The sequence below is a fragment of the Phocoena sinus genome, chromosome 15, assembly GCF_008692025.1.
Source record: "Phocoena sinus isolate mPhoSin1 chromosome 15, mPhoSin1.pri, whole genome shotgun sequence".
Lineage (NCBI taxonomy): Eukaryota > Metazoa > Chordata > Mammalia > Artiodactyla > Phocoenidae > Phocoena > Phocoena sinus.
This window is the reverse complement of record NC_045777.1, coordinates 1-56456: the sequence shown is the minus strand read 5'-3', so window position 1 is coordinate 56456 and position 56456 is coordinate 1. Positions and strand designations below refer to the sequence as shown.

The following is a 56456-nucleotide window of genomic DNA, read 5'->3' as shown; positions in this document are numbered from 1 at the left end:
TTCTGGGTCCTCAGTATCTCTCGGCTTCCATCCACGATGATATCCTGGGCTTCTGAGGCTTTGTCCACTGTGGTGTCAGCAGACCTGGGCTTGAATGGGGCTCTGCACTTACCTGCTGGTGTCTGTGTGTGATGCTGTGGGCAGAGGGTCCACGGCAGCCCCTCTGGCTTCAAGCAGATGCAGCAGCACCGTGATGCTAGGAGGTTGTATGGTCCCACAGTCTGACGATGACATTAGCTGTTCACCCCGCAAAAAGCTGATCCCACCTCCTGCTTGGAGGGTCTGCCTCAGCCACCAGCCTCCTGGGGTCCAGGGTTGGGGGAGGGTCTCGGTGTCATTGGCATATGCTCTCTTAGGATTTATTTTTGGGGTGGGGACCTCGTCCACAGCCAGGCCTCCTCTCCCAGCCTGCAGACCCTTCTTTTACACCCTGCAGAGAATAAAACTCAAGGCTTTATCCTGAGGGAGGGGAGCGTTCCCCAGCTCTCAGAGACACTTGCCACCAGCCATCTTTGTTACAGGCCCTTTCTTCCTTCTCCAGCATCACCTGAATCTGCCAGGTACCCGGGTTCTGAGGTGCGGATGGCCTTGGTTCTGAGCTTCCCACACTCTAGCTATAATTCGGGTTTGGGGTCTGCTAAGTCGTCCACTGCATATCGGTGTCTTTCTTGCCTTCTGAATCACATTGTTGTCTCCTCTTCCATCTTCCCCTTCCTGCCAGTTTATACCATTTTTTTTAAAAAACATCTTTATTGGAGTATAATTGCTTTACACTGGTGTGTTAGTTGCTGCTGTATAACAAAGTGAATCAGCTATACATAGACATATGTCCCCATATCTCCTCCCTCTTGCGTCTCTCTCCCACCCTCCCTATCCCACCTCTAGGTGGTCACAAAGCACCGAGCTGATCTCCCTGTGCTATGCAGCTGCTTCCCACTAGCTATCTGTTTTACATTTGGTAGTGTATATATGTCCATACCTCTCTCTCACTTCGTCCCATCTTACCCTTCCCCCTCCCCGTGTCCTCAAGTCCATCCTCTACGTCTGCGTCTTTATTCCTGTCCTGCCCCTAGGTTCTTCAGAACCATATATATTTTTTGATTCCATATATATGTGTTAGCATGCGGTATTTGTCTTTCTCTTTCTGACTTACTTCACTCTGTATGACAGACTCTAGGTCCATCCACCTCACTGCAAATCGCTCAATTTCATTTCTTTTTATGGCTGAGTAGTATTCCATTGTATGTATGTGCCACATCTTCTTTATCCATTCATCTGTTGATGGACACTTAGGCTGTCCCTCCTAATAGCTTGGACTTCCACGTCCTGGCTATTGTAAATAGTGTTGCAGTGAACATCGTGGTACATGACTCTTTTTGAATTACGGTTTTCTCAGGGTAGATGCCCAGTAGTGGGATTGCTGAGCCATATGGTAGCTCTATTTGTAGTTTTTCAAGGAACCTCCATACTGTTCTCCATAGCGGCTGTATCAATTCACATTCCCACCAGCAGTGCAAGAGGGTTCCCTTTTCTCCACACCCTCTGCAGCATTTATTGTTTCTAGATTTTTTGATGATGGCCATTCTGACTGGTGTGAGGTGATACCTCACTGCGGTTTTGATTTGCATTTCTCTAATGATTAGTGATGTTGAGCATCCTTTCATGTGTTTGTTGCCTGCCAGTTTATACCTTAAAAACTGTCACTTTAGCCAGGTTTTGAGAGGGTGCCAATGTAGATAGGCATGTCTACCTGCCCTCCTTACCTGGACCCACAGGTAACGCCCCAAGTGGGTGAACATCAGGCTGTGTGTGGAGGCTGTGTTGATGCCACCCCATGATTGCAGGAGAGACTTTCCCCTTAGCCACTGCACCCCTAAGGCTCGTGGCTCCATAGAGGCTGTTACAGCTGTGGATGTGGAGGGTTTCCTAACACTGGGCGATACGGGTCCAAACCTTGCCATACGGGTCTGCAGGTGTCATGGCGTTGCCTTTCTCTTTGCTCCTCCTTGAAATAGGAGGTGGCTTCTCCGAGAGAATCCCAGCCCCCACCTCAGCCAAGTGCCCGTCAGATTTAAAACACATAGGGGTGCCAGGGGATCCACGATCGTGGGCACACCACCAGTGCTGGCAGCTGACCCTAGGGACAGGCCCCTGTGGTCCCTTCTGCCCCCCAGACCCCGCCCCTGCTAGCCTTGCCCCTCTCCCTGTCCCCTCTGGTCTAGGGTGTGTGGGCCACTGAAGCCTGGCCTCTACCCTTCCAGCGCCTTTTATGGCTCCCTCCATCCCTCCCCCTCTGTGCCCTCCTCCAGCCTGTCCCCCTTGCGCCCCGCAGAAGCTGCGCTGGGTCTCCTCCTGGCCTCTCCCCTCCCTTTCTCACCATCCCTACAAGAGTGTGCCACACTGTTCCCCAGGCCTGCCTTTCCCAGTTCTAGCACCTTCTGGGTCTCCACTTGGATGTCCCACCTGCCACAGGAAGGCTGAGCAGGGTGCCCCCTAGATCAGGCCAGAGTGGGGAGAGGGGTGGCTGCATGGGGCAGGAGGTGGGCCCAGGGCCCTGGGTCTGAATTAGGAGGATCCAGTTGTGCCCCTGGACGCCTCAGCTAGGAGCAGCCCCCAGGTGGGAGCCACGCCTGGCAGGAGCCCCAGGAGTTAAGAAGTCCCCAGACCTGCTTGGACCGTCAAGGGAGAGACCCTGAGCCTAACCCTCCCTGACAGGTGGCTCCACGGTGAACTCCAGGGGAGCTCTGGTCCCTCCTTCCAGGGTGCTAAGCTCTGAGAGAAAAGCAATCAGTGCTTCTGATTTATAAATAACTTTGCTTTAAAACATGACAGAGGGGCTACAAAGAGAAAGTATTTGTCTCCCTTCACCTCGGGCTAATTACAGACGGGGTCTTTTTTTTTCCAGAATGAGAAGGCTCTTTGCAGATCAGCTTGTCTGTAGTGTGGCCCAAGGTACACTGCCCCATTGCAGTGTGGGAGGAGCCAGGTGGAAGCTGGCCTCTGTGTCTTGGACAAAGAGGTTGACGTAGCCGCAGGGGCCCCACCTGGATGTCAGGGGTCTGCGGCCACCAGGCCCAGGAGATTCCCTTCTCAGCTTTACTGCCAGGTTCACAGTCCATGCCGTCCGACGGGAGGAGGACGGACCAGCCACATGTTCTGATCTCTTTCTGGAGCCTCCTGGAGAGGCTCCTCCTTCACTGTGAGCTGGGGATGGTGGCAGCCACCAGGCAGGCCAGACCTGCTGTCAGAGTGGCCCCTCTCCAGTTGTTGTCCGGTGAGGACTCACTGTCACTGGGGTAGCCATGGGTTTCCCTCAAGGGCAGCCAGGCTTGTCCAAGATGTCTTCTCTGGACGCCTAAAAGCAGTCTCCTCCGATGCACGCATTTTCAGTCAGAGGCAGAGAGGAGTAAGACATGGTCCTTGCCCTGGGACCACGTTTTCCAGAACCTTCCTGATCATTCCAGAGCCACCTTGACACTGTACCCTCCACATTCATGCTGTTCCCAGAGGTTACAGCGGCCTCCTGGCCTCATCCCCTGTGCTGACCCTGGGTGGGGGAAGGTCTGTCCCACGTGATTCCTGCCAAGCTGGGGTCTGGGATCACGACCAGACCCTCAAACGTGTTTCCTTCTTAAAGTGCTGAGTCTAGGGGCCTTTTAGAGTCCGGACAACTTTAAACTGAGAAATCATGTGTGCACGTTCAGAGGGGTTCTTTCCCTGGTCCACAGCCCACCGCAAATGCTTTAGTGCAGCAGGGATACTTCCCAGCTCACGGTCGCCACGTGTCCTGTGAACAGCACTCAGAGCGGCCCAGGCCCTGGGCAGGTCGACCCTCCGTGCGGCAGTTTCCTCGTCAGTTCAGGGGGCAGACACGCTGAGACAAGTGCGTGCACTGCGACGGGGAGCAGGCTGCCCTGAGACATCTGGACACCCCACCCCTGCCATCGCATGTCCCCGGGAAGCCAGCTCAGAGGCATCTGTGAGAGGGGTTCACAGTGGCGGTGATGTGCTCCAGGCCTCAAGGCTCACCCCCCTGGCCACAGAGCTCTGCCCCAGGGGCCATCCACACCCACCCCGCGCTCATGCTAGAGGGGCCCTAGGGTACCCCCAACAGGTTTATGTGCCCCTGGGTGGCCAGTGGTGTGGGGGAGGGGATGCTGCTGCCGCCCTGCACGTCGGAGCCCGGGGTCGGGACTGGCGGTCTTCAAACATTGTTCAGTCACCTAAACCCTTTAAGTGGAGTGTCACCCGGAGCCCCCCTGCTGCTCTGGCGGAGGCTGAGGGTCCGACTGGTGTGGCCGTGGGCAGCCAAGCACAGAACTCATGCTCAGCAGGGTGGGGGATTTGTAGGGTCGGAGGAGGGCCCAGGAAGGACGTCTGGACAGTGGTGAGGGGCAGCAGATGGACATGAGCTAGGAGTATGCCGAGATGCCCCTCACGGGGGCTCCTGGTTTCCGATACGTTAGCACAGGTGTCAGCTCTCTGGTTTGAGTCCAGGCCTGTCTCATACCTGGGAACCTTGAGCAGGACGCTTCCAGCCTCTGTGCCTCAGTTTCCTTCTCTGTAAAGGGGTCCACAGCACATGCTGCTGAAGGAGAGTGGGAGGGAGCGAGCGGGAGCCCAGACCCCGGGCCACATGCCACCCCTGATGCTCTGCGGACACCCTCTAGCCTGCCTCTCCTTCTTGCACCCCCCGTCAGCACCAGCCACCACTCCTGGCTCCAAGATCTGCCCCTCGTGGGTTACCAGACACCTGATGTCTGACCACAGCTGCCAGCTAAGCCCTGGGTTTGGAGGCGCCACCCAGGGCACTCCTGTCTGCAAAGTCTAGCTGCCACCCACCTGGTGCCCGCAGGGTGAATACGACTGCTGCTGCCACCTGCACTAGCAACTGGTCTTGTCCACTGACAGCTGCAGCCAGAGGTTCTGGAGTCTGCTCTTCCCAGGCTGGCCCCATGTCTCTAAGGCTGCTACCCGCTCACGCTGTCCCCTCAAGCTTTCCCTCTCATAAATCATAAAACACAGTGAGAGCTGGCTAAGGGGAAGGGGCCCCTCAAATCCTGGGAACGGGACCCTAAGAAATGCGGGTGTCAGCACCTCAGGGTGCTTCTGCCCCAGGTGTCCTGTAGACAGACCTCTGGGCCCTGATCTGCTACCACTTCTGGGTCAGGACCCTGTGTTAGCCAGGGTTCTCCAGAGAAACAGAACCAAGAGGAGATACCTATATCAGCTGTATCTATATCTGTATCTGTATCCGTATCTATATCTATCTATATCCGTATCCATATCTATATCTATTATCTATATCCGTATCCGTATCTATATCCATATCATGTGTATCTATCTATACCCGTACATCTATATCTATATATGGAGAGTGGTTTATTTCCCGGAACTGGCTCACACAATGTGGGGGGGGCAAGTCTGCAATCTGTAGGGCAGGCCAACAGCCTGGAGACCCAGAGGTCTTGATGTCTGGAGGTGAGTGGCAGTGAGAGGGTGGTGAGTGGGATCTCCGTCTTTGCTCTTAGGGCCTCAGCTGCATGGCTGAGGCCCTCCATTCTGATGGGTAATTTGCTTTATTCAAAGTTTACTGATGTAAATGTGAACCACGGTTAAAAGCTACCCTCATGGTAACACCTAACTGGTATTTGACCAAATATCTGGGCACCGTAACCTAGTCAAGTGGACACATAAAAGTAATCATTGAAGATTCCTGTGCCCAGGCATTGCTAACCTTTTATTAAGGTCGTTTGTTTTAAGATGAGAAGTTATTTTCCAGAATCCTTCCCAGTCATTTTACTTATATGAATACATTTGAGTTCACCAATATTTTCAGATCAACATCAAACATAGTACAAATAGCAGAGAAGCGTCAGCTCACGTCTGAAACTGTGGCTAATTCCACCACAAATGGCCACGAATGGCTTAAAATGAAGAACAAACGTCTCTCTCTTCAGATGACCTAGTCTGGACGCTCGCAACACAACAGTGCAGCGGCGACGCCTTGTGGTCAATATCGGGTCTCGTCGTTGCTATGGCCTGGCCCTGGGATGCGATGCGTCCTGCCTCACTTCACAGATGGCCAGAGGCAGGAGAGAAGGTCCAGGTGTAACAGCATTCACTTGTTCTGAGGCCCCCTCCTTGACCCCCCCCCCCCCCACAGTGGAGTCTGATGCGTCTGTGGGCAGTAATCTCACTCCGAGGCCCCAGATGCGGAGAGTGGACGTGAGCCCTTCCCCCTCCGTTGGAGGAGACGTCGGAAGCGGGACTGGGGGTGGGGTGGGGTGGGGGAGGCATGTTTTAGTTACTGTAATTGCAAAGGCAATTCTTGTCCATAGTAAAAACAGCACTGAAGTAGGTGAAGTGAGAAGCGACGTCCTTGTCCAGGACCGAGGCACGCTAAAAAATAATCTTATATATTTACCCGCACAGTTAGCACTTCCAGGGCTCTTCATTCTTTTGTGTAGAGCTGTATTTCCATGTTATTGTTTGCTTTCTGCATGAAAAACTCACTTTATCATTTCATGTGTCAACTTAAAAAAATGCACAACGTGAGAGTTGCGAGTTAAGTTTTATTTGGGGCAAAATGAGGACTGCAGCCCGGGAGACAGTATCCCAGATATCTCTGAGAAACCGCTCCAGAGAGGTGGGGGGGAAGGTCAGTATAGATGTGATTTTGGTGAAGGGGAAGTACATGCAGTCAAACGCATTTTTTTTGCAGAAGGTTTCTGCTAGTCACAAGGAGCAGACGTCACCATGAAGGATTTTAGTGCTTTTCTAGATACGAGGAGATGCAAGAAGTGGGCTCATAAAATTGGCTCCTGAAAATATCTAACTATCTGAAGACCTGTTCTGCCACTTTTTCCCAGAGCACAGAGTCCCTCATTTCTGCTCTCCACCCTGAACTCCTTTCAAGGGGTGTTGAAAGTCAGCAGCTGCCGCTACAGGAGCAGCACATGATTTAATCTTTGTAGAGGTAGCTGGCAAGTGCCCATGGCAAGGGCTGATTTGTTGTTGACACATGTTGTGTGGGTCTGCTGCTGCTTCTAGCTTTTGTATGTCTGAAAAAATTTTCATCTCCTTTTAAAAAAAATTAATATACTTCATTTTTGCGAGTAGTTTTATGTTTACAGAAAATAGGGGATAGTACAGAGACTTCCCGTATACCCTCTCTCCCCTGCACACGGTTTCCCCTATGATTAACATCTTGCATTAATGTGGTACCTTGTTACAACTGATGTACCAATATTGATACACTATTAAAGACCATCAGTTACGTTAGGGTTCACTCTTGGGGTTGTACATTCTGTGAGTTTTGACAATGCATATGTCATATAGCCACCATTACAGTATCACACAGAATAGGTTCACTGCCCTAAAAACCCTACGTGCTTTGTTTATGTATCCCCCCTTCCCCCAACCCCATCCCTGGCAACCACTAATCTTTCTACTATTTCTACAGTTTCGCCCTTTCCAAAATGTCATATCATACAGTATGTACGTAATCACACAGTCTGTAGCCTTTTGAGACTGGTTTCTTTCATTTGTTTAGAAATGGCGTAAGGTTCCTCCCTGTCTTTTCATGGCTTGACAGCTCATTTCTTTTTAGTGCTGAATAATAACATTCCATAGTTGGGATGTACCACAGTTGTGCACAAAAATTGGCAATTATGAATAAAGCTGCTGTAAACATTCGTGTGCAGGTTTTTGTGTGTACGTAAGTTGTCGACTCCTTTGGGTAAATACCAGGGAGACTGCTGTATCTAATGAGACTGTTTAGCTTTGTAAGAAACCGCCAAAATGTTTTCCAAAGTGGCTGCACTAGTTTGCATTCCTACAAGCAATGAATGAGAGTTCCCGTTACTCCATATTCTTACCAGCGTCTGGTGTTGTCAGTGTTTTGGGTTTTAGCCGTTGTAACAGGTGTGTAGTGTACCTCGTTGTTTTAACTTGCATTTCCCTGATGACGTAGGACGTTGAACATCCTTTTATATGCTTATTTGCCCTCTGTATGTCTTTTTTGCTGAGGCATCTGTTCAGGTCTTTGGCCCATTTTTAAATTGGATCATTTGGCTTCTGTTGTTGAGTTTTAAGAGTTCTTTATATATTTTGGATACAAGTCCTTTATAAGTTAGGTGTTTTGCAAATAGTCTCTCTCAGTCCTTGGCTTATCCTTTCATTCTCTTAATAGTGTCTTTCACAGAGCAGAAGTTTTGAATTGTAATGAAATCCACCTTACTGGGACTTCCCTGGTGGCACAGTGGTTAAGACTCTGCGCTCCCAATGCAGGGGGCCTGGGTTCGATCCCTGGTCCGGGAACTAGATCCCACATGCGTGCCACAACTAAGAGTTCGCATGCCACAACTAAGGAGCTGGTGAGCCGCAACTAAAGAGCCCGCCTGCCTCAACTAAGATCCAGTGCAACCAAAAAAAAAAAAAAAAAAGAAAAAGAAATCAACCTTACCAATTGTTTCTTTCATGAATACTGTCTTTGATGTTGTATGTAAAACATCATCGCCAAGCCAAAAGTCACCCAGGTTTTCTTCTATATCATCTTCTAGAACTTTTATGTGATAATTGTGAGGTTTGTGTCTAGATCCTTTTTTGTGTATCTGTATGTCCAGTTGTTCTAGCATCATTTGTTGAAAACGCTATCCTTTCTCCACTGAATTGATTTGCTCCTTTGTCAAAGAACAGTTGACTATACTTGTGCAGGTCTTTTTACGGGCCCTCTATTCTGTTCTGTTGATCTGTTTGTCTGTTCTTTTATCAATACCACACTGTCTTCATTACTGCAACTTTAAATTGTCTTGAAGTCGAGTACTGTCAGTCTCCAATTTTATTCTTCTCCTTCAATATTGTGTCAGATATTCTTTTTTTTTTTGCCTTTCCACATAAACTTTAAATCAGTTTGTTGATATCCACAAAATAGTTTGCTGGGATTTTGACTGGATTGCATTGAATCTACAGATCAATGTGGGATGAACTGACATTTTAACAACATTGGGTCTTCCTATCTGTGAACGTGGAATAGCTATTCATTTATTTAGGTTTTCCTCGATTTCTTTAATCAGAGTATTGTAGTTTTCCTCTTATCCATCTTGTACTTTTTTGGGTTAGATTTATACCTAAGGTTTTTTTTGTTGTTGTTGTTTGTTTGTTTTGGTGCTAATGTAAATGTGTTTTTTATTTCAAATTCCAGTTGTCCATTGCTGGTAAGTAGGAACGCGATAGATTTTTGTATACTAACATTGTATGCTGAAACCTTGCTATAATCATTTATTAGTTCAGGAGGTTTTTGTTTGTTTATTTTAATAGATTTTGGGGGTATATTCTATGTAGACAATCTTGTCATCTGTGAACAAAGACAGTTATTTCTTCCTTCCAAATCTGCACACCTTTTCTCTCCTTTTCATGTCTTATTGGATTAGCTAGAGCTTCTAGTACAATGTTGAAGAGAAGTGGTGAGAACATTCTTGCCTTGTTCCCAATGTTTTGGGAAAGTATCTATTTTCTCATCCAGTATGATGTTTGTTGTGGGTTTTCTGTAGATGTTCTTTACTAAGCTGAGAAAGTTCCCCTCTAATTCTAGTTTGCTGAGAGTCTTTATAATGAATGGGTATTAGATTTTGTCAGATGCTTTTTCTGCATCTGACAAAATCCAATTTCATATCCAAAATTGATATGATCATAAGATTTTTCTTCTTTAGCCTGTTGATGTGATGGATTACTTTGAAATGTTAAATGTATCCCTGGAGTAAACTGCACTTGGTCGTGGTGTGTAATTCATTCTATATATTATTGGATTCAATTTGTACGTATTGGATTTTTGTGTCTATGCTCATGAGAGATATTGGTTTGTATTGGGTTGGCCAAAAAGTGCCTTCAGTTTTTAAGTAAAAATAAAAGACAAATTTTTCATTTTCACAAAGACCTTTATTGAATAATGTATTCGCTCTTTCGTTCCACTACCTTCTGCCATTTTCCAGGCAACTTCATCGTTCCATCTTCCCAAAACTTTTTGTCTTTTTGAGCAAAGAACTGTTCCAGGTGCTTTTTACAGTCTTCCAGGGAATTGAAAATTTTTCCATTAAGAGATTTTGTAAAGACCTAAATAAATGGAAATCCAAAGGTGCGATATCTGGGGAATATGGCAGATGAATCAGAACTTCCCAGCCAAGCTGTAACAGTTTTGCCTGGTCATCAAAGAAACATGCGGTCTTGCATTATCTTGATGGAATATTATGCATTTTCTGTTGACTAATTGTGGACGCTTTTCGCTTTCTGTTGAGTGCTGCTTTCACTTGGCCTAATTGGGAGCAATACTTGTCGGAATTAATCGTTTGGTGTTCTGGAAGGAGCTCAGAATAGAGGACTCCCTTCTAATCCTACCATATAAACAACATCACATTCTTTGGATGAAGACCAGCCTTTGGTGTGGTTGGTGGTGGTTCATTTTGCTTGCCCCACGGTTTCTTCTGTTCCACATTACTGTACAGTATCCACTTTTCATCGCCCGTCACAATTTGTTCTAAAATGGAACGTTTTTGTTGCGTTTAAGTAGAGAATTGCGTGTGGAAATACGGTCAAGAAGGTTTTTTTTCACTTAACTTATGTGGAACCCAAACATCAAAGCGATGAACATAACCAAGCTGGTGCGAATGATTTTCAATGCTTGGCTTGGATGTTTTGAGTATGTCAGCTATCTCCCGAGTGGTATAACATTGATTGTTCTCAATCAATGTCTCGATTTGATCCCTGTCCACTTCAACTGCTCTACCTGACTGTGGAGCATCGTCCAGTGAGAAATCTCCAGCACGAAACTTCGCAAAGCACTTTTGACATAGTCAATTAGGCACAGCACCTTCTCCATACACTGCACAAATCTGTTTTTGCGTTTCGTTGCATTTTTACCTTTCTCGAAATAATAAAGCATAATATGCTGAAAATGTTGCTTTTTTCCCTTCCATCTTCAATATTAAAATGGTTACACAAAAATTCACCAATTTTGATAAGTCTTGTTTTAAATGCGCGCTGATATGACAGCTGTCACAGACAATCTAACAAAATTGCTTCGAATGAAGTTAAAGACAGCTAAGTGCTACTAGAGCCTCTTACAGAAAAAAACAAATGACACTTTTGGTCAACCTAATACTTTCCCTTTCTTGTAATGTCTCTAGTTTTGGTATTAGGGAAATTCTGGTCTCGTAGAATGAGTTAGGAAGTGTTCCCTAGCTTCTGTTTTGTGGAAGAGATCAGATAACTGGTATAATTTCTTCCTTAAGTATTTGGTAGAATTCACCAGTAAACCCATCTGTGCCTGGTGCTTTCTGTTTTGGAAGGTCATTAATTATTGATTTCTTTAATAGATTGTAGGACTATTCACATGATCTATATATCCTTGTATGAGTTCGGTAAATCGCGTCTTAAAAGGAACTGGTTCATTTTTTAGATTATCATATTTGTGAGCTAGAGTTGTTCACAATATTCTTTTTTTAAAAATATTAATTATTTATTTGGCTGCACTGGGTCATCATTGCTGTGTGCAGGCTTTCTCTAGTTGTGGCGAGCGCGGGCTACTCTTCACTGTGGTGTGCGGGCTTCTCATTGCAGCGGTTTCTCTCGTTGCGGAGCAAGGGCTCTTGGCGTGTGGGCTTCAGTAGGTGCAGCGCATGGGTTCAGTAGTTGTGGCGCACAGGCTTAGTTGCTCCGCAGCATGTGGGATCTTCATGGACCAGGGCTGGAACCCGTGTCCCCTGCACTGGCAGGTGGATTCTTAACCACTGCGCCACCAGGGAAGTCCCCACAATATTTTTATTTGCTTTTAATATTCATGGGATCCATAGTGATGGCCCTTATTTCATTTCTGATAATTAATAATTTGTATCTTCTATTTTTCTTGGTTAGCCTGGCTAGAGGTTTATCAATTTTATCAGTCTTTTCAGAGAACCACCTGCTGGTTTCACTAATTTCCCCTATTGATTTCTTGTTTTCTGTTTCATTGATTTCTGCTCAAATTTTTATTATTTCTTTTCTTCTGCTCACTTTGGATGTAATTTGCTCTTTGCTGTGTCAGTCCCAGCTTGTTGATGGTGATGCTCTCAGCTAGGAATGCCTGAGGCACTTTCTGGGCCTGTATTACTTGTAGTGAGCCCCGGAGACATCCCCCCCCAACCCTGCTACTGGGGCAGTGCTGTGGCTGGACTGGCTCTTGTGGTTCTTATTATGATCACTGGATGCACTTTAGCAAAAACCGTGAGGGAACTCTGAGGAACAGGATTTATTACTCACAGGTGCTGGAGGGTACATGGCACAGCTCAGGGCCACACAGCAAGGTCAGAGGGGGAGAAAGAGAGCCTGGGGCTTTGCCTTTATTAGGGTCTGAGGGTGGGGTGTCTAGGATCATGGGGTCACTCATTACTGGCAAGCCTGGAGCATAAGGGCAGGAATTAGGGTGTAGGCAGGGTCATTCAGGTGCTCAGTTTTCTAGGTCTCCCAGGGTTTTCTGAAATGGGAACTCCATGCAAGGCGGGAGGGGAATTCCCTACCTGATTGTTTTGCTGGTAGTCGTGTCGTACAGCTGGTGATATGTTTATTCACGAGCCATGTCATCTGACATGGATGCCTCGGTAATCAAAGCTTCATGCCAGGCACTTACACTACACTCTTCTCCCCTTTGGTTTTGTTTTTTAATTTACTTATTTTTGGCTGCGTTGGGTCTTCGTCACTGCACGTGGGCTTTCTCTAGTTGTGGCGAGTGGGGGCTACTCTTCCTTGCGGTGCGCAGGCTTCTACTTGTGGTGGCTTCTCTTGTTGCAGAGCATGGGCTCTAGGCGTGTGGGCTTCAGTGGCTGCAGCATGTGGGCTCAGTAGTTGTGGCGCACGGGCTTAGCTGCTCCGTGGCATGTGGGATCTTCCCAGAGCAGGGATCAAACCTGTGTCCCCTGCATTGGCGGGCGGATTCTTATCCACTGCACCACTGGGGAAGCCCCTCCCCTTTGTCTTTGAAAGCTAGAATTCTAGGGTGGCAGGGTTTTGTTCTTCCTTTTGGTATTTTAAATATGTTACTTCACTGTCTTCTTGCTTGTATTGTTTCCATCGGGAGATCTGCTGTCAGCCTTATTTTTATTCCTTTGTACATAATGTGTCTTTTTTTCTCTGGGTGTTTAAAAGTTTTTTCTCTTTATCACTGGTTGAGCAAGTCAATTGTGTTACACCTTGGTGTAGTTTCCTTCATGTTTCTGAGCTGGAGGTACACTGAGGTTTGTAGTTTTCATCAAATTTGGAAAATTTTCAGCCTTTGTTTTTTCAAATAATTTTTTCCCTCCCAACCTGTCTTTCCTTCTTTCTGGGACACTAATTACATGTATATTAGGTCACTTGAGGTTGTCCCACAGTTGTCACTGAGGCTGTTAACTTTTTATTCTTCTTTCTCTCCATGTCTTATTTGGGACAGTTCCTATTGCTACCTCTTCGAACCTTCCTGCAGCAATGTCCAATCTGCTGCTAATAATATCTGCATAGTTTTCAACTCAGACATTGTAATTTTCATTTCTAGAAGTTATATTTGAGTCTTTTTTTGTAACCTCTATGTCTCTACCTAACTGTTTTCAGTACTTGATATTCATTACAGCACCTGTGTTAGTGTCTTTGTCTACTGATACTAAGATCCGTGTCAGCTCTGGGCCAGTTTCAATTGCTTGACTTTTCTCCTCATTATGAGTTGTATTTTCCCCCTTTGTGTACCTGACAATTTTAGATTGGGTGCCAGACACTGAATTTTACCTTGTTGAGGGTTGGATATTTTGTGTTCTTAAAAATATTCTTGGGCTTCCCTGGTGGCGCAGTGGTTGAGAGTCCGCCTGCCGATGCAGGGGACACGGGTTCGTGCCCCGGTCCGGGAGGATGCCACATGCCGCGGAGCGGCTGGGCCCGTGAGCCATTGCCGCTGAGCCTGCGCGTCCGGAGCCTGTGCTCCGCAACGGGAGAGGCCGCAACAGTGAGAGGCCCGCGTACCGCAAAAAAAAAAAAAAAAAAAAAAATTCTTGAGCTTTGTTTTGGGATACAGTTAGAAGCAAATAGTTTCATTCTTCCAAATCTTCCTTTGATTTGTTAGGTGGGGTCTGTGCGGTGACCAGTCTGGGGCTAATTATTCCTCACTACTGAGGCAAGAGCCTTCTCCATCCTCTAACCAATGTCCAGTGAACCAAGAGGTTTTCCAGTCTGGCTGGTGGGAACCCGCACTACTTCCTGCCTTGTTACGGTGTGGGGCGTTACCTCGAATCCTTCCGGCCGGTTCTTCGCCCAGACTTGGGGTGTTTACTGACATGCATGTGCTGATTAGTTCTCTGCTGAAACTTTGGTGCGGGGGGGTCTCCTGCAGATCCCCAAGTTCCTTCTCAATGTCGCTTTCTCCTCACCAGCTGTGGCCTCTAGCTGCCTTGGCTTCCCTGAATTCTCAGCTTTATCTCCTCGACTCAGGGAGGCCTTCTGGCTCTGCTTGGGTTCCCTTTCTCTGCACTGCAGCCTGGAGATTCTCACAGTGGTAAGATGGGGGCAATTGCAGGGCTCAGCCCATTGGTTCTTCGTCTCTCAGGAGTCACTGAGCTTTCTTGCACAATGTTTAGTGTCCCGAGAACTGTTGCATCACGGGTTTTGTCCATTTCTTTGTTGTTTCACGAACGGGGGCAAGTCCAACTCCCGTCACTGCATCTTGGTCAGAGCTTCAGAGTTTCTTAGTACAGAGTTTCAGTTTGGAATTATGAAAAAATTCTGGAGATCGACAGTGGTGATGGTTGCACAACGATTAGAATGTACTTGATGCCACTGAACTGTTCACTTAAAAATGGTTAAAATGGTAAATTTTATGTTATCTATATATTACCACACACACACACAAAACACCTTAAAAAAAAGGGCTACCTGAACAAAGGGAAGTCCTAGTACTGTTCTTTGAAGATGATGACACAACCCCGCATGTGGCTCCAGCCTCGGGTGTGCTCCTGCCTCAGGCCTATGCATGACCACCCCTGTGCCTGGGGACCCCTCCTCCAGATACATCAACCATGAGTGGCCCACAAATCACCCAACCCAAGCCTACATCTTTCAGTGAGCTTTCCCAATACCTGTTAGAGACACCCCACAGCTCCCCATGGTGTGACCCCCACTCCCCGGGACGAGGAATAATCCCAGCTCATCCAACTACAGTATGTCTGGTGGCCTTGGCAGGGCACTGACATCTCTTTTACAGACGGACAAATTCTGCATGGGCTGGATGCTGTCAGGAAGCAGGGGTGTCTAAATGAGTGACACCTGTGAGGGGCAGGGCAGAGGGAGGCTCAGCTGTGCTGAGGCAGGGGCAGGCCTCGCTGCTGTGGGCTGGGAGAGGGCACGCTGGTGGCACAGAGACCTGGTTTTGGCTTCTACCTGGACAGAGTTAAGATGTGGCCTTTGTCACAGTGCAGCTTTTCTGCCAGATGTCTGTGTCCAGCAGGACAACCTCGCCGTGAGCCCAGGCCCACTCCCATGGTCAGGGCTGCCCTTCTTCCTGGAGAGCATGCTAATATCTACTCCAAGGAAATAATCTCTGTAACGTGCTTAGCGTGATGCTCTACAAAGACCAGTACTGACGGCATGTTGTCTATTATTTATATTAGGAAGACCACTCCGCAGAGCAGAGGGAGGGGTGGTGAGATGCGAGGTTACAGCCTGGCCGCATAGAGAGGAGGGAAGCAAGGCCTAGGCAGGGTGGGGTGGATGGAGGGCATATCCCCTCACAGCAGGGAGAGGGTCAAGGATGGCTCCAGGGCCTCTGTAATTTGAAACAGTCACAGACCATCACAGGCAATCAGGTAGGAAGGGCTCTGAGAGCCGGTGTGACCGTCACTAGGTTGGCGGCAACCACAGGGCCACTGATTCGGGGCTGTGGACCACCAAGAGAAGCAAGCCTTCCCTGGAACATGGAAAGTGGTGAAAACCATGCCCCTAAGTGCAGCTCAAGTCCGGGGAGGAATGTGGGGGCAGGAGGGACCCAGGCAGCAGTGCTTGCACCTGTTAAGTATAAGGGCTCCCTTATAGGACTGTGTCTAAAGAAAGGGTCCTGCTGCTCAAGACTCAGCTGGAAAACCTATATGAGTTTCGGGCAGATTTCACAAAGTTTACTGGGTAGGCCGGGCAGGTGGCCCACAAGGGATGTGTGGCATCGGGGCAGAAGGCCCCCCCGCGTCGGTGGGTGGCCGGGGAAGTAACACCGAGGATCTGCCAGTGGGCCGGGATGCAGGGGCAGGCCGCTTCTGAGACGCAGAATGACAGGAAGGGCTGATCAGGATGCGGCGTGGGAGGCGGCGGTGAAGCCAGTGAGGGTGGGTGTGCAAGTCGGGGCTGTGTGGACCCCTCGCAGGGGTGGGCATGCTAGAGGCTCCTGCCCACTTCAGCTCTCCCTGGCCTGCAGCCATTGGACCCTCTCTTGGCACAGCTGGATCCTTCCGGTCCTGCAGATCTTCGCTGGAATGTCCCTTCCGTGTCATCCAAGCCACAGTAGCCACCGCCGCCGCCAGTTGCTGTCCATCCCCTGTGTTTTCATTTCTTCCTCACCGGTCGGTCCCCTCCTGGAAGGTCACTTCCAAGGAGTGAGCCCTGCCTGTCGTGGTCACAGCTGAGTCCTGGCTCGCGGTGGGGCGCGTTAGAGTTAACGGTCACCTGCGGCTGCCCTTTGACTTCCGCCTCCCAGCGGAGCGCGTGGCCGGCCGGGACGTCTGGCTGGGGCCCTCCGCTGCGCCGTTGCCCCTTTAAACGCTGGACCCGGGCGCACGCGCAGTAGGGCGTTCGGGCGCGCAGGCGCAGTGGGGCGATGGATGTTTACGGCGGCGGAGGTCGGGGCTGCGTAGTGGGAGGCGGCCTGGCGAGGGGCGCCAGAAGAGCTGCAGGTGCGGCCCAGCGGCCGATTCCGCGGGCCTGCCGAGCCAGGAGGTACTGAGCCGCCGCCGCCGCCGCCCTCGGCCCGGCCTGCAGCGGGGTATGGGGGGCGGTGCGGCCCCTCGGCCCCCTCCCCCTCTCTCCCTCCTCTCCACCCCTCCCCTTCCCGTGGTCCCGGGCTCCCGGACCCTCCCCCAGGGCCGCCCTCTCTTCTCCCCGTCTTCCTGTCCTCTTCCGCTGTCCTCTCGTTCCCCACCCCCAAGCATAAACACCCCTCCCCGTCCCAGGCGTCTCCCGTCGCCCCTCCCCCCTCCCCGGGGGTCCGCCCTCCAGCGTTCCGGGGGTTCCCGAGGTCTCTCCAGGTGCGCATTGCTTACACCCCTTAGGTTGACTTAATTCTCCAGACGCGTAGCTCGTCCCTGACTTACTAAGTAGGAAACATTTGCAATTAGCACGGCAAGTGGAGAGTTACCAAGGTTTGAAACAGGTTGGACCTTTTCAGAAGGTGACAGAGCCTGTTAAGGAAGTATTGGCCCTTCAAGCCTTGGGGACTTAGCTTCGGGCAAGACTTGAAAGACGCCTTCCGTTCGGAAAGGAGAGCTCGCCGGGCTTTGGTGCGTGTGTTTCGTTTGTGTTTGCGAGGGCCTGTGTCTCCCGAGTTGATGTTTGCACATCAGAGAAGTCCTTTATCTCCCCCCTTTGCTCATGTGCTTGTCAACGTTTTCTTCGTTCTTTTTGACCGAGGAGGGGCTGAAGTAAACAACTGCATTCTCAGTGTTGGGCAGACCGGCAGGTCCCTGTATAAACAAGTCCGAACTTGTGGCTCTGCTGGGGGGAAATAGAGCCATACGCTAGGGTGGGAGGGGCCCTTGGGGATGGTGGGTTTCGGCCCCTGAGACCAGCGCCTGGGCCCCCTCCCTGCTTGTACTTGGCGCGGGACATCCCTGGCGGGGAGAGACTCCTCGTTCTGACAACGTGTCAGTGTTTTCACTTCCCGTTTTAGAAAGCATTTTTTTGTGTGTTTAGTAGAAATTATCTCCATCCAACACGTGTTCCACTGGCCTGGCTTTCATCAGGCTCATTCATGTATACTGTGTATATGACAGCCTTTCGAGTACTTGGGAAAAAAAAAATCCCTCTGCGTTCCTTGTAAGAGTTCTGGTTTTCAAAATGAAAGAAGTCTCCATTTCTTCCATTATTCCTGCGGCAGGAGGTGTGGTTTTGGTTCCTTCTCCCCAGCTCATCTTCCAGCTGAATTACTTTGTCCATGTTGCCCTTAATAAGTAGCCTGATAAACCCGGCGTCGACCTGAATCTTGGCCCCGGGTATCAGAGCTGCATGCTTCGTTAGCCTGGCCACTGTCACAGCCTCCTCGATTGTCCACCTGAGACCTTCCGATGCCTGGTCCTGCCCCAGATGGCCGAGCGCCGTCTCCTCCCTGTGCCCTTACGGCTGGTTTGGGAAGAAGCAGCATTAGAGTAAGGCTTTCTTGTTGGGTGGTGCCCGGTTACTGCGGAGCGGTGCGTTCAGGGTTGCAAAGTATAGTCGGGTGCAGCATCTGAAAAATGACTTGCCATTACTTTGAAAAATTGAATTTGAGTGGCTTGTAGGTCCAGATTTGGTTTGGCAAGGACATCTCTTAACCGGTTGCTGGTGTTTTTGGTGGCGTTAGGACTGACCACATTCGTGGTCAGTAATAAGCAGTGATTGTTTCCAGTGTGAGGGAGTGTTAGATTGCCAGGGAAAGTTAATAGTAAATATCAGATCCTACAGGTTATCGCGTGCAGCCTACCAGTGGCAGCAGATAGGGTTACCACGCACTTATTTCGTCTGTCATTTTGGGTAGAGATTACCAGTGTGTTCATTGGTAGAGTTTTGCTCCCTTGAGGATTTTTAAAAGCTGCATTTGGTGTGGGGTAGAGAACATAGGCCCGGGGTTGAATGGCAGCCCTGTCCTTTCACACTGGTGTGTGATCACGAGAATAACTTCTCAGTCCCAATATGCCTAATAATGTCGTAAAGCCCAAACGAGGTCGTGACGGGCAGGTGGTGCCTGTAAAAAGGTTGTAGTTAGTTGCTAGTTTTACTAAAAACGTGGCCTTTGCACGTGGAATAAACTTTCAGAGTGAGGCAAAGTTGAAAATAAGGGATAAATACTTAATAGACAATGAAACATACCCAACATATACTCCGTGTTTGCTTTCTGAGGATAGAACATTATACTTTGTGGGCTTCTGGGTGAAGAGGTGGCTTTCAGGTCCGTCCTGGAGGATGTGTGGGTGCCAGACATTTCCCTAAAGCAAGCAAACGTGACCCAACTTTTAACTGGTGACCCCAATTTTAAGATGACTGTCCAAGACTAGGGCTATAGGCCTTAGCCTCAGAACTAAGTGGCTTACCCAGGATTAAACTTGACCTCATTAGCACGTTATCCCATCTGGCTAAGTTAACTGGCCGTGGAGTGTAACCAGGAAGGGCTCTGAAACAATTTAGAGTGGGGGTGAGAATCTAATAATTGGAAGATCCTAGTGATTTGGAAGTCTAATATTCAGCTCTAAAATCTTTAATTTATTTTATATATTTTTATCTTTTTAATTAAATAAAAATTTTTTATTTTTGGCTGCGTTGGGTCTTCGTTGCTGCGCGTGGGCTTTCTCTAGTTGTGGCGAGCGGGGGCTACTCTTCGTTGTGGTGCACGGGCTTCTCATTGCGGTGGCTTCTCTCGTTGTGGAGCGTGGGCCCTAGGGCGCGCGGGCTTCAGTAGTTGCAGCAAATGGGCTCAGTAGTTGTGGCTCGCAGGCTCGGTAGTTGCTTAGTTGCTCTGCGTCATGTGGGATCTTCCCGGCTCAGGGCTCGAACCCACGTCCCCTGCGTTGGCAGGCGGATTCTTAATCACTGTGCCACCAGGGAAGTCTTCAGCTTTAAAATCTTGACGATGAAGATGAACTGTTCCAGCCATAACATAGAAGAGCGTTTGTATTAAAAGTCCCACCTTTCACACATTTTGTGTCCTTGTGAGAAGCTGAAGATTAGTCTGTGTGGGTCGGTGGCTTTCATTCCTGGGGAAATCTCTCCCACCACAACTGCCAGTTTTGTGTGTGGGGTGTGTGTGTTTGGAACTCTTAGTTGTGGCATGCGGACTCTTAGTCGCGGCATGCGGACTCTTAGTTGTGGCATGTGGACTCTTAGTTGTGGCATGTATGTGGGATCCAGTTCCCCGACCAGGGATCAAACCCGGGCCCCCTGCGTTGGGAGCGCAGAGTCTTACCCGCTGGACCACCGGGAAGTCAGTGCTGTTTTCTTTTTTCCCAGCAATTTGTATCAGATGTTTTGTAAACATTACCATTTTATTTGAAGTAAAAGTCCCTAGGGTAAGTATAAAATTGGAGTTGTTTAGGAAGAGTAAAACCTCTACAGGTGAAGGAGCATTTTCGCTGTGAACTAGAGGAGGGTACGTGGTGTTCTGGTAGCCGGCTCAGAGGGGAGCACGTGCTGTTGCTTTGTCTTCCTGAAGGCGGTTGGGAGGAGAGTGGAAATGTACTTTCCGTTGTCGACGAGCTGGAAAGGTTGTGTAGTAGGTATTGATACTTCGAGGAGTTGAGGGAGTTCTAGTAGCAGCTTCTCTTGCTCCTAAGCTGTAGCCTTGAGACGGGTGCTGTGTTCGTCACAGTGAGGTGTGTGTCACAGTATGTTTCGAGGGGAAGAGGGTTTTGTGGGTGTTGTTTTTGCCTGAAGTTTGTACATCAGAACGTCCAGATCGGAGCTTGAATGGACTGCTTGACTTGGTGTTTATGTGCATGTGGGATGTGGAGTTGCTGGATAAAATATAAGACAGCAGGTAAATTTGAATTTCAAATGAACAATGAATAACTTTTTATTATTTGTTGACCTGAATTAAAAAAAAATTTTTTTTTTGCTTTTGAAGATTTATGTACAAAAAAAGGATCTACAGCACTTGAAATATTCAAAGAGGTTGATATTAGAATGATTTTCTAGTAGACATATCTGCTCCCTTTTTATGTTTACATTCAATGATTTTTCCATATGTGGATATATACCTGTTAAGATAGATACATATTCGGGATTTCCCTGGTGGTCCAGTGGTAAAGAATCCGCCTTACAATACAAGGGACGCAGGTTTGATCCCTGGTCGGGGAACTAAGATGCCACATGCAGCGGGGCAGCTAAGCCCGGCACCATAACCGCTGAGCTCGTGTGCCTCAACTAGAGAGCCTGAGTGCTGCAAACTACAGAGCCCACGTGCCCTGGAGCCTGTGCGCCACAACTAGAGAGAAGCCCGCATGCCGCAATGAAAGAGCCCACATGCCGCAACTAAGACCCGACCAAGAAAAAAAGAAAAAAAAAAAGAGATCGGTGTATATTCAAGATGATTTTAATCCTAAATGCTTGACTTTCTAGAATGATGACTTTTAGTAAAGTTTTGAATTAATACTTTAATGATGTTTTTAAGTCGTCAGCTGTGTTTTAGGTATTGCATGTTCATCTGTATTCAGTCCATGCTATAAATTACAAACTCATTTTTGGATGGATATAATTGAATTTCAAATTTAACTTTTCTTTTTTGAATCTGGCATTCTTGGGAGTGGAGGAGGGTAAGGTGGGAGGGGTGGGTGATGGCTAGACATATTCCATCTGTATTACTTTCAGAATTCAGGATCTGAAATTGGTATGTGTTTAGAACTTCTATTGCTCCGCTCTAACCTTTAGCATGAATTGCCCTTTTAAAAATCGTAAAGCGGCAGCTTTCCGTAAGCGCGGTCCCGAAGATGGGAGGTGCGGTGAGTGCTGGTGAAGACAACGACGAGCTGATAGACCATCTGAAGGCGGCGCAGTACATCCGCTCCGAGCTGGTGGAGCGGGCCTTCCGAGCTGTAGACCGCGCCGACTATTACCTCGAGGAGTTTAAGGAGAACGCGTACAAGGACCTGGCGTGGAAGCACGGCAACATCCACCTCTCCGCTCCGTGCATCTACTCGGAGGTGATGGAGGCCCTGGACCTGCAGCCTGGCCTTTCCTTCCTGAACCTGGGCAGCGGCACCGGCTACCTCAGCTCCATGGTGGGGCTCATCCTCGGTGAGTCTGGCTCTGTCCCACGTAGGAGGGAGAGCCTGCCGGCAGCGTGTCCTTTTGTGGAGACCGAGTTGTAACTGCCCTCGGCCTTCCCGGCCGTCGTGGCGTGCACACAGTCCCTGGGTGGGGGGTGATTGTATTAACCGAGAAATCCCCGTAAGGAACAGAAGCGTCCTTCTGAAGCTTTCCTGTCCCCCCCAGCCTGCACCTCCAACATCTGATCGGCACACCCTCCTTTTGGACAACGGAGGACCTAGACATTGTATAAATCTGGACCGTATGGTCATTTCTCGATGAATACAGTCACTCAGCCTGCCCTGTCATGGTCTCTAAACTGGGAATAGTTAACTTTAAAGTCCCCTGGAAGTTAAAGTTCTTCCAAGCAGTTTTTGTTTTTGTTTTAATACTAAAAAAGTTAATACTTGTAAGTTGTTTATTTTTAAATATATTCCAGGGATGGGAAGGATTTCACAAGTTATCTCATTTGAAGCCATTAGGCTGTTTTCCCAGGTTTGCTAAATATCAAAGCTTTCGGCTTAAGTATCTTAACATCGTTACCGGGTCAGTGTAAGATTCCGAATATCGGCGATTTCAAGTAATAACGGCTTTAAAGTCATGTTTAAATCATTAGTGGTCCATCACAATATTGTTTCTTTGCGGTTGATACAGGCACTTAAGAAAATCTTAACAGTAACAGTTGCTTTTTGTGGATATGGAATGAAACTTTTGGTTTCTTTATAAGTTCATATACTTTAGAATTTGCTGAAGTTTTGAGATTCTGATCATCTGACTTGAGGCTATAAATTGCTACCCTCAGATTATTAAATGTGAATTTTTTTTTTTTTTAAGCTAAATGCTTTTTGAACTTAACTTGGATTGAAACTGCTTTGCAAAGGGAGCCAGGGTTATTCATCATTCTGGAATTAGTGAATTGTAATTCCCTCTGTTGGAGCTGAAAAATTGGAGGAGCTAAGGATATCAAACTGGTTAGATTAGAAATGCTGTTGGAAAGAACTGAAATGCTCAGGAAAAGGTGACTTAAAGTAAACCTCAGCTGACCTGCTGCACTTGATGTTGTGTAGAAGTTACAAAGAAATGGCTTACAATTGATGTTGCTGTTTGTCTTTTCTGAGTCCCCTCTTTCTTGGGACTCTCACTAGTTATTAGGGGAGGAGAGTTCTGAAGGAAGGAAAGCTGTGTGGACACTGCGTGGTGCTTTGATGTATTTGAAGGAGGTAACTTGAGAGCTTGCATTCGCGGGTAGCCATCTTGGATCTGCAGGGAGAAAGCTGCGTGCACTGCGCCGTTTTCACTGTCCGGATGCTGTGTGTCCTGGGCCTCCCTGTCTGGTTCATTCAGCCGTGACGGTGCTTCGTGCAGATCACTGCAGAGGTGAAAACCTTGCTGGCCTCCCAGTGCCTGCAGATGTGAGGCTTGAAGTGTTTCATTTGACTTAGGGCTTCTTATTCTCTGACCGCAGCCTTTCTGCCACGTCCCTGTGCTCATTCTGTGGCCCCACCCCTTTGCTGAGGGCGCTCCCTTCTTGAGGTCCCAGTTGGGGGTGGGGAGGACGCAGCACTTGTCAGCTTAACCTGAAAGTGTCGTGTGGTGTCGTGTGATGCTCTGCTTGGGGGGCCTTGTGGGACTAGTTTCAGTGTTGTGTCTTTGGTGCCACCATCCTGACCGCCCCCTGTACTCCCTCTGCTTTCAGTTCTCTTTTTATTGGGGTGGGTCAGGGGATATGTGTTTTTAGTCTGGTGTGAAGCTTCTTGGGAATAGGAGGTGTGTCCTCAATAAGTGCCTAACAAAGGTGAGGGGCTGATGAGAACATGATGAGGGGGAAAAATGGCAAGTTTTCTTGGTCTCTGGCAAGTGACCAAGAGAGCAGTGGGGATGGAAACGGAATAATGTGGATGTGATACAAACACTGGAAATGTGACTTCTCAAGTAGGCTGTGGTTTTTCTTTTTATAACTATGTTTATTCTTTTTTTAATGATATTTATTTTGGGCAGCGTTGGGTTTATTTATTTTTTATTTATTCTTGCTGTGCACGGCTTTCTCTAGCTGCGGCGAGCGAGGGCTACTCTTTGTTGCGGTGTGCGGACTTCTCATTGCGGTGGCTTATCTTGTTGCAGAGTGTGGACTCTAGGTGAGTGGACTTCAGTAGGTGTGGCACGTGGGCTAAGTAGTTGTGGCTCGCGAGCTCTAGAGCACAGGCTCAGTAGTTGTGGCGCACGGGCTTAGTTGCTCTGCGGCATGTGGGATCTTCCTGGACCAGGGCTCGAACCCGTGTCCCCTGCGTTGGCAGGCGGATTCTTAACCACTGAGCCACCAAGGATGCCCGTAGGCTGTGTTTTGATGAGAGAATGTTACAGCAGCAGCTCTGTACGTGACAGGTGTTGAGAAAGGAGAGCGCGTGAGTCATCCAGCAGAGGCAGGGAGGCCTGGGCCTGGGGCCAGGCTGCTGCAACAGGAAGGGGCCAGATGAACCAAGTGGCAGAGTGCAAAACAAAGCTGTGGGCGTACAGAGGGTTGCCTTTACCAGGATTTCTGTTGGACTGTAGGGTTGAATGCTGCACTGTGACTTGATATGTATGTCTTTTATTTATTTTTTTATAAGATGTTTTTGATGTGGACCATTTTAAAAGTCTTTGTTGAACTTGTTACAGAATTGCTTCTGTTTTATGTTTTGGTTTCTTGGCCCCGAGGCATGTGGGATCTTAGCTCCCCAACTAGGGATCGAACCCGCACCCCCTGCATTGGAAGGCAAAGTCTTAACCACTGGACCACCAGGGAAGTCCCTGTATGTCTTTTAAATAAAGCCCTATGTGCCCTGTTCATTTTCACATGCAGATTTTTTTAAATTGAGGTATAACTTACCCGCAGTAAAGTAACAAGTGTGAAGCGTGGAACTTGGTGAGTTTTTACATCCACCTCCATGTAAGCATCACCCAGAACAAGATGCAGAGTAGAGTCTGTGCCCCAGAGGTCCTCATGGCCACCGCCCCATAGCAGGACCCCACCCCTCCAGAAGGGGGAAGATGCTCACCTCCATCACACAGATGAGCGTTACCTGTTTTGACGTTCATACAAATGTTTTTATTTTAATTTAATTCAATTTAATTTCTTTTTTAATTTCTTTTTTGCATCTTTTTAAAAATTTATTTTTGGCTGCATTGTGTCTTCGCCACTGCGCGAGGGCCCTCTCCAGCTGCGGCGAGCGGGGGCCGCTCCTCGTTGCGGTGCGCGGACCTCTCACTGCGGTGGCCTGTCCTGCTGCGGAGCATGGGCTCCAGGCGTGCGGGCCCTAGCAGTTGCGGCAGGCGAGCTCAGCACCCGTGGCTCGCGGGCTCCAGAGCACAGGCTCAGCAGCCGTGGCACATGGGCCCAGCTGCTCCACGGCATGTGGGATCCTCCCGGACCAGGGCTCGAAGCTGTGTACCCTGCACTGGCAGGCGGACTCCCAACCACTGTGCCACCAGGGAAGCCCTATTTTTATTTTTTATTTAAAAAAAATTTTTGGCTGTGTTGGGTCTTCGTTGCTGCACGTGGCTTTCTCTAGTTGTGGTGAGCGGGGGCTACTCTTCATTGCGGTGCGTGGTTTTCTCATTGCGGTGGCTTCTCTTGTTGCAGAGTACGGGCTCTAGGCGCATGGGCTTCAGTAGTTGTGGCACGTGGGCTCTAGAGCGCAGGCTCAGCAGCTGTGGCACACGGGCTTAGTTGCTCTGCGACACATGGGATCTTCCCGGGCCAGGGCTCGAACCTGTGTCCCCTGCGTTGGCAGGCGGATTCTTAACCACTGCGCCACCAGGGAAGCCCGACCTTCATACAAATGGATTCTTACAACACAGAGATTTAACGAAGCTGTTTGTGTCAATAGTTCTCACCGAGATTTAGCCCACAGGCGTTTGTATGTGGAGGAAGCGCTTTCATCAAGTGGGCTCCTAACTTTTCTCACAGCTTTATTTCCAGTTACTGATAAATTTCTTTTGATTAAAAAAGTTTCATTTTGATTTTGGAATTATAGTTTTATTTTAATGATGATTAAAACCTATTTTGTGAGAATTAAACACCACATCTGAGTGTTTGGGGAGACCTTTGATGGAAAACAGGCCTGTGTCCACTTTCATTTGCAAATACATGCTTCTTCTTTAATTCATTAGTGGCACTTGGAACTCTTGGTTACAGGCCTTGGCTTTTTTACATTTTCAAATGATTCCGTAGAAGTTTGAGGACAGGGAGATCCAGGCTTTAGGAAGCTGTGGGAAAGAGTATTGGTGATGTGGTGAGCAGAGGCCAGCCTGCATATTTAAATATTGGGCTGGGTGATTTAGGCCCAATAACGTGTATTTCTGTAATTATACATGCCAAATCAAATGTGTTGTAGTCTATGAAACAGAAATAAAAGAATAGGGGTTCTCGCCCTAATTCTACATGTTTTCTTATCCTGAAACCTTTTAGGTCCTTTTGGTGTGAACCACGGGGTGGAACTCCATTCAGATGTGACAGAGTATGCGAAGCAGAAGCTGGACTTTTTCATCAGGACAAGTGACAGCTTCGACAAGTAAGATCAAATCTGTCTGTGGTTCTGGGTGTCAGTTATAACTTAAACTTTGGATTAAATGGAAAGAAATCAGTTTATTACTCTTCGTGTTTAAACTGTGGCAGGAGAGTCAGGGATATGTGTGTATCTGTTCTAATTATTCTTAAAATATTTTGTGTTTTTAAGGGCCTTACGTTTTTTATTAATTTTTATTTTCTTTACAAATTTATTTATTTTTGGCTGCGTTGGGTCTTCATTGCTGTGCACAGGCTTTCTCTAGTTGCGGTGAGCAGGGGCTACTCTTCGTTGCGGTGTGCGGGCTTCTCACTGTGGTGGCTTCTCTTGTTGTGGAGCACGGGCTCTAGGCGCACGGCTTCAGAAGGTGTGGCATGTGGGCTCAGAAGCTGTGACACGCTGGCTCAGTAGTTGTGGTGCATGGGCTTAGTTGCTCCGCGGCATGTGAGATCTTCCCAGAGCAGGGCTCGAACCCGTGTCCCCTGCGTTGGCAGATGGATTCTTAACCACTGCGCCACCAGGGCAGTCCAAGTTTTTAAATTATGATACCTGAAGGTAATTTCTCACCAGTATAAGAGAACAAATAGAATGTTCATTTTTCCCAATTTTCGTGTTTCCAGTAGAGACAACATTTTATCGCCTACTTGTTTGCAAAATGGAATTGTTGCATTTGTCTTTATTTTTTTATTTTAAATTTATTTATTTATTTTGGCTGTGCAGGTTTTCTAGTTGTGGCGTGCGGGCTTCTCTAGTTGTGGTGCATGGGCTTAGTTGCAGTATGTGGGACCTTAGTTCCCCGACCAGGGATCAAACCCGGGTCCCCTGCGTTGGGAGCACGGAATCTTAACCACTGGACCACCAGGGAAGTCCCACATTTGTCTTTAAATGGCACCATGTAGCTAGCTCTTGCATTTTAAAACAAAGCGTTAAAGTTCTTATTTTAGGGATTAAAATTTTTAGAAAAACCAAATATAATCTTCCCTCTTTTTACTCGGTTAGTAGATCTTGAATAAGGTAATAAAATAAGATAATAAAAATAGCCAGTAGTGATGCTTGGAGCTTGGGTGATTTAAGCTTGGATTGCGCCTATGATACTGACTTTCACGATATTTGGTTTGGAATTTCTAGGGTTCTGCTTATTACTAGCGTAATTCTTCCTGAAGTCTGGGGCCCATCTTCTGCCTCTGATTTTGCTGTGTTGCTGTGGGTTTATGCAATGAAAACATATCCGTGTTTAGTGTAGGTTTACTGTGTAGGCTTCTTCTGATGTGATATATTTAGTGGTGGAAAACATTGTTTGCTTCAGGTTTGACTTCTGCGAGCCCTCCTTCGTCACCGGCAATTGCCTGGAGATCTCTCCAGGCTGCTCTCAGTATGACCGGGTGTACTGCGGGGCAGGCGTGCAGAAGCAGCACGAGGGGTACATGAAGAGCCTCCTCAAAGTCGGGGGCGTCCTGGTCATGCCGCTGGAAGAGAAGGTCAGATCCCCACGTAACCCACAGTTTTGCACACTTAGCTGCCTGCCGGCGTCGGTTCCGGGGGTCTGACGTGCACTTTCCTTCGTAACCCTTGTAACGATGCCCTCCATTTCACTGAGGAGGAGACAGGCCGCAGAGGCAGCCAAGGCGGGGCAGGTCCTGACTCAGGCGGGCATCCCAGAGCCGGCATTGCAAGGCTGACCTGCCGCCCTCTCTCTCCTCCCTCCTCGTCTTTTCTGTCCTCTCCCCCTCCTCCCCCCGCCCCCCCTTAGCTATTCTTTTACGCTTTTTCTCGTATTGGAATTACAGTACACATAAAAAAATATTAGAGAAATTCTATTTCGGTAGCTAGTCTAATTGTTACATTCCATGGTGGCGGGTACTGCACAGAATCCCTTGCTGAGTGGGAATCTTGTCCAGGTCTGCTTGGCTATGCATGTTTCTGTATGTTGTAGATGCTGTGTTTCACTGGGAAAACAGATCGCAATAAATGAGCAACCTATCCGTCGCAAACAACTAGGAAAAAGAGAAATGACAAATGTCAGGAGATTGTGCGTTTTGGTGAAATTTTCTTCAGTTTTAAAATATTAGCATTCAATTCATTTTGTTTGAAAAGTAATTATTTATTTTAGAAAATCCAGAAGATGTGAACATTAAGAAAAACTATTCACAGTCCCTAATGACTGTTAGCGTGTGATTCTTGTAGCCCTCTCCTCTTAGTTTGTATCCTTTCAAGAAGGTTATTGTACACTAAGGTGTTTTACTTAACAGAGTTTGTGAATATGATTTTAAGTGACTTAATATTCCACATCATCGTTTTTTGTGCTTACGTGGTAGCCGGCTGAACCATTGACCAGTTAATTATCTGGCTCCTATAATCAGACATTAGGTTGTATGTCGTTTTTATTGTTATTTACTGTTACGTAAAGACTGTAGTGAACGTCCTTAATAAAAAAAAAATATTCTTCAATATTTCAGTTTGTATCTGCAAAAGATAAGGGTTCTGTGTTTTTAAACTTCATAACAAAACCGTTATCAACCTAAAAAAGTTAATAGTAATTCCTTAATATCTTGAAACGTCCAGCTAGCGTTCAGGTTTTCCTGATTGTCTCAAAACCAGGCTGAACAGCTTACTTGAATGGGACCCCATTTAGGGCTGTGCCCTGCACTTGGTGGATTATCTCTTCGGTGTTGTTAATCTCCAAGTTTTCCTTCTTTCTTGCGATTTATTTGTTGAAGCAATCGGGCCATTTGCCTTCGAGGGGTTCCCGCTGCTGTTCAGTGGGGGCGAGATGGTCTCTTTCCAGTTCCCACCCTCCAGAAACCACAGCCCAGGACTCCGTCTAGGCTGAAGCATCGCAGCTGGTTGTGAGGGTCTCTAACGAATTGTACTTCAGAATCGCCCCATCTCCTTACGTTTCCCCCGCCACACGGACTTTTTCAGTAGAGTCCAAGAAGGTTGTCTCATCAGAATCCCCACATTCCTTCTCTGATTGTTTCCTCTTGTCACCCGTTAACTTCTTTCCCTGTTAGATACATTTTCTGTACTAGAAGCTTGAGTATATTTGCAAGAATATCATTAAGTTATGTGTAATTCTTGTCACATCGCATTATGGGCACATTGCAGGCCCGTATTGTCAGGGTTTTTCATTATTAGTGTCTGTGTTTTTTCAGGTTGTGTATAGGAATGATTATATTTAAATCGACACTACCAGTAGTCAGACCTTTTGAATCTTCTCGTTTTGTCTTTGGGATAGTTGACTAAGATAACTCGGACGGGTCCTTCCGCCTGGGAAACCAAAAAGATTCTGGCTGTGTCTTTTGCTCCACTCATCCAGCCCTGCCAGTCGGAGTCAGGAGAATCAAGACTTGTCCAGTTACGTGAGTATGAAGATTCTTGCTTACTGTTTAGATCTTTTCACTGTCGTTAGAATTTGAAGAGAAATAAAATTCATAAGAAACCTTTTAATGTTAAAGAACACTTTTCCACCCATTGAAGCCTTTAAAGTTTTACAAGTGATGTTTAAAAAGTCACTCAAAAAATTAAAGTCTACGTTTAGCCTATTTCGGGTTATTTTAGGATGTTTGTGCTTGCTATTCAAGGATGAAAAGGAACCCCTAGAAAGAAAGAGAAGGGAAGACAAGCGTGAGCAGAGGCACACTGGCCGTGAGCTGGACGTCGCTGGTGTGCGGGGCACGTATGCCGGGGACGTCCGGGTTAGGGTCAGGGTCAGGGTCAGGGTCAGGGTCAGGGTTAGGGTTAGCAGCGTTTGGCTGCCCTGTGTTATTTGAAGCCACGGGATGGATGTCAAACCAAGGACTAATAGGCGTAAGCGGAGAGGAGCTCGCCAGAGTGGGGGTCGTGGGAACGTGAGGTGGGCAGGTGGGTTAGACCCGAGTTTATCACGTAGGTGGTAGAGTCCATCCCATGTTTTAAGTAGAAGATGTGGGGACTTCCCTGGTGGCACAGTGGTTAAGAATCCACCTGCCAGTGCAGGGGACACAGGTTCGAGCCCTGGCCCGGGAAGATCCCACATGCCGCGGAGCAGCTAAGCCCGCACGCCACAACTACTGAGCCTGCGCTCTAGAGCCCTCGAGCCACAACTATGGAGCCCATGTGCCACAACTACTGAAGCCCGCGCGCAGCAACGAAGACCCAATGCAGCCAAAAAATAAAAAACAACCCCCCCCCAAAAAACTCTAAATAGAAGATGTGGCACCTCTGTATTCTGGATTCCCTGGTGGTCAGGGGAGGGTGAATTTGTCAAATGTGTGCTCCCTGAAAATCCCACCGGAATGGGTAGGCAGGCACTGCCCGTGGGTGGGGAGGGCACCGCCTTCCAGAGCCCCTGCAGAGTTTCAGAAGGTGAGGTCACAGGTGGGATCTATGACAAGTGTCTTGATCATGCCTGGGTAAGAATCATGAAGACGTGGAGGGTACCCCGAGATGTGGGTTTTGGGGCTTCAAAGCAAACGTGGCACAGTGAACAGTGTCGATGCTATTTAGGGCTCCTGAAGGGAACTTGTGATCTTGTCTCCCGGACCAGAGGTTCTTAGACGAGTAGAGTCACGTTGATGAGGGCAGTGCGCACGGAGGCCGTGAGGATGTGGTCGTGTGCTGCACAGGGGATGGGGTGAGCTCTCGGATGGACGCGTGAGTGACCAGACTGCAGGCTGAGCTGGTCAGGAGGCCGCTGGGATTTTCTGGGCAAGAGATGAAGACTGAAGCTAAGACATGGGGCTCTACAGTGGCAGGGGCTCAGGAGGCGTGTAGGGCCTGTCTGAGGAAGGAGGTGGGCCTGAGGTGGCTGGCATGTTATGGAGGCGGGTCTGCAGGAGGCCCTGACCCCAGCAGGACTGGGTTAGAACCTGGGGAGCCTTTGGCTGCCCCGTGTTATTTGAAGCCACGGGATGGATGTCGAACCAAGGACTAATAGGATAAGCGGAGAGGAGCTCGCCGGGCTGGGTGGAAGAGGAGGAGGCCAGGGGATGAGGCGGCCCCCACCGATGGCACCTCGGGGTGAGCTGGAGAGGCCAGAGCTGGCCCTTGGGAGGTCTGAGAAGGGGGCAACAGCAAGTGGAGTGGCGGGGGAGGAGTGCTGCCACCACCTCCTGCTGGCCGTGTCGGGGTGTGAGGGCCGGGCCAGTGCGGTGTCCTGACAGAGGGGAGGAGGGTGCTGCGAGCCGGGGGCGCCTCCAGGGCATTGGGCGCTGGGCAGGTTCTGCTCGGGCCTCTGTGATTCTGGTAAGAGATGTGGGCAACAGAGGAGCCCTCCGGATAGTTCGGGTTGTTACTTTTTGGAGAAGTTAGGTTCAGGGGGGTAAGAAGTGGTGCTGACTTTCATTGTCATGCATTTAAACACATGGCCCCTAGTGATTCTCTTCCCCTCCGAAGAGCCCTTATATTGCCATGTGTGTATTGCCTACACATTAGCCTAAATTGAGCTTTAATTACCAGATTTTATTTTTCCTTGATGTGCTTTGGGACTTTTGTTCTTAAAAATGTTTTGGAACTGCTTTTTCTCTACTTTAATAAAAAAGGAACAAATTCTTAAATTTCTGAAATACTGTGAAAATATTAAAACAGATAAAAGAATTGTAGAGCCATGTGGTCACTGTATTTTACTGGATGAGACAGTGCATCACTGAACACGGCAAATAGGGAAATGAAGCCGGTTGTCAAAGAACCAAACGCTGTAACCCTGGTTCTTAGTCTTCCATTGATTGATTAGCCAAGCAGTACTGCTTCCTTTTCTTATCTGATTTAAAGGTCAGTGCATTTGAAAATATCTTTTGAAAAATACCATATGAGTGCAAATTAGAGTATAATTAACATTTGCCTACAGCACTGCCCTGTTCTTGTAATGTGTTTGTAAATACGCCAGAAAATGAAAATGTGGTTAGAATTTTCTCAGGTGTCTAGACCTTGTGGTGTCACGAGGGTGAGGCTGACGGTCTCGCTGTCTGCACAGCACCCCTGGCGGTTCGCAGCCTCCAGGACCTGGCGCGCATTGCCATCCGGGGCACCATTAAGAAGGTAATCCACCAGGAAGCTGTGAACAAAAACGGGAACGGACTGAAGAACACTCCCAGGTTTAAACGGAGGAGAGTTCGCCGCCGCCGAATGGAAACGATTGTCTTTTTGGACAAAGAGGTGTTTGCCAGTCAGATCTCCAACTCCTCTGATGACACCAGCTGCAGAGACCTGGAAGACGAGCGGCAAGAAGAAGAGGTGACAACCCCGCCGGACACCAAGCCCGAGCCCCCCGTGAACTTCCTGCGTGAGAAGGTCCTGAGCCTCCCTCTGCCAGATCCCCTGAAGTACTACCTGCTTTATTACAGAGAAAAGTAAGTCTGTGGTCCAGGGGAGGAGGTCAAGCCTTCCTGGAGGGCTGCCCGCAGCAGGTGCACTGGAGAAGGAAGGGGCTCCCGCTCTGCATCTCGTCTTCTCGTCTGTCCTTGACTGTCCTGTAGAGTTTTCATCCAGTCATCTGATTTCTGTAAACACAGTCTGACAAACATAAGGTGCGAGGGGGGAATGTCTCAAAAGGGCGAGAGTCTCCTGGAGGAGGGGTTGACTTCACACTCTCAGGAAATGCTGAGGTCTACACGTGGAGGTGGCCTGGAGGCCGTTTCTTACACAAGGTACACGTGTCCGCATCAGAAAGGAAAACTGAAGTTGAAATTAACCTGTGTTTCTTATAAAAGGTGAGACAAAAAGCACAAGTTGCTAAGTGTATAAAATCTTTTCTGAGTGGGACATGCCTGTGTGCAAGTTTGAATTTTACGGTATCAACCTCTTAGTTACCGGCACTGAGTAATTAAAGATTTATTAAAAGATTAATTAAAAAGATTTAACTAAATCTTTTAGTTATTTGGAACGTGGATACTTGATTGAAAAGCCCTCTCTTATTTTAAGTAAATTAATTGCATCTTATGTGAGTTGTCAATTGTAATTTTAAAAAACAAAAATTGTGATGGGGAGAGGAATGAACGTATCAGATTGCCAGGTGTCTTTGTGGAATTGCAAAAGAATCCCAAGGAATTTTTTTCTGACACCTTTTGTTACCTTTAAAATAACCCACATTGAGTGATCCCCTCAAAGAAAGTCCTGAAGAATGAAACAAGTGTTGTGTGTAAGTAACGAGCTACGTTACTTTTGCCCCAGAGACGGAGAGTACTGTTGACTCAACTTTAAATACAGTCAGCGGTGTCTAAGGCTCAGTCCTCAGAGCAGGTGGGAAGTACTGGCTGCAGGAAATGGATTGGGGACGATGTAGACGGCCTGTGGGTTGGTTTTTTGTTGTTTTTTTTTCAGTTGGCTATTTTTCTGTAATCACATAACAGTACTGATTCATAGATTTTATCTTTTATAATTCTGGAGAAAAATATTTGTTAGTTTTGTAATTTTTCCTAAGAACAAACGCGTGTTTGGTACATAGCACTCAAGTTTGACTTGTGGAATCCATCTTCTCCAGCGCTGTGTGTTGAGAGCTTCCTGTCTTATCAAGTCGTGGGTCTAGAAGAAGAGGCCGTCCTTTTAGTTAGGTGGCAGGATGTTTCCAAGTGACACTGCTTCTTCCAAAACATTGGTTCTTTTCAGACTTTTCAGTTTTAACCAAAGGCTAGTATAAAATGTTAACGCTAAACCCCAAATCAGAGTGCTGATGGAGGATTAGTCATCCAGATTTTATGATTAATTTTATCTCTCAGCCTCTCAGGCGTTGCTGGATTTCAGTGTCTTTGTGGTTTTACCAGCTTCGCGGAGTTCTGGTTATTTTGTTTTGCCACTTATGCTTTTTTAAAGTAACTGAGTCATTTTATCACAGAACACTGTGTGCACACATAGCTGGCAAAGCGGGTATATTGCCCTCAATTGGTACAGTTAAACTGTTGTAAAGAAGGGTTTCTTCATAGTTGTGTTTACCTGCCTTTAACTGAACGTCAAGCCTCATTGTCTCAGAGAGGAAAGCACGAGTCACGTTTACTTGCTAAGACCTCAGTTTGCAGATCTTGTTGACGTCATTCTAATTGATTTGTAGAGACCTCTGCAACACATGGACATTTTTGGACATGATATCTGAAATATTTTATATTAGGTGGCTTGACTAAATTTCTTTCTGTAATTGTATATGGATTTCCTTTTTTTTTCAACCACATTTGCCTTTATGCTAGATTGTAAAAAGTCTTTACGAGGCATAAGACATGTTTTCCCCTATATATGTTAAACCTTTCCTAACATTTTGTACTTACATGTTGGTTTGTGACTTTTAAACCAGAATTTGGTTACAAGATATATATATATAGATATTGAATATAATATATGTGAAATAATTTGGTATTGATCTATTTAATAAACATAAAGGAGAATCATCAGTGAGTTTCCCTTTGTGTCAGCACCTTTCTCCAGAGTCAGTCTGAGACACTACTTTCTGTTTTCAAACAGATGAATTACATATATATAGTCTGTGTTGTCTGCAAGCTCTATATTGTAAACCACATTCTAGACAGTGGCTGACTTTTATGTTTTGATTAGTCTGTATTTTTATATGTGACTTTCGTCTTGAAAGTAGTACAGCCATAGACATGTGCAAAACAAATAACAAATTTATAAATATTAAGTATATAATGTAGAAATCAGCTGTGTATTTAAAAATGTTTTTGCCCATCTGGAACTTTCAGGGGATTAATGCAAGAAATATGAAACAAAGGTTTTAATGAACTGATATACAACAGATACCAGTAAAGGTACCAGTAAAGGTACCAATAAAGGTAGTTACGACGCTTCAGCCTTCTTGGCATTGCTTCTGTTTCCTGTGTGGAATTAAAATTCTTGGCTACATTTTGTTTTCAAAAATGTTTTAAAATAAACTTTAAAAAACTAGAATCGGGGCTTCCCTGGTGGCGCAGTGGTTGAGAGTCCGCCTGCCGATGCAGGGGACGCGGGTTCGTGCCCCGGTCCGGGAAGATCCCACGTGCCGCGGAGCGGCTGGGCCCGTGAGCCATGGCCGCTGAGCCTGCGCGTCCGGAGCCTGTGCTCCGCAACGGGAGAGGCCACAACAGTGAGAGGCCCACGTACCGCAAAAAAAAAAAAAAAAAAAAAAAAAAAATTAGAATCCTGTGCTTTCTTTCACCGTTTGCATTATTGCTGAAGTCTGTACCATTCTAGCACACCTAGGGGAGGCGTGATATGTGATTAAACACAGGAAGTTGGAATAGACGGAGTGGCTACATGAGAGCATAGGCGTCTGGAGAGAGTCTGGTTAGTTTTTTGGCACGATTTCCCCCTATCGTCAAAATGTTAAGTAAAAGATATTGGGTAATGGCATCATATCTTGTGGGGCAGCAGGGGGTGAGGATGAGGGTTCAGGGTTGGCGTTGGGGTCAGGCCAGGGCCAGGGTCAGGATTTAGTGTCAGGGTCAGAGGGTCGTGGTCCAGACTTAAAAGTATTGAGGTGCTATTGTAAATGAGCTTTTTTTTTCTTTTTCATTGAAAATTCCAGTTTTTCCTAAACACCGTTGCTGATTGTTTGAATCCATCTGGGCTGCTATAACAAAACACCAGTTGGGTATTTTAGTTGGCTTATAAACAATAAAAGTGTATTTCTCACAGTTCTGGAGCTGGAAGTCTGAGATCAGGGCACCAGCACGGTTGGGTGAGGGCCCGTTCTGGCGGCAGAGTATATGACAGACGGCCCGTGCTGCTTTTACTTCAACAGGCCGTTTTTCTGTAAGAACATTAGAGCACAGTTTGGGGTGGTGAGAGCACAGCCAGGAGGCCACTGCAGTCAGCAGCCCTGAGTGAGTGGTGGGAGGCGTGTGGCGGGCTCCGCAGGGACGCTTGTCTCCCCACTGCGAGCACAGAGCCCTTGTTTTCTGGACTTTGTCACGTGGTTAATCCTAACTGTCTCTGGGAGTTATTTCAGCGGGATGTGTTTTACGGAAGCTTCCCTGCCTTCAGGCTTAGGGACCCATGGTGTTTGGAAGTCGTGAAGCGAGCCAAATGCTTAGATGCCGAGGTTGCAAGGCAGCCAAGTGACGGTATCGAATCCACCGCCCCAGAGGCAAGGGGCTTGAGATACTTACGGGATAAGGAGGCAAGGTGGTCTCAGGTGTGGGGAAAGGGGATTGGAGGTAGGGGACAGGCGAGGCATGAGTGTATCTGAGTTACCTGCTTCTTCATGCGACTTCAAGGGATTGGAGTGGCGTTCAAATTTTTAGTCTGTTCTGATATGAGCCTATAGTTAAGGGTTAAAGGTGGTGTAGGATCATGGTCAGGTCAGAGGTTAGGGTTAGGGAGTAGTGTATGGTTCAGAGTTAGAGGGTCAGGATTAAGGATTGAAATTCAGGCTCAGGGACTTGCCTGGTGGCGCAGTGGTTGAGGATCCACCTGCCAATGCAGGGGACACGGGTTCGAACCCTGGGCCGGGAAGATCCCACGTGCCACGGAGCAACTAAGCCCGTGCGCCACAACTACTGAGCCTGCACTCTAGAGCCCACAAGCCACAACTGCTGAGCCCACGCGCCGCAACTACTGAAGCCTGCATGCTCCAGGGCCCATGTGTCACATGTCACAACTACTAAGCCTGCGTGCTGCGACTGCTGAAGTCCGCGCGCCTGGAGGCCATGCTCCGCAATGAGAGAAGCCACTGCGATGAAAGCCTGCGCACCGCAACGAAGAGCAGCCCCCGCTCGCTGCAACTAGAGAAAGCCTACGTGCAGCAGTGCAGACCCAACGCAGTCATAAATAATAAAAAAAAATAAAAGACTTGTACATTTCATTAATAAAATTCAGGCTTAGTGCTCAGGGTGAGAAGATAGGGTCAGGGTCAGGGCTAGAGGCTTAGGGACAGTATTAGAAGGTCCATTAAGAGGATGAGGTTTTGAGGGATCGGAGTTAAAGGATCTAGGTTAGAGGTTCAGGGTTAGAGGGTTAGGCTAGCTGTAGGTTGGCTCCCCTGCACCTGGAGATATGGGACCCATGGAGTGGGGACCAGGCAGTACGACTGCAGTGGGGCTCCATTTGCTGGCACACCCTCACCAGGTGTCTCTCAGCGCCAGGAGTGTCCAGCCTTAGGGCACTAGCCAGCTCTGGGTCTACATCATGTGACTCCAGGTTGGGTCACCGCTGCTGAAAGCGTTTACTAAGAATTTCTCTCTCTCTCTCTTTGTAATTTATCATTTTTATATCGTGGATTACAGCTGCTTTACAATGCTGTGTCCCTTTCTGGTGTACATCCACTTGATTCACATGAAGAGAAACATCTACATATTTTTTTCCATATCCTTAGCAGTCTTACGTATTCTCTTCCGGAGATTTCAATGTGTTGGGTTCTATGTGCTACGCGCTAGGTCCTTGTCGATTACCTATATTGTCCACGAAGGTATGTATGCTAATTTCAGCCTCCTGGTCTATCCCTCCCTCCACCCCTTTCGTAGCCACAGTTGTGTTTTCTAAATGTGTGTCGCTGTTTGTGTTTTGTAAGTTTGTTCATTTGTATCCATGTTTAGATGCCACCTATAAGTTAGGGTTAGGGTTAGGGTAGGGTAGGGTTAGGGTTAGGGTCAGGGTCAGGGTCAGGGTCAGGGTCAGGGTCAGGGTCCGGTGTGTACGGTGTGCCGAGTCTAGTCCTTTGAGCTTTAGAGTAAGCCTTGTTGATTGCCTATTTGGTCTATGGAACGGTATCTGTGCTCATTTTAAACTCCTGGTTTATGCCTCACCTCAACCGACCTTTGCACTCTAGCAGTCATAAGTATGTTTTCTAAATGTGTGATTCTGTGTCTCTTGACATTTAGTTCGTGTATAGCAATTTTGATATTCCACCTATAACTGATACCTGAGGATAAGTCTCTCTTTTCTGTCTGACTTACGTCACTTAGAATGATCGTACCTAAGTACACCGAGTTGTTGCAACTGGACTTATTTCATTGATTTCATGGCTGAGTAGTATTCCATTGTACATAAGTATCACATCTTCTTTATCCATGTTTTCCTTCCAGGGAGATTATGGTTGTATCCAAGTCGAGGCTCTTGTAAACAGACCAGCACTAAACGTTGTGGTGCCTGTGTCCTGTCGAGTTTTGGTGTTCCCGAGATACACGCCCGTGAGTGGAAGTGCCATATGCTCTGTAGCTTTGTTTCTTAGATGTTTTGGGCAATAAACTACACTTCTCCAGAGTGCCGTTGGCAATTTACCGTCCCACAATCAGCGTAAAAAGGCTCGCTTTTCTCCACGCCCTATCCTGCATTTCTGGTTTTTACACTTTGTGAGGACGGCCCTTCGGACTGATGCGAAGTTGTACCTCTTTGTAGTGTTGGTTTGCACCGCGCGCCTGCTTGGTTGGCCAAAAAGGGCGTACGTGGTTTTCCTGAATATATTCAGGAAAAACGCGTACGCCCTTTTTGGCCAACGGCATTGTTGAAGAAGTTCTGCCCCTTTCCATGTGCTTTCGAGGCGAGACCAGTGTCCCTCTTGAAATTCCGTTCCTGCAATTCTGCCTTGCTTTCAAGTCCTCTTTCGTGACTTACCTCAAGGCATTTTTGCACGTTAGGGATCGTTTACAGTCCTGCACAATTGTGAATTGCAGTGCCCCTGAGCTCCACTTTTCAACTTGTTTCTTTGGGCACTGGCCACCCTACAGCAGGATTGCTTCAAGCCTTATTCTAGTTCCGAAGGCTAGCTGAGCCTTTCGTCACTTCCTCTTCGGAAATTAGAGTGGCATGTGCCTGTCCAAATACCTAGGTGTTGTCTCTCATTCTTCCCCACCTTCCAGTTCATCCTCCGGACAAATTCCAAAGTGTGCGAAACAGGATGTTGAAGGTGCTGACTTCCCCAAGTGGGGAGATTGTTAGGGAAGAGGCTGGAGGGGGGAACCCGAGCACCAGGAGATGGCGAGATGAGGCGCCTTTTCCAAACTCTTCCCGATGCGACGGTGTACCATCGTCAGGGTGTCCCGTGCATGTTTTAGCTGTACGAAGGGTCCCCTGCACTTGGAGGTTTGGGATCCATGGAATGGGGACCAGGCAGGATTACTCGAAAGGGGGCTGCATTTGCTGACTCCTCACCCAGCCTCTCAGCCCCACGAGTGTCCAGCCTTAGGGCCCATGCAGCTGTGGGTCTAGATGTGGTCAATCCAGGTTGCATCACAGCCCCTGAACGAATTTTGTAACGTTTTCTTTCTGTGTCTTTTTTTAAAATTTATTTTTATAATGGGGTGTAGCTGATTTTCCATGCTGTCTTTCTGGCTGCTGCACGTCCACTTGTTTCACTTACAGAGAGACATCCATAAATTCTTTTAAGATTCTTACCAGTCATACATATTCTTTTCTCGTGACTAGAGTGTGCTGAGTCCAGTTCTTGAGCTATAGAGTAGGTCTTGTCGATTACCTGTTTGGTCTTCGGAACAGTATCTGTGTTAATTTCAACCCTCTGGTTTATGTCTCACCCCACCCCCACTTTTCCCCTTTATCAGCCATAAGTGTGTTTTCTGAATGTGTGACCCTGTTTCTGTTTTGTAATTTAGTTCATGTGTAACCATTTTTAGATTCCACCTATAAATGATATCTTATGCTGTGTCTTTTTGTGTCTGAATTTTGTCACTTAGAATGATCGTCTCTAAGTCCACCCGAGTTGCTGCAACTGGCCTTATTTCGTTGATTTCATGGCTGAGTACTAATTCCTTGTACAGTACAAGTACCATATCTTCTTTATCCATTTTTTCCTTCCAAGGACATTTACATTGTTTCCAAGCCGAGGCTCCTGCAAAAGGGCTGCACTAACAGTTGAAGTGCCTGTGTCCTATGGATTTATGGTTATCCCGAGATATACACCCAGGCGTGGAAGTGCCGTATGCTCTGTAGCTCTATTTTTTTAAATTAATTAATTGTTTTTGCCTGGGTTGGGTCTCTGTTATTGCACGTGGGGTTGCTCTGTTTGCAGGAAGTGGGGCTACTCATCGCTGCGGTGCGCGGGCTTCTCATCGCGGTGGCTTCTCTTGTTGCAGAGCACAGGCTCTAGGCACGCGGGCTTCAGTAGTTGTGGCACCCGGGCTCCGTAGTTGTGGCTCGCGGGCTCTAGAGCACAGGCTCAGTAGTTGTGGCGCACGGGCTTAGTTGCTCCGCGGCATGTGTTATCTTTCCTGACTAGGGCTCGACCCCGTGTCCTCTGCCTTGGCAGTTGGATTCTTAATGTCTGCGCCACCAGGAAGTCCCTGTAACTCTGTTTCTTAGAATTTTTAGGAAACATCATACCCTTCTCCAGCGTGGCTGTTAGCAGTTGACATTCCCACCATCAGCGCAGCAGGGTTCCGTTTTCTCCACATCCTGTCCTCCATTTCTGGTTTTTACACTTCGTGAGGTTGGCCATTCTGACTGGGGCAAAGTGACACATCTCTGTAGTGTTGATTTGTATTTCCCGCATGTTTGGTTGGCCACAAAGGTCATATGGGTTTCAGCCTGTACACCCGTTTTGGCCAACTGAATCGTAGGCAATGTTGAGCAGCTTTCATGTGCTTTAACGGCGAGTCCAATCTACCTCTTGCAATCCGGTTCCTGCAATTCTGCCTTGTTTTCAAGTCCTTTTCAGTTACTTACCCCAAGACATTTTTCTATGATAGTTGTCATTTACAACCTTGCCCCTGAGCAACTGTCTTCAACTTGTTTTTGGAACTGGCCACAAGGTGGCAGGATTGCTTCAAGCCCCATTCTGGTTACAGGGGCACCCTGAGCCTTTGGGAAATTCCTCTTCCTTATTGGAAATTAGAGTGGCATGTGCTGTCCAAACACGTAGAGCTTGTTTCTCATTCCTTCCCCCACTTCCCTTTCATCTTCCCGACAGATTCCAAGCAGTGCACGACCGGCTGTTGAGTGTGCTGACTTCCCCAGGTGGGGAGACTCTAAGGAAAGAGCAGGGAACCCCTCCCCCAGGACATGTGGAGGTCAGGTGACTTTTCCAAACTCTTCCCGCCCATCCGGGCCCCCATCCCCCATCCGGACACGGCGGGGTTTCCAGCGGTGCGGGGCTCTGGCGCTGCCCTGCAGGGAGCAGCCCTGCTACCCGCGCCTGCAGCGCCACCTGCTGGTCTCTCCGTCCTCCCGCCGGGCACAGTCTTCACCTTCCCCGCTGCCTCGGATGCTCTGTCTCCTCGCTGTCCTGTGATCAGCCCCTCGTCCCCACCGCCATCACCCCCAGCTCCACAGCCCTCCTCCAGCCTCAGGGATGACCCAGGACCCTTCCTGGGCTCCCCGCCTGCCCACCCTTGGTCGGTGTCCTCAGTCCACCTGTGCAGACAGGTGAGGATCCCCTCCAAAGGTTCCCAAACGCTTCACCCCCTACATCCTCCCCGGGGTCGGCCCGTGTGCTGTCGGGATGTTCCACCCTCGGCAAGCCCCCAAGTACATGGCAAGGGCAGGCATCAGGCAGGCCTGCTGCGTGCACTGCTGTGCGTTCTGCTGTATATACAGGTATGACCCTGTCCAGGGTGCAGGAAAGGCAGCCTTACCTCAGGATGTGGGGAGAGGGGCTGCCCACAGGGTGGATGTCAGCTCTCGGCTCACCAGGCAAGGGCAGCCGGGTTCTCGCTCCTTGGACCCTTTCTCACCCAGCCGGACCATGACCCGGCTTTGTTCCCACCTCCGTAGTCCCTCCATTGGCCTCGCTTTTGTGAGCAGAGCAGGACAGTGTGGTCTGTGGTCACAGGCTGAGACACGCAGACACTGGCTGACCCGCGGGCACCCATGCTGACCCCACGGAATGGGCACTGCACCAGGGCCTGTGCGGTGTGGGTTCACCTGCCCACAGAGAGGCCGGGCCTCTGTCCTGGCTCCAGAGGTCACCTTGAGTCTGATGGGAGTGTCCGTGCTCCGTGGGCCTCGCTCCAGGCTGGTCTGTGCTGATGGCGTGATACATGGTGGGGCTTCCTGGGTCCCCGCCCCCCCCCCCCCCGGAGGCTGGAGGCCAAGGTCAGGCACATGGCGGTCCCCACATTGACGTGACAGACCCCAATAAACCCTGCACTTCAGGACTCAGGTGGGCTTCCCTGGGCTGCCACAGCCGAGGAGGCTGGACCCTGCTCGTCCCCCTGTCCTCGCTGATTTTAACTTGCATCCTTCACCATAATAAACCCTGAGTATAACAGCTTCAGGGAATTCTGGGAGCAAGAAAAAAGAAGCCGGGGAGGGGGTCTCTGGGTCCCCAGCTCTGCAGTTGGGGGCAGAAGTCGGTGGGGAGGATCTTGGGGCCCTGGAATCTGAAGGGCTCCCCTACCAGGGGAGGGGTAGGAGACCCCGGGTGGTAGTTAAGCTGAGTCCAAGGCCCTCCTGTGTAGGAGGCATCCTAGCCCCGGGGATCCTGAAGCGGCCGGCTCCCTCCTCCCCTCCGCCTGCAGGCCTGGTCCCTGCTCTTGAGAGATTCCCTAGGGTGGCGTCCTGGTGCTGGAGGTGCCCCGATGCTGCGGCCTCCTGAGTCTCCAGGGAGGATAACGGGAATGGGGGAAGACCTGTTCACAGAAAGGGAGCTTCTGCCGGAACAGAGCCTGGGTCTGCTGCCCCCGACCCCAGGTGCACTGGGGCAGGAATGTGAGAGCGAGGCTCCCTCCCCTCCCAGGACACACAGGACACATGGACGCTGGTCGCTGGACTCCCACACAATATTAAAATCTCCCACGCAGGCCTGTTGGGTGAGAGACACTATTTAAAGACTATTAATGGGACCAGGGGGGCCCAGGGAGTGAGGCTGATGTGGGGAGACTTGGAAAATCACCCAAGGATGCATTCTCCCTGCAGCGACCCCGCAGGTGAGCCCAGGTGGAGGTGGACCCATCAAGTCAGAGCCCACATCCTGGGCCTTTGGAGGACAAATAGCCAAGCACCCCCAGTACTTGCCTCCCTCTGCTGCAGTTAGGGCCTGCCCTGTCTTCATGGCCAAATTTTCACCCCTCCCAGAAGCCCTCTTGGGGGTTAATGCGACGGGGGTGTCCATGGCAGGACTGGAGGGTCTGTGGTGGGCTGGAGGCCTCGTGGCAGGCAGGCGGGCTCCCACCGATCCTGCCGGTCCACACCTCCTGGTCATAGGCCCGCACAGAGTCCACCAGGCTGTGGATGTGGTAGAAGGTGCCAGGGGCCGGTCCAGCCCATGCAGGTTTCTGACCACCGAGCGGTCTGTGTGGAGTATTCCCAGGGAGCCCTGGCCGTGCTCGCACCCTCCCGGGAAGGACACGTCAGCGTGGTCCCTGGAATGATCGGGAGGTCAGCCAGAAGTGCCCCCCACCCAACCTCACTGTTACCACAAGAAACAAGAGACAACTCCGTGAGGAAAGACAGAACATCACCAGGCTGATGCTGTCCTGAGGAAGGTCGGCTGGCGTCTGGGAACTGGGTGCTATGGTGGGTTGAATGGGGAGGTCCCCCCAAAAGTTATGTCCGCGTCATGGCTCCCAGAATCTGAGAAAAGAACCTTATTTGGAAGTAGGGTCTCTGCAGGTATAATTAGTTACGGATCTGGAGATGAGGTCATCATGGATCCGGGTGGCCCTGAATCAGTGACAGTGTCCTTCTAAGAGACTAGAGGAGAGACACAGACACACAGGAGACACCATGTGAAGACGGAGGCAGAGACGGGAGGGATGCGGCCACAAGCCCAGGGATGCCTGGAGCCCCCAGAAGCTGGAAGAGGCAGGAAGGACCCTCCCCTGGAGCCTCCGGAGGGAGCGCAGCCCTGGGACACCTTGACCTCAGACGTCTGGTCTCCGGGACTGAGAGAGGACAGGCTTCTGTTGCTCTGAGCCTCCGTTTGTGGTCGTTTGTCACAGCTGCCCCGGGAAGCTCATGCAGCTGGTGAGCAGCTCCCTGGCCTGATCTAAGCCCTCCCGCCTCCCGTTAGGGGCAGCCCCCTGCGCCTGTGCTGTGTGCACAAACCATGTGGCTCATGCTGAACCCCGGCTCCCCTTCTGGGCACCGGCATTTTGGGGGGTGAGGGCAGACAACACCACGTGACCAGCCCCCAGCCGGGTACCAAGCCTCTAATGAGCTTCCCTGGGGGGAAGGGGATGCGGGTAACTGTCGTGGTTCTGCCCTTCGTCGCTGGGGGAAGAGACACCCTAGAGACCCTCGAGGGAAGGAGGGGGCACGAAGGGTCACGAGGTGACAGGAGCAGGGGCCCTCCCTCCCGTGCATCCCTACTGCGTGCTGTGACCCATCTCAGCTGTGAGGACACAAGTCACAAGCATGTGCTGGGTCCTGTGAGCCTCCCAGCCGATACCTGAAGGTGAGGGTGGCCCTGCAGACCCCAGCCCTCTCCTCCACGTCTAGTAGGTGGAAGACCCACTTCTTGCCATTCCAGAAGCGGTTCTGGAGCTGTCCTGGGAGGGCTTCTGGGATTATGCAGGCTGAGGCCCTGTTGCTAAGTCCCCACTATCCCACAAGAGCCTCCAGAGCAAGCAGTTTGCCCTGTTGCCTGAATGACCGCCCACCAGTTTTCTGAGGAAAGAATCAGGGGTTTCTGTAGCAGCGTCTGCAGGCAGCTGTGCATCTGGGCCCAAGTTCACGTCTTCTGTGTACACACCGAGAACCTTCCTTGACACGTGCCCCCGGCTGACCCCCTCTGCATGCCGACCACAGGCCCCAGTGCGGGCGTCAGACTGCCCGCCCGTCTCAGCCTCCTGTTGTTGTCAGAGCTGCTCCGGGCCCTGCTCAAACCCGTGCACCCACCTTTCACAGGGCTGTCCTGCACCCCCACCTTCAGCAGGAGTTCCCCTAAGTATTTAAGTGAAGGGGTCCAGGGGTAAGAAAGGACGCTACAAACAAACGAACAGATGGAACCAGCTGGGACCAGGATGGCAACGAGTGGGACCTCCAACCGACCCCGAGTCTCATCACATGTTGAATTTACTACATCAGCATATTAAGTGACACACCCACCGGCGGCCATGGCTGGACGTGAAGGACCAGAAACGGGTAAAAGGAGGTGGTACCCCAGCCCCTTGGAAGAAGCCCCGCCCCTTCCCCGGAAGGCCTCTTCATCCCACCACTAGCCTCCCTCCTCCTTCCTTTGCCTTTACTCTTTAAAATTAAACTGCTTTCTCCAGGAGGGCAAGAAGGTGATCTGTGAACTCAGTTCCCGCTTCTCCGTTCTTTGGCCACTGAATAGAGACTGTGCTGTGTTGGTCTCGGCTTTGGTTCTGTTCTTTGCCTACTGGAACCCACGTGGGAAAAGGAAACCTTCCCCCCTGGGGCAGAGCGCCTCGCAGGCTGGGGCCCGAGCAGGGTCCACATGACTTCACTTGGTAACAGTCTGTAAGGGGACGGTGGTCTCTGCCCACGGGATGGGGAACGCCTACAGCCACAGCACCGTCTCCGTGGACGGCACGGTGCCTCGTGGGCCTGGACCGTGTGCTCTCGTCCCCCCACGCCTGACACCCCCCTGACAGTCGTGACGCGGTGACACTGGCTGCTGGGCGTCCAGTCAGGCGGGACCAGAGGCAGCACCTGGTGCCAGGTGAGACGTGCCTTTTCACGGGCAGGGGACATAGGAGATATTAGGACTTTGTCTAGAAAACAAACCAAGCGGCTAGAAGGTGACCTGAGCCGTGGACTTGAAACCCACGTGCGCGGTGAGGGCTCCCACTGGACACTGGCTCGGGAGCTTCCGCACAGGCGAGACCACACCCGTGCTTCCCGCCCGACCCCTCCAGGCCTCCCTGCGGGCACAGCTGGGCCTGCGCCCCTCAGGCTCCCCGACCCAGAGCCTGCAGGGCTGATGCTGCCAGAGCCTGGGGACACGAGAGGTCCCTCCACCGACGCTGCTCGGCCCCTCCTGCCCAGTGACCAGGGGAGGGAAGCCCCGTGGAGTCTGAGGCCCGGCACAGGCGAAGCTCATACCGCCCCACCCCCCGGGACCCCCAGCCCCGCCCTGCTTCCTCAGGCCCACCGCCTGCCCCTCCCGGTGCCCGCGTCCCACCGACCCACATTCCCGGTGTGGACGTCCACGTGCACAAGCTGCTCCGTGTCCTGTTCCCGCATGGGACACCCCCATCCCTGCTTCTCCCTAATGACGGCCCGGACTCCGAATGTTCTGGGCAGGAAGAGGGCCGAGGGGGATGCCGACCTGTCCCATCTGCCTCCCGGGGCCCCAGACACAGGGCTCGGGGGCTGCTGGGCCTTGCGGTCTGGATGCTCCCAGGTGTGGGATGAAGCTGCCACTGCCCGCTGGAGCTGCCCCTTCCGAGACTCAGGAAACAGGGGGACCCACCAAACGGAGCCCGTCCCCAGGCTCTGCTGCTAGTCTGCTCGGATTTGCTCTCCCGATCCTGAAGACAGACCTGTGGGAAACAGGGCCTGCGATTCCCATACTGACGGTGTTCTGTGGAATTTCCACTAGACCCCTTCCTACCCTGTTCTGAGCGAATTACTAGTCAGTCCATGCTACCATCACCCCACGAGCAGACCGGGAAGCTGAAGCTCCGAGAAGCCAAGTAATGCAGCCGGAAGCACAGCTGTGGGACCACGGAGTGGGGTCTGCACCCGCTGCCCGCCCAGGGGGACTGCCCGCTCCCCGCAGCTTCCACGCCTGTTCCCTTCACCCCCTCCCGGGACCAGCTCACAGAGCCTCCTCTTGGGGGGATTCACTTACCTTCTTCTAACGGGATCCGTCTCACTATCCTGTCCTGGGATCACCCGGAAGCTTGTCACTGAAGCACGTTCAGCCTCACGTCACCAGGGCAGCTTTCCTGGATCACACGCACCACCTACACGTCCACTCCCAGCCCAGACCCAGAGAGGCCCCCTCGGCCCTGAGCCCCATGGCTCTGCCTGGGCTCCCACCCCCTCCTGCCTGCTCCGTCCCTCTCATGTCCCCTGCAGCGTCACCAGGAGCTCCCACCTGCCCCAGGCAGGCTGTCTGCTCTGTCCTGGGGAGGCCTCCGTGGTGTCAGGTGGAAGACAGAAGAGGTACCCGTGGGGCCTCCCTCACGCAGCACAGTGGCCAGCACCCGCCTACTCACCCCATCACTCTGGATGGACGGGTTCAGGGGGCCCGTGGCATCTCCCGGTTCTCATCTCATCCCAGCGCTGCCCACAGGGAAGTTGCTAAGCAACTCTGTGCCAGCTGCATACACACGCCCCCCTCGCAGCACACGGGGCTCTCGTGGCCAGGCCCCTCCCGGGATATGGAGCTCACCTGGGCAGGTACCCAGCAGCCCACGGGGCTCTCGTGGTCAGGCCCCTCCCAGGATACGGAGCTCCCCTGGGCAGGTACCCCGGCAAGGCTGGGCACACAGGAACCGTGCATGTAGCCCTCATTGCAGAGCACCCCAGCCCACCTGTCGGTCAGAGCTGACACAGAGCACCTCAGAGCAGGACCTGAACTAACAAACAGCAGCTCCGGGACACGTCTGTGACCCTGGGCTTCACTCTGTGTGGCCTCCTTCCGCCTGGTCTTCCAGAGGCTTCCACTGCAGCCTTGGCACCAGGCCTCTGTCTCCACCCACCACCCCTCCTCTCCCTGACTCCTGGGTTCCTCTCATTAGGAGAGGGTTTTCTTGAAGTTGTCTCCCACTCATGGGCCAGATAAAATGATTAGAAAACAAGCCGTAGCCGCAGCCCCTTGTCTATCCTGACTCAGGAGCCCACACCTGTTCCTTGGACCTGGCCGGTGCAGCAAGGCCCATTTTCTGCAACTGTGAGCCCCTGAGGGGTGAGGATTGGCTGACCTGGGCAGCCTTACCGTGCGGGCCAGCCCTCTCCAGGTGTGCCTGGGTTGAGGTCAATATAAATACCGCCCCAGGCAGCAAGAGCCCCTGCAGCTGTGCCTGACGCCATATTCTCTGCCCCGTCAGCGGTGTCGGGGCTGGGCTGGTGGGAGGGAGTGAGGGGCCACGGCTTTGTGGGTGGCCCAGTGTGAGTGGGGCTCTGCTGGACTTCCTGCAGCAGTTTCCAGGCTGCCACCTGCTAAAGAAGAGGATGTGTCACCCGTAACTGCCGCTGGAATTTCTCCCCGGGCAGAGGTGAGGCAGGAAAAAAGCAGTGGGGGCCGGGACAGGAGGGGTGCCTCAGGCAGGGAAATGGAAAGCTTCCAGAAGAGTGCCCGGGGCCAGGACCATCCTGGCTGGCCTGCAGGCACCAAGTCGGCAGGCATGCTGTCGCTGGGGTGGCTCCACGGCCCTTCCTGTAGGCTTTCACGTCCTTGTACATATTCAGGTGTTTTACCTGGGAAGGGTGGGAACAGTTCAGCAGCAGCTGGCCTGGGGCTCAGCTCACGTTTACTCACAGACGCCTCGGCACGGTCCCCCAGCTTTGCAATGAGGATGCTTGTTGCGTGGGGGCTGCTGGCTGAGACGATTCCCCACCTCTGACCAACTTCAGAATTGTTTACAACTGGAGCAAGTGCCCTGATAGGGTTTTCCTCTGTATAACTGGTGGGTTCTGTGTTTTTTTCTTTTTTGGTTCAAGGTAGATTTTATTCCTCTTTTTTGTACTTATAGATATAAGCATGGAAATAATTCATTCATATAAATACATGTATGTGAAGGGAATAACTTTTTTCCGTTTTTAAAAAAATTTTATTTTTAATTTAATTTTATTTATTTTTTATACAGCAGGTTCTTATTGGTTATCTATTTTATACATATAAATGTATACATGTCAATCCCAATCTCCCAACTCCTCCCACCGCCACCCCACCATGGCTTTCCCCTCTTGGTGTCCATACATTTGTTCTCTACATCTGTGTCTCTGTTTCTGCCCTTCAAACCGGTTAATCTGTACCATTTTTCTAGGTTCCACATATATGCATTAATATACAATATTTGTTTTTCTTTTTCTGACTTACTTCACTCTGTATGACAGTCTCTAGATCAATCGACGTCTCTACAAATGACCCAATTTCATTCCTTTTTATGGCTGAGTAATATTCCATTTTATATATGTACCACATTTCTATCCATTCGTCTGTCTCTGGGCATTTAGGTTGCTTCCATTACCTGGCTATTGTAAATAGTGCTGCAATGAACATTGTGGTGAATGTGTCTTTTTGATTTATGCTTTTGTCTGGGTATATGCCCAGTAGTGGGATTGCTGGATCATATGGTAATTCTGTTTTTAGTTTTTTAAAGAAACTCCATACTGTTCTCCATAGTGACTGTATCAATTTACATTCCCACCAACAGTGCAAGAGGGTTCCTTTTCTCCACACCCTCTCCAGCATTTGTTGTTTATAGATTTTCTGATGATGCCCATTCTAACAGGTGTGAGGTGATACCTCATTGCAGTTTTTTTTTTTAATTTTTAAAAATTAAAAAAAAATTTTTTTAAATTAATCAATTTATTTTTTTTGTGGTATGCGGGCCTCTCACTGTTGTGGCCTCTCCCGTTGTGGAGCACAGGCTCCGGGCGCGCAGGCCCAGCGGCCATGGCTCACGGGCCCAGCCGCTCCGCGGCACGTGGTATCCTCCCGGACCGGGGCACGAACCCGCGTCCCCTGCATCGGCAGGCGGACTCTCAACCACTGCGCCACCAGGGAAGCCCCTCATTGCAGTTTAGATTTGCATTTCTCTAATAATTAGTGATGTTGAGCAGCTTTTCATGTGCTTCTTGGCCATCTCTATGTCTTCTTGGAAGAAATGTCTATTTAGGTCTTCTGCCCATTTTTGGATTGGGTTGTTTATTTTTTTAATATTGAGCTGCATGAGCTGTTTATATATATTGGAGATTAATCCTTTGTCCATTGATTCATTTGCAAATATTTTCTCCCATTCTGAGGGTTGTCTTTTTGTCTTGTTTGTAGTTTCCATTGCTTTGCAAAAGCTTTTACGTTTCATTAGGTCCCATTTGTTTAGTTTTCTTTTTTATGGCATTACTCTAGGAGGTGGATCAAAAAAGATCTTGCTGTGATTTATGTTAGAGTATTCTTCCTATGTTTTCCTCTAAGGGTTTTATACTGTCCGGTCTTACATTAAGGTCTCTAATCCATTTTGAATTTTGTGTATGGTGTTAGGGAGTGTTCTAATTTCATTCTTTTACATGTAGCTGTCCATTTTTCCCAGCACCACTGATTGAAGACACTGTCTTTTCTCCATTGTATTGTCTTGCCTACTTTGTCATAGATTAGTTGACCATAGGTGTGTAGGTTTATCTCTGGGCTTTCTTTCTTTCTTTTTCCCTTTTACACCTTTATTGGAGTATAATTGCTTTACAATGGAGTGTTAGTTTCTGCTGTATAACAAAGTGAATCAATTATACATATACATATATCACCATATCCCCTCCCTCTTGCATCTCCCTCCCACCCTCCATATCCCACCTCTTTAGGTGGTCACAAAGCACCGAGCTGATCTCATTGTGCTATGTGGCTGCTTCCCAGTAGCTACTGATGTTACATTTGGTAATGTATATATGTCCATGCCACTCTCTCACTTCGTCCCAGCTTACCCTTCCCCCTCCCTGTGTCCTCAAGTCCTTTCTCTACGTCTGTGTCCTTAATCCTGTCCTGCCCTTAGGTTCTTCATAAACTTTTTTTCCTTTAGATTCCATATATCTCTGTTCGCATACGGTATTTATTTTTCTCTTTCTGACTTACTTCACTGTGTAGGACAGACTCTAGGTCCATCCACCTCACTATAAATAATTTAATTTCATTTCTTTTTATGGCTGAGTAATATTCCATTGTATATATATGCCAGATCTTCTTTATCCATTCATCTGTCGGTGGACACTTAGGTTGCTTCCATGTCCTGGCTATTGTTAAGTAGAGCTGCAATGAACATTGTTGTATATAACTCTTTTTGAATTATGGTTTTCTCAGGGCAAATGCCCAGTGGTTGGATTGCTGGGTCGTATGGTACTTCTATTTTTAGTTTTTTAAGGAACCTCTATACTGTTCTCCCTAGTGGCTATACCAATTTACATTCCCAGCAGCAGTGCAAGAGCGTTCCCTTTTCTCCAGTAAATGTCTCTCCAGCATTTATTGTTTGTAGATTTTTGGATGATGGCCATTCTGACTGCTGGGAGGTCATACCTCAATGTAGTTTTGATTTGCATTTCTCTAATTAGTGATGTTGAGCATCCTTTCACGTGTTTGTTGGCAATCTGTATATCTTCTTTGGAGAAATGTCTGTTTAGGTCTTCTGCCCATTTTTGGATTGGGTTGTTTGTTTTTGTGATATTGAGCTACATGAGCTGCTTGTAAATTTTAGAGATTAATCCTTTGTCATTTGCTTCATTTGCAAATATTTTTTCCCATTCTGAGAGTTGTCTTTTCGTCTTGTTTATGTTTTCCTTTGCTGTGCAAAAGCTTTGAAGTTTCATTAGGTCCCATTTGTTTATTTTTGTTTTTATTTCCACTTCTCTAGGAGGTGAGTCAAAAAGGATCTTGCTGTGATTTATGTCATAGAGTGTTCTGCCTATGTTTTTCTCTAAGAGTTTTATAGTGTCTGGTCTAACATTTAGATCTCTAATCCATTTTGAGTTTATTTTTGTGTATGGAGTGTTCTAATTTCATTCTTTTACGTGTAGTTGTCCAGTTTTCCCAGCACCACTTACTGAAGAGACTGTCTTTTCTCCATTGTATATCTTTGCCTCCTTTGTCATAGATGAGTTAGCCATAGGTACGTAGGTTTATCTCTGGGCTTTCTATCTTGTTCAATTGATCTATATTTCTGTTTTTGTGCCAGTACCATATAGTCTTGATTACTGTAGCTTTGTAGTATAGTCTGAAGTCAGGAAGTCTGATTTCTCCAGCTCTTTTAATTTCCCTCAAGACTGCTTTGGCTATTCGGGGTCTTTTATGTCTCCATACAAATTTTAAGATTTTTTTGTTCTAGTTCTGTAGAAAAAGTCACTGGTAATTTGATAGGGATTGCATTGAATCTGTAGCTTGCTTTGGGTACTATAGTCATTTTCACAATATTGATTCTCCTAATCCAAGTACATGGTTTATACCTCCATCTGTTTATATCATCTTTGATTTCTTTCAGCAGTGTCTTATAGTTTTCTGAGTACAGGTCTTTTACCTCCTTAGGTAGGTTCATTCCTACGTATTTTATTCTTTTTGTTGCAATGGTGAATGGGATTGTTTCCTTAATTTCTCTTTCTGATCTTTCATTGTTAGTGTATAGGAATGCAAGAGATTTCTGTGCATTAATTTTGTATCCTGCAACTTTACCAAATTCATTGATTAGCTCTAGTAGTTTTCTGGTGGCCTCTTTAGGATTCACTATGTGTAGTATTGTGTCATTTGCAAACAGTGACAATTTTACTTCTTCTTTTCCAATTTGTATTCCTTTTATTTCTTTTTCTTCTCTGATTGATGTGTCTAGGACTTCCAAAACTATGTTGAGTAATAGTGGTGAGAGTGGACATCCTTGTCTTGTTCCTGATCTTAGAGGAAATGCTTTTAGTTTTTCACTATTGAGAATGATGTTTGCTGTGGGTTTTTCATATACTGCCTTTATTATGTTGAGGTAGATTCCCTCTATGCCCACTCTTTGGAGACTTTTAATCATAAATGGGTGTTGAACTTTGTCGAAAGCTTTTCCTGCATCTATTGGGATGATCATATTTTTATTCTACAATTTGTTAATATGGTGTATCACATTGATTGATTTGTGTATATTGAAGAATTCTTGCATCCCTGGGATAAACCCCACCTGATCATGGTGCATGATCCTTTTAATGTGTTGTTCAATTCTGTTTCCTAGTATTTTGTTGAGGATTTTTACATCTATATTAATCAGTGATATTGGTCTCTAATTTTCTTTTTCTGTAGTATCTTTGTCTGGTTTTGGTATCAGGTTGATGGTGGCCTCATATAATGAGTTTGGGAGTGTTCCCTGAAAATTTCTGAAGAGTTTGAGAAGATTGGGTGTTAGCTCTTGTCTAAATGTTTGATAGAATTCACCTCTGATGCCATCTGGTTCTGGACGTTTGTTTGTTGGAAGATTTTTTTGTTGTTGTTGTTGGAAGATTTTTAATCACAGTTTCAATTTCATTACTTGTGATTGGTCTGTTCATGTTTTCTATTTCTTCCTGGTTCAGTCTTGGAAGGTTATACCTTTCTAAGAATTTGTCCATTTCTTCCAGGTTGTCCATTTTATTGGCATAGAGTTGTTTGTAGAGGTCACTTAGGATGCTTTGTATTTCTGTGGTGTCTGTTACAACTTCTCCTTTTTCATTTCTAATTTTATTGATTTGAGTCCTCTCCCTCTTTTACTTGAGTATGGCTAAAGGTTTATCATTTTTGTTTATCTTCTCAAAGAACCAGCTTTTAGTTTTATTGATCTTTGCTATTGTTTTTATTTCATTTATTTCTGCTCTGATCTTTATGATTTCTTTCCTTCTATTAACTGTGGGTTTTGTTCTTCTTTCTCTAGTTCCTTTAGGTGTAAGCTTAGATGGTTTATTTGAGATTCTTCTGGTTTCTTGAGGTAGACTTTTATTGCTATAAACTTCCCTCTTAGAACTGTTTTTGCTGCATCCCATAGGTTTTGGATCATCGTGTTTTTGTTGTCATTTGTCTCTAGGTAGCTTCTGATTTCCTCTTTTATTTCTTCAGTGATCTCTTGGTTATTTAGAAACGTATTGTTTAGCCTCCATGTGTTTGTGTTTTTTACGTTATTTTCCCTGTAATTGATTTCTAATCTCATAGCATTGTGGTCGGAACAGCTGCTTGATATGATTTCAGTTTTCTTATATTTACTGAGGCTTTATTTGTGACCCAAGATGTGATCTATCCTGGAGAATATTCCATGTGCCATTGAGAAGAACGTATAATTTGCTGTTTTTGGATGGAATGTCCTATAAATATCCATTAAATCTATCTGGTCTATTGTGTCATTTAAAGCTTGTGTTTCCTTATTAATTTTCTGTCTGGATGATCTCCACTGGTGTAAGTGAGGTGTTAAAGTCCCCTGCTATTATTGTGTTACTGTTGATTTCCTCTTTTATAGCTGTTAGCCGTTGCCTTATATATTGAGGTGTTCCTATGTTGGGTACATATATATTTATAATTGTTATATCTTCTTGGATTGATCCCTTGATCATTATGTAGTGTCCTTCCTTGTCTCTTGTAACATTCTTTATTTTAAAAGCTATTTTATCTGATATGAGTATTGCTACTCCAGCTTTCTTTTGATTTTCATTTGCATGGAATATATTTTTCCATCCCCTCACTTTCAGTCTGTATGTATCCCTAGGTCTGAAATGGGTCTCTTGTAGACAGCATATATATGGGTCTTGTTTTTGTATCCTTTCAGTGAGCCTGTGTCATTTGGTTGGAGCATTTAATCCATTCACGTTTAAGGTAATTATCGATATGTATGTTCCTATTATTATTTTCTTAATTGTTACGGCTTTGTCTTGGTGGGTCCTTTTCTTCTCTTGTGTTTCCCACTTAGAGAAGTTCCTTTAGCATTTGTTGTAGAGCTGGTTTGGTGGTGCTGAATTCTCTTAGCTTTTTCTTGTCTGTAAAGCTTTTGATTTCTCCATCAAATCTGAATGAGATCCTTGCTGGGTGGAATACTCTTGGTGGTAGGTTCTTCCCTTTCATCACTTTAAATTTATCATGCCACTCTCTTCTGGCTTGTACATTTTCTGCTGAGAAATCAGCTGTTAACCTTATGGGAGTTCCGTTGTATGTTATTTGTCATTTTTCCCTTGTTGCTTTTAATAATTTTTCTTAGTCTTTAATTTTTTCAATTTGATTACTGTGTGTCTTGGCATTTTTCTCCTTTGGTTTATCCTGCCTGGGACTCTCTGCGCTTTGTGGACTTCGGTGGCTATTTCTTTTCCCATGCTAGGGAAGTTTTCAACTATAATCTCTTCAGATATTTTCTCGAGTCCTTTCTCTCTCTCTTCTCCATCTGGGACCCCTATAATGCGAATGTTGTTGCGTTTAATGTTGTCCCAGAAGTCTCTTAGGGTGTCTTCATTTATTTTCATTCTTTTTCTTTATTCTGTTCCATGGCAGTGATTTCCACCTTTCTGTCTTCCAGGTCACTTATCTGTTCTTCTGCCACAGTTATTCTGCTACTGATTCCTTCTAGTGTATTTTTCATTTCAGTTATTGTATTGTTCATCTCTGTTTGTTTGTTCTTTAATTCTTCTAGGTGTTTGTTCCTTAATTCTTCTAGGTCTTTGCTAAGCATTTCTTGCATCTTCTCGATCTTTGCCTCCATTCTTTTTCTAAGGTCTTGGATCATCTTCAGTATCATTAATCCGAATTCTTTTACTGGAAGGTTGCCTATTCCCACCTCATTTCGTTGTTTGTCTGAGGATTTATCTTGTTCCTTGATCTGGTATGAAGTCCTCTGCCTTTTCATTTTCTCTATCTTTCTGTGAATGTGGCTTTCCTTCCACAGGCTGCAGAATTGTAGTTTTTCTGCTGTCTGCTCTCCGGTGATTGAGTCTGTCTTAGAGGCTTGTGCAAGCTTCCTTATGGGAGGGACTGGTGGTGGGTAGAGCTGGGTGTTGCTCTGGTGGGCAGAGCTTTAATCTGCTTGTCTGTGGATTAAATCAAAGTTTAATAAAAAGTTTAATCTGCTTGTATGCTGATGCATGGGGCTAGGTTCCCTCCCTGTTGGTTGTTTGGCCTGAGGCGACCCAGCACTGGAGCCTACCTTGCTCTTGGTGGGGCTAATGGTGGACTCTGGGAGGGTTCACGCCAAGGAATATTTCCCAGAACTTCTGCTGCCAGTGTCGTTGTCCCCATGGTGAGCCGCAGCCACACCCCGCCTCTGCAGGAGACCCCCTAAAACTAGCAACTAGGTATGATCATTCACCTACGGGGTGACTGCTCCTTCCCCTGGGTCCTGATGTGCACACGACTTTGTGTGTGCCCTCCAAGAGTGGAGTCTCTGTTGAGACTCTGAGTCTCTGAGTGCAGTTGAGACTCTGAGACTCAGAGAGGAGTCGCACAGACTCTGG

The 56456-nt window shown here is 48.3% G+C and overlaps 1 protein-coding gene across 6 annotated transcripts; it reads left to right on the top strand.

Moving 5' to 3' along the window:
- Window positions 1-16838: 16838 nt before the first annotated feature.
- Window positions 16839-42677, top strand: PCMTD2 (protein-L-isoaspartate (D-aspartate) O-methyltransferase domain containing 2). Of its 6 annotated transcripts, XM_032605137.1 has the most exons (7): window positions 16854-16971; window positions 17420-17531; window positions 21675-22011; window positions 26471-26573; window positions 27874-28045; window positions 29803-29926; window positions 32518-35334. In XM_032605137.1, the coding sequence occupies exons 3-7, from the start codon at window positions 21705-21707 to the stop codon at window positions 32895-32897; spliced, it is 1086 nt and encodes a 361-aa protein (XP_032461028.1). In that variant the 5' UTR covers window positions 16854-16971; window positions 17420-17531; window positions 21675-21704; the 3' UTR covers window positions 32898-35334. The 6 variants fall into 6 exon arrangements, with proteins under 6 accessions (XP_032461032.1, XP_032461030.1, XP_032461031.1 ...); XM_032605141.1 differs by lacking the exons at window positions 17420-17531; window positions 32518-35334 and adding an exon at window positions 41383-42677 and having other exon boundaries at window positions 16839-16971; XM_032605139.1 differs by lacking the exons at window positions 17420-17531; window positions 32518-35334 and adding an exon at window positions 38546-38826 and having other exon boundaries at window positions 16839-16971.
- Window positions 42678-56456: the final 13779 nt, after the last annotated feature.

Excerpts from the sequence above, each read along its gene's own strand:
- PCMTD2 (XM_032605136.1), top strand. The coding sequence starts at position 21,705 with ATGGGAGGTGCGGTGAGTGCTGGTGAAGACAACGACGAGCTGATAGAC. Across the intron at positions 26,574-27,873 it reads ACAAGTGACAGCTTCGACAA|GTTTGACTTCTGCGAGCCCT; the intron begins GTAAGATCAAAT and ends TGTTTGCTTCAG. Across the intron at positions 28,046-29,802 it reads TCATGCCGCTGGAAGAGAAG|TTGACTAAGATAACTCGGAC; the intron begins GTCAGATCCCCA and ends TCTTTGGGATAG.